This window comes from Pinus tabuliformis, chromosome 9 (genome assembly GCF_031772625.1).
Source record: "Pinus tabuliformis cultivar Carrire ecotype Pingquan chromosome 9, CPIR1, whole genome shotgun sequence".
NCBI lineage: Eukaryota > Viridiplantae > Streptophyta > Pinopsida > Pinales > Pinaceae > Pinus > Pinus tabuliformis.
The window spans coordinates 441935099-442007187 of record NC_142307.1 but is presented as its reverse complement, the minus strand read 5'-3'; positions in this window follow the sequence as shown (position 1 = coordinate 442007187).

Here is a 72089-nt window from a genome sequence, read left to right as displayed (position 1 = left end):
TTACTATACTGAGAACGATATAGTTGTTGCGCAAGGGTGGATGTACCTGTAGGATATTTTTCATTGACTGAATATGATATTATAGCACCTATTCAACCAAAGTCTGAAAAGGTCCTTGAGGCCACTTTCATTTCCTCGTGATCAATTTTTGAATCCATTACATATTACCATATTTACTAGTATAGGCTAGATGTTAGCTCAATCAAGAAATTAGTTTCTGAATTAGTTTAGAGAGTTTTACAAAATCAGGTTTATTGCATGAACTATTTTGTAAATATTGTTTTAAAATGAGTTTGATCTCATGAGATTTTCAATGTTCTTAACTTGAATTTGGCAGTATCTTTTTAGATTATGCCACAGGTTGTAGGATTGTCTATAGTCAACTAGAAATCATGTTCAGTACCATATCTTGTAGTTTCTTGTTCAAGGGAAAGCACCATGTCATTTCTCCCATCTTCAGAAGTTTTAAATAGAGGAAGGTGTTAACCACCAGAGGTAAGAATTGTTCAGGACTCATTTAGATTGGAACCTACACCTGTTGTGAATATCTTCGGTATCTCTTGATAATTCTGATCTTCCCATGCTTTTTCAAATTGAATATTTGTAAATATTTTCAAAGTTTTCTAGGTCAAAGTTTATTGTGAGTTATTACTCTAGGCCCCCAAAATTTTTGGAGGATTTTTTTCTCTAGATGGGAGTCTCAGATTAATAGTAGAATAATTATTTATTTCCATTGATTCTCTGAAGTCAATTCATTAATTTAGCCTTGAGGTTTCCAATGTTCTTTAACACTCTCAGCATCGGGGTCAATTGTATGTTGTTTATATACATTTTCTTTGTACTTGAATGGATCAAATGAAGCCATTGAATTGGTTATTTTAGAAAAATTAAGAATAAATTGATCAGGCTGACGGTGAAATAGATGGTTTCATCCAAATATTTGATCATTAATGTACAAACATTTAACTATGTTGGATTGGCACCAACCATGTAGGCAAGGTCATATGCGGAGTTAAATTGTAACCATTTACATTGGACATGTAAGAAATATATGGGAGGAGAGAGGTTTGTACCACGATTATGAGACATTAAAACTGATTGTATATGTCTAATGTCCCATTCTTCTCACCGTAAGAATAATGCTTGAATATTAAGTCATGAAACTCTGGATGACTCAGCAAACATTACAATATATCACATTGTTTTTCTTATTAAGGATAGTAGTGATATGGACTCACATGGGATAAATGGGTATCATATTTCCCCTCATTCGAGTGATATTCTTGAGATGAATTCGATCTAAGTCCTCAACATGTGTGGACTACAATCTGAGACTCATATGGTATCTCCAAATCCATTAAAAATGGTTAAAATTGAAATTGGGACTTGTATTAATAACCTTCCTTGCACAAATTGCTATGAATAAATTAAGTTTTGAGTGGTGATGCTTACAAATATGCATAGCATGTAAAGATTGACCTTTTCATCCATGTATGGGATTTGAGTTGCTTGAACTATAATTGGGATTATATTTTTAGCATATATGCATGGGCTGTTATGTGCCAATGATAAGCAGGAAAAGTATGCATGAACAACTTATGATTATGTGTTAGAATTAAGAGTGGGGATGGATAAGGAAACTGAAGGATATTAATCCTTACTGTCATGAGAAAAATCTTATAACAAGTTGTTATTACAGGCGATGCGCCATAATGAATAAGTGACTTAAAAATGATTATGACAGATTTTGTTTAAATAAGCATGGTTATGGTATATTAATATTGCATTAAGAATTGATGGTATGCGATGTTGCATAAAACAATGTTAAGTGAAGGGTTCCTATGAGTTTCCTTATTGTGTTTCCTCCTAGATGAGGAACTTAAATCATTATCAGTTTTCAAAAATTTAGCCTTGGAAAGAAATTATGCTTGCAAATATGTAGAGAGGGGTATATAAATAATAGATGACCATGGGAAAGCATGGTCATTATATTAGCACAATCTTTAAGATCGATAATAATTAATTCATATAAGAGAAAGATATGATTACTTGAGTGGAACACTTACATATGTTGCCTTCATGAGTGAAAGAATCACAATTCTCATAAAACTAGACTATAATAAAACTAGAAAGGAAATTTGCCATGCTTATTAGAGGTAATTGATTTCGGTCAAAGATTAATATATGGTCATCATGTTATAATTTTTTTGTATAAATAGTACAATTTCTATGAAAGGACATGGATAAATAAAAATCCCACCTAATACTTGACGGGATGATTATATAAAGAAGGAAATGTTAAATCTTACTAACGTAAATGGTTCATAAGTAGAAATCCAAAGGTAAATTATATACCTCATGAGAGGTTGGGGGTTAAATAAGTGAGTTTGACCCTAAGCATTATAACATGGTAAATGTTTCCATGAAATAGTGTTAATATTGTGAGAACATGTTATAGTATAAGACTATGCAATTGTACAAATTGACTTTCAATTTAATCCTTTGATTAATGCATTGATATACAATGCATATGGAATGAGATTTGTTCTTGAGTTGGAAGAAAATGTGATTAAGGGGAACCTAAGTTTAACAGGTTAATAAATACCATGACATATACATCTTTCATTGGATATGCGTAGTGGGACCTATAAGTATCCCTGAGTACAAAAATATAAAAACCATGGTAATAAATAACAAGCACAAATTGTATGTTATGAACCAATGGATCAATTAAATGCTACAGGCTGATATCATAGCAATTGAAGTGCATATTTTTTACCCAAACATTTTGGAAGGCTCTGTTGTTATATTGCATTGATAATGTGTTTAGGTTTAATAAGACAACATAAGAGACATTACGCAAACCATGTAGGAATTCATAAAATTTGTTAAGGATGATTTAATGTTAAAGAGGAGGTGTTAACATGTAAGTACCCCAATACCATAAGTACCTAAAACTAAAAGGGTGTAATATTGAAAGTAGTAAAACTTTCATGTATAAATCATCAAGGGGAAGGAGATTATATCTACACAAAATTATGCATGGCCAACAAGTTGTTGAGGCATAAAAATTGCAATATTAAATCACATGAGATGAATTAGTTAAGAATGAAGTATTGATTTGATGATTATTAAACTTCAAAAATCTATGAGTTAATAGTCTACTTTAGAACATTAAGCAGAAGGTATGATTAAGATGAAAATATGCATGAATACAATACTATACTACTGATATTGTGTTATGACCACATGAAATCGGAAAATGATTTGCACTTGAAATAAAATTTTCTTTGGTTATAGAAGTGGACCATGCTCATGAAAAGTCCTTATAAACTAAGCACATTTGTTTTATTTACCAGAAGAATATAAATGAATTTTTTGCATGATACTAACATAGTGGAAAAACATGTGGATACATCTTATCTTATGCAAATGATGCGATGAGGATGGTAAGATGGGTTGTAGCACAGATGGTACTATGTGCAAGAAGTAAGTACGGTACATGTATGACTACATGTGTTACATGATTAAAAAATGATATGTATATCGGTTTGCATAATACATCTTGTGTGCATATGCATGAAGACATTGTGTAGGTGTCTCCTAGGGCAACCAATTTGGAGGTTGCATAGAAGAAGGAAATTAAGTGGTTCCACGATAATGAGCAATGGGTTAATTGAAATATGGAATACATATGATTATGATGATTATATGTGGTTATGGTTATATATAAACTAACCTAATTATGATATGTTATGCAAATATGACAGTTGATTTGTTGTATGCAGAGGAGCTGTAGAAAGAATGTGTTCGACAAGAGCACAAAGGCTTGGAAGATTGCATGGAGAGAACATGTATTCTTCAGATGAAATGAATAATGAGAAATAACTCCTTTAGTATTATTGAATAACAAATCATGATATTGATCATAGTTAAATTTATTCATCTATAATTTCTCTCAATTTTTTGAAAACAATGTTACAGGCAACCATGGTTGGAGATATGCTAGGAGTAATCCTTGTAAATTGTATACATCAGAAGGCTTTGATCAGATGGAAAGGCCATGAGAGGTGTAGATTTGGAAACCAGCTATCTGTGAATTAGGACATGATGCAGTGATACACCGAGGACAATGTAAAGTTTAAGGGGGGGAGTATGTAACACCCCTCCCTTGTGTATTAGATCATGTAAACCTAAGATGAGAAAATATAGGTGTGATATGTAATATTGAAAAAAAATATGTTAGTAAATAAATTAATAAATAAATCACTTGGAAAATTGAGACACCAAGAGATGAGATTCTTGCCAAATCCCATTGAGGGATGGGATAGAGATAAATATTTCATGATAAATCTTCTCGATGTGATTCTAGATAAGCTTGCATGGATTGGAGATAAATATCCATGCATGTTCATGCCTCTTCCTTAAGCATTTGTTGGGTTGTTTCTTCCACCTCTGTTTTTGCTTCTACCTCTTCCTCTCTTGTTTCCTCTACCTTGACCTCTTCCTCTTCCAAAGAACATCTGGGTCTTAAAGGCATGTTCTAGAGATGAGTTTTCATTCCTACTCGATCTTTGCTCATGTCTTACCAGTGATGCATGTAGTTCATCAACTGAGAAGTTTGTGAGATCCTTTGTCTCTTCTATGGTGGTGACAATCACATCAAACGTTGAGGGTAAGACCCTCAATAGTTTCTCCACAATCCTCCTTTCTTCAAGAATCTCTCCATGAGACCTTATCTGTGTGACCAGACCAATCACATGTCTGAAGAATGAGTCAATATTATCTGACTCTTTCATGCAAATATTCTCAAAATCTCTCCTCAACAACTATAGTTTTGTTGTCTTCACTTTCTCCATGCCTTGATAGGTTGTCTTGAGAGTTTTCCATGCTTCTTTGGATGTCTTTGCTGCTGCTATCCTTGGAAACATAGTATCATGCACTGCTTGATACAAAAAGAAGGGGGCTTTTGAGTCCTTCTTCTTATAGCTCTTCAACAGATCTTTCTCTGCCTGAGTTAACCTATTAAACTCATTTCATTTGCTGGTTATTCAAAACCATCTTCAACAAATTCCTATAAGTCTTGTGAAGCAAGCAAAGCTTTCATGGTTATTGCCCAATAGTCATAGTTTTTCCATTAAACGGTGGGAGCTGAGTATTAAAGATACCCATGATAGTGCTCACCAACCATTCTTGCACTGTTAACTATGATTCAAAATACTTGACTGTGTATTAAAATAACTGATTGTCCTCAATAGCAACACAAAAAACTATCTTGAGAAATACCTTGGATTCTTCCTTGACTGAGTCTTCACTCTGCGGGAGAAGCTACTACAGCGAGAAATCCTTCCTTCAGCTACTTTGACACCTTCAAAAAGCCTAGAAAAGCTCTGATACCACTGTTGGGAATTTTCTGTTTAATTCCAAAACAAAATAACTGAACAGAGGATAATACTCTACTTTGAAGCACAAGATCTTAACACATGGAAGCTAAAATTGTTTGTTGAAGAACAGAGTTCACATGCACAATAAAAACTTTGTATTCATTAATAAAACTGCCTAATACGAAAGATCTTCCTCTTAACAGATGGATTACACCAGGAACACTTCAGTTCCACACAAAAAAATATTACTCTGTCTCTCCAGAAAAATACTCTATCTCTGTTTGCAAAATGTTACACTGTTGTGTGTAAAATTTTCATTACATTCACATGCTGCTGCATTTCACATTTCATATTCAACCAAAATAAAATACATTAGCACTGTTGCGCATTGCCTTTCGTTTTCTCAACGAACAACCCTTACATTCACACTGCTGTGTGTGTTTCACCTGCGCGCTGCTATATGTGCTTCCCTTGCATTTCATTACATATATAAAAAAAAATGAACAAAAAACATAACCTATATGTTTTTACTTGTGCCGTAAAAGAACTACTCCCATGAATAATAAAAAAACAATAAAATTAAAATCTTACCAACATTTACCAACCCACAGTAAATTACATTTATTGTTTTACTGACAAAACTGGCAGTAAATGAAACTTTTAATTCACGTCAAGTCCATATGGTGCAGGCTTGTACACAACCGTTGACATCAATTGGACGGCCGTCATTCGATATCAGTTTAAAAATGAGATATGCGATTTGCGATCAGATCGCATCGCCGAATCGCAATCTGCGGAGGAGAAAAATGGAGCACTAACATTTGGGTGTGATCTGTGATATGGCGATCGAATCGCATCGCAACATCACAATTGGCAGGAATCACAGGACATAGCAAAGGGTAACAGGGTGTGTATGCGATTTGCGATATGCGATAAGATCGCATCGCAAAGGAAAAATAGTGTTGCAGTTGAAATTATCATTTCAACAAGATTTTCAAATTGAAGCCATTTATATGCCATGCCTTACGTTACTCTAAGTCACGAGAATCTTGACACCATACAAAAACGCTGAACAGAAAAATCATGGGATAGTCCGCATGCAAAGCTCATCATGTGATTACGCCATCATGAAAGAATGCTATTCAAGAGTCATCAATATCTCCATTGGTCCTCTTCTTTCTTGAGAGATTTCTCACATAGCTCAACCCTACCCATGAGCATGCCAAATTTTATCCAATGCCTAGGTTTTCTCTTTCAAACTCCAAATTTTTGCGATGGGGCTTATTCCATCTCCACTTTATCAGTATCCTACAAATTTAACCTCACTTACCTACCCTCGACATCACACTTTCTCACTGCTATTATTGTGCACTTGCTTTGAGTATGCCAAACACATTTATGTAAGTAGTGTCATTTAGCAAATGGAGGAGATGAAGTTAAAGATATTTTATGATCTGTAGTCATTATACCCTCTATGATTATTCTCAAAACAAATCTAAAGCTATAAATGGAGCTAGCGGATAACCATTATCCAAACGGGATGTATGTGTGGTATAAGTATAACAATTTAATTATTTTGTAAAAACTCACAGTTTAGCTGCTATAGAAAATGAAGAAGCTACTTAACCGATTATAAAAAGGAAACAACCATCTTACAGGTGATTCCTTTAATCCATTTGGGAACTATTTTTTTCACTTTATATTTATTTCCATAACCACAGTTGAGCATAAAATACTACATGGAGGTTATTGAGGTAGTTGGACTATGATACGATTATTAGATATCATTGAATCCAATCATTTTTACACACCACAATTTTAATTTGACGAAGGTTGGGTGTCTCAACCTAAATCTTTGTTGGCTATTACTTCACAATTATTTTTTATTTCCGCTTCAAAGAAAAAAATATACGAGAAAAATTTTAATCAAATTTTAATGTTCCTCACATGAAATATATGGTAGAGTCAATGAAAACACATTTGATTCTAGGTCTAGTACAACCATTATCTCCTCTAATTTTATCGGTCTAGAGATTAGTGTGTAATGTCCTTCCACGGAATAGATTGGAGAAGTTCCATACTTTTCATAATTTATAATAATTATTTTATCTCCCACACCGAGATAGGTCATGTTTTCTTTTTTTTATCAGATTAAATTCAGCTCCGGCATGAACTAATGACACCCTTCTATTGATTCCCTCAAGGTTTCAGATTATTTCTGAATATTTACATACTTCCAAGAGATTTCATTACTCTATGATTCTAAGAACTCACTATATCTAATCATATATATCTCAAAATATGGAGTTTTGAATGTAGGCATTATGAGAAGAACACTTTACCTCGATATCAATTTGAGGTAGTGTTGGCATAATTCCTTTTAAATTTCTTTAGAATTGACCCAATACTAAATTTTTGATAGGATAATGTCTTCAAAGAAGACATGTGTTGGTATATGACCAAGATGGGGTAATATTTAAAAAGGGTTTCTTTGATACAATACTATTTTATATATAGTGGATTAACATATATGTTATTGCTTCCACATTCCCACAAATAGATCATTTTACTATTTAGATTCAACCTTAAGGAATCCTAAGTTCCTTTGATGGAAAGTAATCACTATGATATTCGAATGCTTCGAAGTCCTTGAGATTATTTTAAAGCTAAGTTCAATCCTTTATCGCTTCTGGGTTATTTTTCTTATAAAAAATTTATAACCAAAACCTTTCAGTGAAACCTCTTATTTTCTTAGGACCTAATTTAAGGCCCTCATTCCTATTTTAGAAAGGTAGATTGGCCCATGGGCCACAATATTTGAGCTTATGTGCTTAGATACCAATTGTAAAATACCTTTTCAATACCATATTAGAAACCAAATACTACTCATAGCTCCCTCCGGAACACAATATTAATATCCACATATTGTGATTCTTCACCAAAATTTAACCTGAAATAAATTTAGATGTAATGGTTGTCACATGCATTCATATATAATCATCTCCTAACAAAGGTAACACAAGAAATTCTACCCATTCATACATCACATCACAGAGGAAGAATCAATCGTGATCCTTCAAGATCCCACATTTGAGTTTCCCTCCTTTGACAATTTAACACAAACATTAATGGAGATAATATCATCAATACACTTTAACTAGCTTTGCCATATAACATGTTCATAGTCGAAAGTACCACTCACATATATGTTATGAAATATTAATAAATAATTAAAACGAGCCTCAATGGAAGAAATTCATCCTATGGTGCACAACGCATAGATTAGATAACCTGAATCATAGAGTCTACAATTTCAAACATTAAACCAAAATCATTTACCATACATAGTTGTCTCATGCATAATTATTCAAACGTCTCATAAGAAAAGATAACACATGCAACTCCATCATCTCATCATATTAATATTTGAAAATAAGAAGTGTAAGGAGCCAACATACAAATCATCCCATGCCATTGAATCAAACCAGAGTAGAAGAGAGAACGCCACTTCGAAAATGGAGCACCACAACCCAACCTAGAACTGACTCTTCCAGTTCATGCCCGTGTCGAGATTTCTTGCCATATACCAACTTCTTCGTGTTGATCTATGCAATGGGTATTTAATAACCTCTTTCATGATATTTTTTTCATTCACGACGTTAAGCTTCTGTGGTTCTTTTTATCCATTTACCTAGGCTTTTCCCAGGAAAGATCGAATTTCTCTCCCGGGAGGATTTTCCTCATAAAATCTTGCCTTTTTCTCCTCAAAAGCTTTTATGTTTTTCTCAATGGATATTTATATCCAATCCATATAGCTTATCTAATATTGAATATAGAATATTTATCATGAAATAATTATCCCTTCCCATTCACCAATGGGATTTGGCAATTATCTCATCTCTTGGTGTCTCACTTTTCCAATTAATGAACTATTTTATTTATTTCATAAAGTATTTACTTTTCCTATTACACATCAGACCTATTTTTTTCCAACTTAGGTTTGGAAAGTTTTACACACAATGGATGGTTGTTACATACCCCCCCCCGCCCCCCAAATTTACACCATCCTCAGTGTATTACTGCATCTTATTATGTTATATTCCTCATTCACACGTAGCTATTTCTGAATTTATAGGCTCCCATGGACTTTCCATATGATGCAGTTCTTCCGATAGAAATATATCTGTTACAAAGGAGTTTTCTCAAGACATCTCCTTCCATTTCTACCTGTAATATTGATTTCAATGAATTTTGTGAGAGATTTTAGATGCAGAACTCAACTATGTTTACCACAAGTAATATCATAATTTGATATATAGTACTATTATTGGAGTAGCTATGACTTATATTTCCCACCATTTATTGTGTTTGAAGAAATGCATGTTCTTCCCCTGCATTCTTCCAAGCCTTTGTGCTTTTGCCGAACACTTGCTTCCCACATTTTCCTGCATACAACAAGTCAACTAGTACATTTGCAAAGTCAATATGTACAAAACATCATATCATGTAAGCTCACACATAACCTTCAAAATCATATGTGCCCATAAAGTATAAATCACCTGTAATCCTCATATATTAGACTCATAATCACATGCATATAAAACTAAAATAAAACATCGATACTTATCCTTGAATCACTTCTTAGATCCCTTCTTTTGTACGTACTCCAAGTCAGTTGCCATGCCAAACGATCACCCATTGTCTCAATGCTTACCTACAGATAGTGTGTATTAGAGACACCCAACTATACATGTGTTCATAGAACTATCATATGTACTTCTTGTACACAATACCATCTGTACAACTAGTACACCATACCAGTGTCCATAGAATCATGTCCACGATATATATTTCATCCACATGTTCCCAACCATGGTAGTATTATGCCAAAAATTCATTCATTTATCTATATTTCCTCTTGATCAAACTCTGCTCAGTTTATTGATAGGAGAATAAGGAATTCCATGGACCTGTTCAACTTCTGCAATCAGGGAATATTTTTATGTCAAAGTATTTCAGTGCTTTTTATTTAAAAATTCATTTTCTTGTATCATGTGGTTGCAATAAAAAGTCAGCAAAATAGTTTCATAAAAGTAATCATGCATACTACATATTTATCCAACCCGAAACTTTGAGTTTTAGGATTAAATATAGTCATTATCACCACTATGATTATATAAAAACAACTCTAAATTCGTAAATAGAGATGTCGGATAACCATTCTCCAAACAGGATGTATCTGTGGGATAATTATAACACTTTAATACTTTCATGACAATTGAAATTTCAGTTGTTATGGCTTAACCGATTGGCAAAAGGAAACAACCATCTTACATGTGATTGCTTTAATCCATTTGGAAGGTGATTTTTGCACTTTAAATCTATTTCCATAACCGCGGTTGAGCATAAAGCATTGGATAGAGGTTATTGAGGTAGTTGGATTACGATAATATTATTAGACATCATCGAACCCAATCAATTTTTACACACTACAATTTTAATTTGACCAAGTTCGGGTGGCTCCTCCCAAATCATTGATGCCTCTTGCTTCTACCTTCTTTTCTGTTTCACTTCAAAAATATATATACAAGCCAAAGTTTAATCAAATTTTATTTTTCGTGACACTAAATGGAGTATGGTAGAGTCAATGCAAACGCATTTGATTACAGGTCTAGTAAAATCATTATCTCCTCTAATTTTATCGATCTGAAGATCAATGCATAATGTCCTTCCACATAATAGATCGGAGAAATTACATAAATTACATAATTTGTAATAGTTATTTTTTCTCCCACATAGAGATAGGTCATGTTTTGTTTTGTTTTTATTAGACTAAACTTAGTTTCAGAATGAAATGATTACATGCTTCTATTGATCCCTTCTAGGTTTCATATAATTTCAAGATATTTTCATACTTCCATGAGATTTCTTTACTCTCTCATTCTATGAACTCACTATATGTAATCATATATATCTTAGAATATGTAGCTTTAAATGTAGGACTTACGAGAGGCACACTTTACCTCGATAACAATTTGAGGCAGGGTTGCTCGAATTCCTTTGCAACTTCTTTAGAATTGACCCAACACTTACTTTTAGATAGGATATTGTGTTTGAAGAATACATGTGTTGATATATGAACTAGATGGGGTAAAATATAAAAGGGATTTTTTATTATATAATACTATTTTATATGGAGTGGATCAACATATATGTTATAACTTCCACATTCCCACAAATAAATCATTTAGATTCAACCTTAAGGAATCATAAGTTCCTTTCATGCCAAGTAATCACTACGATATTCACGTGCTTCAAAGTCCTCCTCCAAATTATTTTAAAATTTAAGTTTAATCCTTTATGGCTTCTTGGTAATTTTTCTTATAATAATTTTATAAGCAAAACATTTTAGTGAAACCTCTTTTTTCTGGACCTAATTTAAGGTCCTCATTCCTATTTGGGAGAGGTGGATTGGCCCATAGGCAACAATATTTGAACTTATGCACTCTGATGCAATATGTAACATAACCCTTCGATGCCATATTAGAAACAACATACCACTGGATTGGAAAATCCCTTCTGGACATAGTATTAAGATCCAAATATTGTGTTTCTTCACTAAATTTAACTTGAAATAAATTTATATGTAATAGGTGTTAGATACATACATAACATCACAGACGAAAAATCTATCATGATCCTTCAAGATCTCATATTGGAGTTTCCCTCCTTTGAGGATTTAACACAAACATTAATGGAGATAATGTCATCAATACACCGTAACTAGTTTTTCCATATACCATGTTCATATTCGAAAGTTATACTGACATATATCTTATGCAATACAAATAGATAAATAACATGAACCTCAATGGACACAATTCATCCTATTGTGCATAGCGCATAGATTAGATAACCTGAACCACATGCTCTATAGTTTCAAACCTTAAACAAAAATCATTCATCATACATAGTTGTCTCATGCATAATTATTCAAACATCACATAAGATAAGATAACACATGCAACTCCATCATCTCATAAGCTTAATATTTGAAAACAAGAAGTGTAACGAGCTAACATATAGAGCATCCCATGCCATTGAATCAAACCAGAGTAGAAGAGAGAATGTCACCCAGAAAATGGAATACCACTACCCAACCTAAAACTAACTCTTCCAGTTCACCCCCGAGCCGAGAGTTCTGGCCATGGATCAACTTCCTCCTGTTGATATATGAAATGGGAATCTAATACCCTTTTTCATGATATGGTTTCCATTAGTGGCATCCCACTTTTATGGATCCCTTTACCCAATTTTCCTAGGCGTTTCCCAGAAAAGCTTGCCTTTCTCTCTCGCGAGACTTCTCCTCATAAAAGCTTTCCTTTCTCTCTCACAAAGCTTTTATGTTTTTCTCAATGGATATTTATCTCCAATCCGTCCAACTTATCTAGAATTGAACCTAGAATATTTATCATGAAATAATTATCCCTTCCCATTCACCAATGGGATTTGGAATGAATCTCATCTCTTGGTGTCTCGCTTTTACAAGTGATTAATTGTTTTATTTATTTCATAAAGTATTTACTTTTCTTATTACACATCGAACCTAGTTTTTCTTTGCTTATCTCTGCAAACTTTTACAAACAAGGCAGGGGTGTTAGTTACTCCAACCCCCCCCCCCCCCCCCCCCCCTTAAATTTATATTGTCCTCAATGTATTACTACATCTTATAATGTTATATTCCTCATTAATAGGTAGTTGTTTCTGAATTTACAAGTTCCCCTGCCCTTGCCATCTGATGTAGATCTTCTGATAGAAATAAATCCATTACAAAGGAGTTTTCCCAACACATCTCCTTCCATTTGTACCTATAACATTGGTTTTAATCAATTTTGTGAGAGATTTTAGATGCAGAACTCAATTAAGTTTACCCTAATTAATATCATAATTTGATATATAGTACTAATATTGGATTAGCTATAAATTATATCTCCTGGCATTTATTGTGTTTGAAGAAATGCACGATCTTCCCCTACATTCTTCTAAGCCTTTGTGTTTTTTCCGAACACTTGCTTCCCACAGTTTCCTGCATACAACAAGTCAACTAGTACATTTGCCAAGTCAATATGTACAAAATATCATATCAGGTTAGACCACACATAAACTTAAAAATCATATGTACCCATCAAGTATAGATCACCTATAATCCTCATAGATCAGACTCATAATCACATCTATACAAAACTAAAATGAAACACTGATACTTATCCCCGAATCACTTCTTAGCTCCCTTCTTTTGTATGTACTCCAGGTCAGTTTCCATACTAGACAATCACGCAGTGTCTTCATGCATACCTACACATAGTGTGTATTACATAGACACAACTATACATGCATTCATACAGGTACCATATGTATTGCTTGTACACAGTACCATATGTACAACTGGTACACCATACCAATTACCATAGCATCACCTACATGGTATATACTTCATCAACATGTTCCGAACCATGTTTGTATTAGGCCAAAAATACCTTCATTTATTTATATTACCTTTTGATCAAGCCATGCTCACTATATCTATAGGATAATAAAAAAATTCATGGACTTGTTCAACTTCTCCAACGAGGAATAATTTTTTTTTTAAAGTATTTAAGTGATTTTTATTTAGAAAATTATTTTCTTGTATCATGTGGTTGTAGTAAAACATTACAAAAATAGCATCATAAAAGTAATCATGCATACTACATATTTATCTGACCTATAACTTTGAGTTTTGGGATTAAATCTATCACCTTGATAAGGATTTAATAACAATGAAATATGACTTATGGTTATTGATAAACAAAAGTACTGACTATGATACTTAGTCTCTCACAATATTTGAAGTATAATAACCATCTTATCTTGTCTTTAACTAAGAATAAAATGGGTTGGTACTTAACAAATACTCCACACTTAAACAAATAATGTCATATGATTTACTATTGCTCTTTTTGCACTTCTTCCAAGACCTTTTTGGCAATGATGAACTCATTGTAGGTGTAAAACCCATTGAATAAATTGAATTCACATGAATACATTTCCCATACATGAGTTATAAATGGTAATTACAATATTCACAACTTCACACCCTTTAAATTTGTAAGCACCATCTATACCCTTCTTGTTATTCATTTGGTTTTTATGTCTTATTCTCTTTCTAGTTCTCTTGCATTGATCACCATCATATCCAATATATTCATAATTTCTTCTATAGTTTTGTTTATATATATACAAATAATTGTAATCTTATCCCTTCTTATGTGAGGTATACTTGCAACATCTATCATCCTTCTATTCAAAGCATATTTCTGAAGGATTCTTCTTGGTGAGATATTCACTGAATCCTATCTGTATCTAGATGGATACGTTTATTTTGTTTGTGGAGTTTGAGGTTGCACATTTTTACCTATTATAATTTGAGTGAGCCTGTGCACTTAAGATTAATACTGTCTTTCTACTATTAGCCCAGAAGCACGAGGAGTTTCTTTTACATTCCCATTATGTGTTTATACTAGACGTACTTTTGGGGCCAGTTCCCTTGACCTCCTTATTAAAATCATACCATTATTAATGCATGATGTCTTCGTTAACATGTATACGGTAATTTTTATTACATATATGCATACTCTTCAAAATCTCGACCCTACTTTAGGCTTGATTGGAATGCACTTTATGTGTCTTGCATATCTTAGTTACAATATTGCTTTACTCAACTAGAAACCATAGGTTCCAAGCAATGCACGTTTAATTAACTACGCATAATAATCCGGTAAGGTTTTATTCCCTCAAATAATGTGTATTTGGAACATGTTCTTATTAAAAAATTTCATCCCTTGACAAACCATATCCAAAGTTAATTAGATCATTAACTAGTATACATAGTATTGTACTACATATAGAGACCTGTCTTGCATATCTCTTCCTTTCTTAGGATATTTTAAGCATAAATTTATTTCCTTAATTTATGTCCCTAACTGGGCTACGCTTACCGACATTAGCTTTTATTTTATTAAGCTATGTTCATGCATAAAAATCATACAACTCATAACTTGATTGTAATATGAGTATAATAGTGTGATGACTATATCACTAAATTTGATCAAAACATTAATCCAACGCCCATACTTTTACTTAGTTCTCTACTAACCATGTATTCAGTTTAGTAATTGTGATAAGAATGGAAATTTTAGGCTTTTTCACATGAAAGGGCACAACAGTATATAGCTACCAACATATTAACAGCCCATTTTGTTGTCCCTAGATTTTCAAACTTCAAACTAAGCATTTAACAACACATGCACATGAGAAAAATTAAAATTTACGCATTTGAGAGAACCTTATGTTACAACCAATAATTCATTATTTTCAAGCCCAATGGGGCATCAAGGGAGACATTTTAATCTTGTGACCATGAACCTCCAAAACATTAATCGACAATGGAAGAATATAAACATATTTGACTTTTTTCATCTTCAATATGGATCAACATGAGTCAAAAACTAATATAGAATTGTTTCCATTAACAGATGAGTTGTGTGACTCAAAGTCAGAATTCAATACAAAAAAATCACTAAGATAATGGCTTTTGTAAAGGTTGTGTTGCACAATTGTAGTCTTCATGTCCTAGCCCCACCATCTAGCAGAAACTGGTGCTTTCTATACTTGCATCTTATATTTCATTCATGATCACATAAAAATTTATAATGTGTGGACAAGGAAGGAACATGTCAGTTTCCCCTGCCAGCATAGGCAAGGCCCATGAGGAGACAACAAGTCTTCTTTCACACCCATGGCGAGAAAAATGAGATTCTTCACTAAAGGGATAAATCTGATATGTAAGTGGGTGACTTGACAGATATAAATGAGAATACATGATACCATGAAGCTAACAAGTGCTTTTAATATTTACTGCACATATTTTCCATGAGTCAACAATTTCCGCTTGAAGATGTTAGATGAAGGAACAATATTCTAGTAAAATAGGATTCTACATTTTTGCAATAACTATACTTCTTTGAATAAACAAACTATAATATATTTCTTAATCAATGTGAATAAAAATAATTTTTCATTTGATATCCATTTTTAATATGTAGCCCATATTAATATCGACATGAAGGAGATCTCATTTGAATCCTAATTTCTCTATATTATGTGGTTTTCTCCCATTTACATAAAATATAGTTTTCTATGTTTCATCATATATTAGTGCACATACCATCTGATATGAAAATTTGAATGTAACAATGATCAATAAAATATGTCCAATGCTCCTATTGCAATTGTGCATAAAGGATTACATACATGCATAATTCAATGAATTCATGCACAATGCCAAAACATCATTGCACAACTAGCTCCAAATATTCAATTATTGGAGGATTAATGCATCAGCATGAACATGCAAGATGAAAACCATAAATTAATTCTTCAAAGCAACAGTGACGGTTTTTTTTTCAACTTAAATGCATCAAATGACATGACTAAATATGCAATAGAAATTTTCCATCCATATTTGAATGCATATTCACTCAGATATTTTCCATTAGCATGCCACCTAGACATCACATCCATAAAGGAAATAAGGAGGCTCGGGAATAAGTTGGTTCAAAACATACATACTAAACCTTTTAAGCAATAAAGTGACAAATATAGATTCACGATTTCAATTGTACAGGGTTTGGATTCCTTTTTCCTTTCAATTCCTCTAATTGGCTTCAACACTCAACAATCATTAAATCTTTGAGACCATACAATTGGTCAATTTCTCTTCCAGGAGAGCTAACTCACTTCTCAACATTTGTGAATAAGTGAGTTCCCTCTGTAATGCATTCTTCATTCATTTTAGAGTATTCTTGCGATTCTTCATCCATCTTGGCTGGAAATGGTTCCCCATGATATTTAGTCTTTTCTTGCCTCTAGTCTAGTCATTTGTTCATCTGAAGAAAAATAAGCTACTCCATGGGCATTATGGCCATTCTTTTCTGATTCCAACTCTATAGACAATATAATCTCATCGTAAAAAATTGAACTAGTATTTATTCCTTGTAAGCCCTAGATTTCATCTAGAGAAGCATCCTCTACTTTTACAGCAAGTTCTCCTGAAGATTTGTTGGACTTATTCATTTTCTTCTTGTTATTATTATTTTGTTTATCTTCATCCATGATATGTTCCTCATCGCCAAATCCTTCGTATTTAACCCTTGTTTTTCATGCTACGTTACCACATCCTAACTATCCCTAACTTATATGCTCCAAATTTCCTATTACTGGATTCGTTAATCGCACGATTCCCAGTGTGATTTACTGATAACTCAAAAGTGAAACTAGCTTAAGCAATTTCATCCCTAAATGAACCTGATCATCTATCTTTTCTGACATAAGAGAATAGATCCCCAGATGAATTTGATTCCAGACATGTTTTGTGCAAATTGTAATATTCCAGTAGGATTTACAAAAATGTTGGATCAAATTCAATACACCTTCGTATGCCAAATAATATTTTGAACCATGTTTTGTCAATGGATTTACTAGAAATCACAAGTTTTAATGCTTCCAATTTCCACCATTGTGTAGATGAAAAGAAACAAATTTGGGTTTTATATCATGCTATTTATTACTATTTTCAACTGTATCAGTTTATCGAGTAGAAGAAATACAAGCTATTTTGTCATTTCCATTGAAATACGGAAGATATTGCACACTGTGTGCCTCAGTCAAAACCAAACTATAACAAAAAGGATGTGTGACCTGAAGATTTTTAGCTTGAATCCATTCATTTTTCATGCCTTACGCTACTCTCAGTCACAAGAATCTTGACACCATACCAAAATCGCTTAACAAAAAAAATATGGGATGGTCCACATTCAAAACTCATCATGTGACTACACCATCATGAAAAAAGGGTACTCAAGAGTCCTTAGTGTTTACACTGGTCCTCTTCTAGCTTGAGAGGCTTCTCACATAGCTCAGCCTTGCCCATGAGCATGACATAATTAATGAACGCCTGGGTCTACTCTTTCGAGCTCGATATTTTTGCGATCAGGCTTCCACCATCTCCTCTTGGCCAATATCCTGCAACTCGAGCCTCACCTCCTTACCCTATCATCACACTTTCTCATTGTTGTTATGGTGAACCTACTTTGAGTATGCTAGAGACCTTTATATAAGTAGTTTCATTTAGTGAACGAATAAGATGAAGTTAAAGCGATTTTATGACCTATAGTCATTCTTCCCACTATGATTATTCTCAAAATAGATCTAAATTTTTAAATAGAGCTAGAGGATAACCATAATCAAAATTATATGTATGCATGGGATAAGTATAACACTTTAATTCTTTTGGAGAACTCATAGTTCAACTACTACAAGAAACAGAGAGGCGGCTTTAATAGTTTGGAGAAAGGAAAAAACCATCTTACAGGCGATCCCTTTAATCCATTTGGAAAGTGTTTTTTGCACTTTAAATCTATTTCCATAACCACGGTTGAGCATAAAACATCGTGTGGGGGTTATTGTGGTAGTTGGATTATGATAAGATTATTAGATATCATCAAGCCCAATCATTTTTGCACACTACAATCTTAGTCTAACCAAGAATGGGTGCCTCCTCCTAAATCTTTGCTGGCTCTTACTTCGAGTTTCTTTTGTGTTGTTGCTTCAAAATAAAATTGTACTAGCCAAAGTTTAATCAAAATTTAATGTTCCTATATGAAATGGAGTATGGAAGAGTAAATGAAAACACATTTGATTCTAGGTCTACTACAACCATTATCTCCTCTAATTTTCTCGATCTGAAGTTCAGTGCATAATTTCCTTCCACATAATAGATTGGAGAAATTCTACATCTTACATAATTTATAACAATTAGTTTGTCTCCCACATCAAGATAGGTCATGTTTTGTTTTGTTTTGTTTTAATTAGATTAAACTCAATTCTATCATGAACTGATTACACCCTTCTATTGATTCCCTCGAGGTTTTAGATTATTTTAGGATATTTACATACTTCCAAGAGATTTCATTACTCTTTGATTCTAAGAACTCACTATATGTAATCATACATATCTCATAATATGCAACATTGAATATAGGCCTTATGAGAGGCACACTTTACCTCGATATCAATGTGAGGTAGGGTTTGTCGAATTCCTTTTGCAACTTCTTTAAAATTGACCCAATAATAATTTTTTTACAGGATTCTATCTTCAAAGAAGACATATCTCGATATATGACCTATATGGGTAAAATTTTAAAGGGATTTAGTTGATACAATATTATTTTATATAGAGTGGATTAACATATATGTTATTATTTCCACATTCCCACAAATAAATCACGTAGATTCAACCGTAAGTAATCCTGAGTTCCTTTGATGGCAAGTAATCACTATGATATTCACATGCTTTGAAGTCCTCCTCCAAATAATTTTAAAATTTAAGTTCAATGCTTTATGGATTTTTGTGTTATTTTTCTTATAAAAAATTTATAGCCAAAAGCTTTCAATGAAACCTATTATTTCTTTAGGAGCTAATTTAAGGTCCTCATTCCTATTTGACATAGGTGGATTGGCCCATAGGCATAGTATTTGAACTTATGTTGTAACGTACTTCCTAAGCCTACCATGAGAATTAGCTACTAGGCTCCCATTCTTGTAAATTTTCTTCGTTTACGATTAATATTTGACCATCATGTCTAGTAATATTTTTGTCATTTCATGAACAAGTATTATTCCTATCACTATTCTCATTTTTTTAACAAGTTAAATTATATCAAGGAACGGAACCATAGTACCACAACGTTCTTTCATTCTTCACCGGATCCATGATCGGAATCCTTAGACTCATTTATACAACTTATATATCATGACAATCATTAATAATGAAGACTAGTCATGACATGCAACCTATAAAATATTTTAGTTAATACACACAAGCATTAATGGAGTATTATCTTAAGTCTACTGTGGCTAGCTTGGCCATGCATCATCATTATAATTTTACAAACATGATCAAAGTGTTTTGACCAACCCTTGGTTCAACATGCATAACTAGCTAGACTAACGTCATCGGAAGAAATTCTTATGACATGCATGGCATAGATGACCATCAACTTATACAATTAGAAGCATTATCCCCTAATTGTTCCACATGCACCAGAGATATCACATAAGGTTAGATTCAATAATTATCTCAAACATTAATATATCACCATCTCAAAATAATGACTTCATAGAAACATTAATGAAGCCATTAACATCAATCAACTGTCATTATCATTCTCCTTTTCCTACAACATAGTCAAATGAATACTAACATATATCTTAGTAGATAAAATCACTTCATGAGGAAATATGCATAGCTTAGATAATATGAACCGTTGGCTATATAATTTCAAGAGTTAGAACGGAATTATATATTTATATAATACCTCTCTGATACAATACTTAAGTTGAAAGAGGTGACAACATGAACAATGATTGCATCAACACTCACATATCATGTTCCTTCACTGCATTTAACCTTGACTTCTTTGTCACATGCATGCATCTGAAATCATCTCATAAACACCATATAGTCATGTATGTTAGTCACATGCAATTCATTTAAACATTTTCATCGGTAGGAAAATTTCTCTCATATGTGTTAACGGGAAAAGTGTCTATTCAAAACGACCCTATCCCACTAAGGTGTGACAGTGACCTTAGAAACAAACAGAGAAAACTACTTTCGTATTCTTCTTTATGAACTATAAACGAAGAGGAATAGGATGAACCAACCTGTGTCTTGCGCTAGTCCTTTGATCCAATCTCTCTCCTCTTTGATAGCTTCCAGCTACCTGCTCCCTTACTTGCCCAGCTTCACCAAGATCCTGTAAGATCACAGAAGAAGGAAACTACACAAAGATATGGATTTATATTCATAAATAGCTTAGGATCAGATTTAAGCTAAACATACAAATGTAACAAACATCAATGATACACAAGCATGTAGGAGAAACTCAAATAGTTTTATTGATATAACAAGAAGGTCCATGAGGAGTTACAACCGATTATTCCTGATCCAGCATCCACCTCCCAGCAAAGAATCCCCTCTTCACCTCCAACAAAGCATAAATCACCCAATACTCTGATATCTATCTCAAAACCAACAGCAATTCTCTGCAATGTACAAAATTCCAGCCTCTGGATCTCTGGGATGAGGGATCCATATATAGATGTATGCAAGGAGTATGAGTCAGCTTATGATTTGAGTAGTGGCTTCTCTCTGTCAGTTCTTGCTTCCACTTGGAGACTAAGAGCCTCTTACTCATCCTTGGTCGAACTCAGTGAGGCAAGTGTCATTGGGGAAGATTCTGGAAGCTTCCATTTTCTTTCCACCTCACAGAATGGCACTGCCATTTGTCATTTCCCGCTCAACGCAGCCTGGTAGTGCATTTAGGTGCATTGCAACGCACCTAGCTAGTGTAATTGGGTGCTATGCAACACAACTAGCTAGTGGAGCAGCTGAAATGATCCTGATTTGACTGATTCTGAGCAGTTTCTGGTGGAGAACTTCTGGGAGAAGCTGTAATTTGTTGACCTTGTTCCTTTAGGGGTCGGAACAACACTTTTAGGGAATTAGGATCCCTTGGTTTATGGACATTTCATGCTTAGAGCTGTAAGGCACAAAAATGTCTATAACAGTTGCCCCCTAAAGTATGAGGCCATTTGTTGGGTGAAATGCTTTATTAGGAGGATCCGATGTTCTTTCAATGCTAGGAGGGGACCTGTAATAAGTTACAATACAATACATTATCTTCATACTGTTTTCATGATCTAGATGAGGCGGGCATTCCCATGCTCAGCTTTATAAATTCATTTTCATGTACATAGGACAGACAATCGTCTGATGGTAGACTGATGATTTTGATAGAGCCATCATCCTTTTGGTAGGATGATTATCTGTGCTGCAATGTTGTACATTTCAATGTCTTTATTTTCCTGAATATATATCGCAGCCCGGATGGATGAAACTAGATCCGGGGTCTTCAATCTCGTCTGATCTTCACTCGAAGTACATGTCGATCCATGTGAGAAATGTTTTGAAGTCGAACATGGAAAGACATCGCTTGATTACCAGTCAATGATGTAAACTGTTAACAAGCGCGAGAGGAATCACCAAATAATGATGATGACCCTCAAGGTACTGCAGTACAATTCACGTGGTGTGAATAAAGGACTTGGAGTCGAACACCACGCAAAATCTTTCGGTCGAAGGTCATTGATGTATACCTGTCGCCGGAAGTGAGAAACTTGCCATTGAGGCATGCAAGCTTCAAAGTACTGAATGGGGTGTTCCTAGATCAACTTCTTGGATAATGAGCTGATGTCGACAAGAATCGATCCGTCAAAGGAGGGCCTTAATGAATCCCACATCAATGACACGGAACCAAGCAAATGACTTTGATGGAGGTGAAAACGATCTGATGATATATGGTTCAGGATGGCATTCATGAAAGAATGAAGTATAATGTATGGTAGTGGATGGGACACAAGTGACTTCTCTGGATGACTTCTCTTGAACATGTCGGCGACACTTATGTGATGGATTGGTAGCATTTACCCCAAATGTGGATGGTATGGCGTGACCATGGTGATGTGACCGGTGAATGAAACAACCCAACCCGATTTGGACACGGAGTGGAAGTGTCATGTTCAAGAGCGACTTGCTACCAATAAAGATTCTTTGAGTTTTCTTCCCAATTTTTCCCCAGTCATTGCTGACCCGTACCTCTTTACTTTTTTCAAGCTTGAGGAGGATAACATATGCTTGTTCTATAATTTGCCCTTCGAGCAAACCCATCGCTATGTTTTAATGAGCCTAGCGATAGTGAAACTCGTTCTCGTCTAAAGACAAGTTTGTCGCTATTAATCCTTTTAACGAGTTTAACGACAAAGGTAACTCGGTCCTTTTCATTTTTAGAGAGTCTAAAAAGGTACGTAAAGGTAACTCCAAAATTCCTTTTTCGTCATCTAATCCCTTAAGTCCGAAAAAGTATAAAACAATACAGAAGGGATGAATTTTCGATAGTTTTAACGAGCCGAACAAACAAGCGCTCGATCTTTTTGTGCAATAATCCCTCAGGTCCAAAAAGATTAAAATCTAGAGGAGGGATAGCACTTCCGGTCGCTTTAACGAGCTGGAAGGCCAAAACTTGGCAATCTTTTCATATTTTACGAGTCAGTTGAAAAGAGCTTAAAGAAGACTCGTCTTTTGAGGAACGAGTGATAAAATGGGTAGCAGCTGATTCCAGGTAAGGTTTGGAATTTTCCAGTCACGGCAGTGTCACAAGGATGGCTAGTGAAATCACTCTTCGCAGCTGTTCCTCAAAATGGGTAAACAATCAAATGGAGGTGAATGATCGGCCAATGGAAAAGTGGAGGTGACAGTGCAAACACGACCAAGGCCTTAATGGCTGAAATGTTGCATTCACGGTGATTATTTATCGGGGAATAGTTCATTTTTGAACGAGCTTAAATGTGGGTGGAAACATTTGCTCATGTCTTATGTTTATTTTTTAACAAGCTTGAACTATGTGCTAAAACTGCTCGATTAATCTAGTCATATGATAAGAAAGCCTCATATAAAAATGGAAATTTTTAGATTTTTGCCCCACATCCTTTCTTTATGCAAGTTAGGTGACGACTAATCCTACGGGTTTAAAGGGTTAGAGGTCCTAAAAATTTAAAAAATAAATAGCCGCCCCTCGCTTGCACTCCAAAAGGTTTGCATGCCCCCAAGTATAAAATATGGTTTCAAGGTTACCCCTCAATTTGCAGGCAAAACATTTGTTCTATCAGGAAAGGCCTACCTCTTACAGGTTACCCAAAGATTGTTCTATTCGTGGTGCAAACAAAACACTTCTTCGGCGATGTCTACCGAGATAAACAATGGTGATTGACGATGTCCGCCAACTCACATAACTTTGACAAGAGAATATTATTCTAGAATAACCCCTCTTCCACCGACGGACGGGGTACATACTAGTCATATTCTCCCGCGGAAACCTACCCTATACCCGAATTTTTCCTGCCAAAGAAAACCAGGACGCATGCCCCATGGGTTTCAGTCATATCCCTTCGAATTACTCGCGCTCATCGGGAGGACGGACTGGGGATTGAGACATTTCTTGCATGAAAAGACCATTTAGGGATGGTATATGACTATTTGCTATGCGTGATCCGGGAAATGAAAGCTGGTCCATGAGCTTGACCACTCTTCCTTCTTGCGGAAAACACATTACTCTAAAGAGTGAGGAGATGATGGCTCCCATGCAATAAATATAGTCTCGTCCAAGGAGTAGGTTATAATCCAAGGGTCCTTGAACTACCATTACGTTCATGCGAACTATCTTCCTTCTCAATGTTATGGGCACATCGGGAAGGATCCATAAAGGTCGACTGGTTCCTTTATCAAAGCCTGTCTGATTTCTCATCTCAGGCAAAAGTGATGGCGAACCAAGCGTTGTCCAAGCAATAGAGGAAAGGATACTGACAGAAGCCCCCTCATCTATGATGGTACCAGCCATGACCATTCTATATATTTGAACGATAATTCAGAATGGTATGCTTGCTGGTAAACGGGGTCTGCCTAGTTGATTCCAGTCGAAGGAGACAACTAGGTTGCTTGGAGGTGGGACCGAGTAGATAGCCGGGTATGGCTCTGACGAACTTCCCTCCTGCGGTAAGGGAATGGGTAGATTGCCCCCATGTTCGTCGGAGTCTGTGTTGATGAAGAGAATCTAGACGGTGTCATCCTTGTTCTCTTTAGTGATTGTATCATCCGAAGATAAAACCTCTGAAGGCAAGACCGGGTCAACTGCCGCCTCGACCTTTTGACTTTCTTCTGGTATGGATTCAGTTGGTTTATCTTCAATGATAGGTGCTTCAGCCGACCACTTGAGCGGGCCAGCTGGATTCTTAACTAGCGACGGACTCGGCAAGAGTTTTTTATATCCAGGAGGAAGTCGTAACGGTGAAACCGAACGATCATCCAAAACTCTTTTAGCTTCGTCTAAGAAGGGACAACGGTGGACGGCATGATTGCCTTCACATAGTTTACAGGGAAATCTAGCTTTCCCTTTTTTTCCCGGGGCTTCACTTTCGCTAGTTGATGGTGTGATTTCAACATGATCACCAGAGGTTGATGACACCGGATTGTGCAAACGAGGAGACCAGTCCCTTAGTATCCGAGGGATGCAAGGACAATCTCTGTGAAAGTGGTCTCCTTTGTAAATGACACATGGCGATTTAGGCCTGGTCGGTGCAGTGTGTGGATTTTCGTTAGACGACACTCGTTTTCCCCCATTCGCCTTTGGCTCCTTCTTCTTCTTCTCTTACTTCTTCTTTTCCTTCTTCCCTTAGGAACTTGACTTTTACCGGTTCCATCAAGCGAAGAGGAAGGAGGAGAGGAAGAATTAGAGGAAGTAGAAGGCTAGTGGGCAACTCTGGACTCGTCTAATTGCTGATTCGATTGTTCAGGAATAGTGGTGTTCTGAACGACATTGGTTGAGAAGATCCATACTGGCAAGCCAATTGTCAGTCTCGGAAGCGACAATGTGGCCATATGGGGTGCACCAACATCTCCCCAAGAGGAGAAGGGACTAGGATTTCCACCAAGGGGAATTCCTTGGTTGGTAGACTCCATTTTCTCAACCTAAAGATCAACGTAGGAAAAGGGTATGAATAATCCGTTTAAAATAAATTTTTAGACGCCTTGACACAACTTGTTTTTTCAATTTTTAAGAGTCGAGAAAAAACAAAAGATGACTCTAGTCTCCTTCGATTTTTAATGAGCCTGAAGTGACAAGTGCTCAGATGGACCTTTTCCGTTAAGGAGTCTGAAAAGGAATGAAAGGGACTGCTCCGGAGATCTAGGTAGAGGGAGTACCAAACCAATCGCAAGACTGTAGAATAATTTTTACGGTATGGCAGTCAATCTTCCCGAATGCTGTGTTCGGTGCATTGCGATCAGTAGGGCGGCCGACACGGCTTCCTATAGATAAAAGGCTTTAAGCCTATAGGAGTCTCCCAATATATACTCGACGGTACGTGGGAGCACAAGTCTGTACTGGTACTTATCGTCTCAAAGTGGAGGAATCACGCAACCATCAGTGAGGACAACAGTTACCAGGCTTTACGACGCCAGAATACGTCTCTAGCCTAGACCTCTAAATGTTGTGTGTTAAGTTCCAAAGCATTGTTAGATTCATTCAATTTATTTTAAGTTGATCTTTCTTATGAAGTTTTCCTTTTGGGTTCACCACGAGATGTAGATGTAATTCCTAAAATGCAATCTAAAGATGATAAGCAAACTTTTATCTCTTTTCAGCAATGAAAATCCTAGCTACAAAGGGAAAAGAAAGACACAATCTTTTCACAAAGAGCAAAGAGCACACTGTAAATGCACTTTCCTTAATCAAGCCAAACAGACTGTCAATATGCAAATGCACATGTGCATGTATTTGTTTTTCACTTTCTTAATATTGATGCCTAAAAAGAAAGTTGATGTACAAATCTGAATTTGCTTTCAAGTGACAAACACAAACAAGCTTCTTTTCGAAATCAAAAGGTAGAAATGATTACAACACTTTACGATTTTGAAATAAATACTCGTTTCGACACTGGAAAGTCACAAATTCAAACCAAAGGCAAAAGTAAAATCATAATCGACCATCAACAGCAAATAAACTTTCTCATAAGATCAAAATCGACAGTTACGACAGATCTAAATCAAAGGATGACAGTATGACTATTCTACTTTTGCAATGGAAAACTGTAAATGATGTAACAGACACACAAAAACATCTACAGAATTTTTTTACAAAGGAGGAAAAATTAAGGCAAAGAAAAGGGGTTTTTAAACAGACACATACACTGATCAGAGGCTGCAAAAATCAGAGACAAAACTGAAAAAATAAAGCAAAGAACCTCAGTTGCACAAGGCTAGGCTGATCAGTGCACCTGTTACACAGAGAAACTGGATTGCAGCGCAGGTAGCCCTCTCGAGAACTGCGTTGAAATGCAGAACCTCTTCACAGAGCCTGCGCTGGGGCAGAAACGAGAATTTTATTCTGGTTCTAGGTCACGGTTTGCATTTTAATCTATGGTTTTTGGCCGAGTAAAAGCAATCAGTAATGCACAATCAGAGGGTAGATTTAAAGGAGGTCTAAGAGATATCATAAAGGGCAATCAGATCATTTGCGAATCAGCTGTTCAAATAATAAATAGATCCAGTGAATGGATTGAAGTAGCAGATGTCTACTTTGCATTTGTTAATGGCAAATGCAGTTCGATTGCTACTTCTAAGTTTATGAAACAAACAACAAGAGAAACACACACAAACTAATTAGACACGATCCCCAGTGGAGTCGCCATTTTGTTAACTGGAAAAGTGTCTATTCAGAACAAACCGATCCCACTAAGGTGTGATAGTGACCTTAGAAACAAACAGAGAAAACTACTTTCGTATTCTTCTTTATGAACTATAAACGAGGAGGAATAGGATGAACCAACCTTTGTCTTGCGCTAGTCCTTTGATCCAATGTCTCTCCTCTTTGACAGCTACCTGCTCCCTTACTTGCCCAGCTTCACCAAGTTCCTGTAAGATCACAGAAGAAGGAAACTACACAAAGATATGGATTTATATTCATAAATAGCTTAGGATCAGATTTAAGCTAAACATACAAATGTAACAAACATCAATGATACACAAGCATGTAGGAGAAACTCAAATAGTTTTATTGATATAACAAGAAGATCCAGGAGGAGTTACAACCGATGATTCCTGATCCAGCATCCACCTCCCAGCAAAGAATCCCCTCTTCACCTCCAACAAAGCATAAATCACCCAATACTCTCATATCTATCTCAAAACCAACAACAATTCTCTGCAATGTACAAAATTCCAGCCTCTGGATCTCTGGGATGAGGGATCCATATATAGATGTATGCAAGGAGTATGAGTCAGCTTATGATTTGACTAGTGGCTTCTCTCTGTCAGTTCTTGCTTCCACTTGGAGACTGAGAGCCTCTTACTCATCCTTGGTCGAACTCAGTGAGGCAAGTATCATTGGGGAAGATTCTGGAAGCTTCCATTGTCTTTCCACCTCGCGGAATGGCACTGCCATTTGTCATTTCCCGCTCAACGCACCCTGGTAGTGCATTTAGGTGCGTTGCAACGCACCTAGCTAGTGTACTTGGGTGCTATGCAACGCAGATAGCTAGTGGAGCAGCTGAAATGATCATGATTTGACTAATTCTGAGCAGTTTCTGGTGGAGAACTTCTGGGAGAAGCTGTAGTTTGTTGACCTTGTTCCTTTAGGGGTCGGAACAACACTTTTAGGGACTTAGGATCCCTTGGTTTATGGACATTTCATGCTTAGAGATGTAAGGCACAAAAATGTCTATAACAATATGCAAATAAATTTCAAATTGGAGGGTAAGAAACCAACATATAGAACATCCCACACATATGATTTCAACTAGATCAGAAGGGGGAGAACAACACTTTGAGACCAGAGCAACACCACCCAACCATGAATCACCTCTGGTTCTCCACGAGTTGAGGTTCTTTGGATCAACTACCTCCAATTGATCTATGCAATAGGTATTTAATACCCTCTTTCATGATATCATTTCCATTAGTGATGTCCCTCTTTTATGGATCTTTTTATCCATTTTCATAGCCTTATGTCATCAAATCTTGCCTTTCTCTCCTGTGTGGATTTTCCTCTTAGAAGCTTCCCTTTTTCTCCCCCACAACTTTTATGTTTTTTTCCATGGATATTTATCTCCAATCCATACAGCTTATCTAGAATTTGATCTAGAAGCTTCATTATGAAAGAATTATCCAATCCCATTCCTCAATGGGATTTGGCAATAATCTCATCTCTTGGTGTCTTTCTTTTCCAAGTGATTAATTTATTTTATTTATTGAATAATGTGTTTAATTTTCATATTACACATCAGACCTACCTTTTCTCAGCTTAGGTTTGAAAAGTTTTACACACACAAGGGAGGTGTGTTACATACTCCCTGCCTTAAATTTACACTGTCCTCACTGTATTACTCCATCTTACAATATTATTTCCTCGTTCATAGGTAGTTGTCCTTGAATCCACAGGCTCCCATGGCCTAGCCATCTGATGGAGGTATTTTGATAGAATATATCAGTAACAAAGGGTTTGTCCCACATATCTCCTTCCATTTCTACCTATGTCATTGATTTCAATCAATTTGATGAGCATTTTTTGATGCAAAAATTCAACTATGTTTACCACAATTAGTGTCATAATTTGATACATAATACTACTAAATTAGCTACTTCTTATATTTCTCGTCATTTATTTTAATTGAATAAATGCATGTTCTTCCCCTGCATTCTTCCAATATTTTGTGTTCTTGCTGAATACATTCTTTCCGCATCTCCTCTGCATATAACAAGTCAACTGGCGTGTTTTCCAACTCAATATGCACAAAGTATTATACCAGGTTATTTCACACATAACCATCATACTCATATGTACTCATCAGAATCATAATGATAGACATACAACTGACAATAAACCAGTATTACGTGTCCTTGATTTCTCTTCTTAGCTTCCTTCTTCTATACGTACTCCAAGTTTGTTTCCATGCCATACACCCACCCAGTCTCTTCATGCATACAAGTACACATTGTATATTACACACACACAACTACATATGCCATATATTATCCTACAACACATGAATTCATATTGGTACCATATGTATCGCTTGTACATAGTACTATCTGTACCACTGGTACACCATACCAATGTCCATAACATCACCTACATGACATATATTTCATCCACATGTTTCCAACCATGTTAGCATTATCCAAAAATTCCTTCATTTATTTATATTACCTTTAGGTAACTGGAACAAACTATTCTCATTTTATTGCTAGGAGAATAAGGAATTGCATGGATCTGTTCCATTTCTACAACTAGTGGAAATTTTTTTGTCATAGAATTCAAGTGCAAAGCATTTTCTTGAGTCATGTAGTTGCAACAATATCAGCGTAATAGTTTCATAAAAGTAATCCTACATACTACAACTCAATCAAACCCACAAATTTTAGTTTTACGATTAAATCTTTCACATGTACAAGGTTTTAACAACAATGGAATATACCTTCCACTTAGTTATAAAGCAAACTATTAACTATGATACTCACTCTATCATAGATATTTGAAGTCTAATAACCATGTTAGCTTGTGTTTAACAAATTTGGTTTGTTCTTAACAATTATTCCATACTTAAACAATTCATGTCATGTGATTTACTATTTCCCTTTTCATACCTCCACATCTTGTTGGCCATGCATAATTTAGTGTAGCTATAATCTCATTCCCCCTTCATGAGTTATAAATGAAATTTTTAATGCTTTCAATTCTACACCTTTTAATTTTGTATGTAATATGAGTATGATCTCAGGATATTTACATGTTAACACCTCCTCTTAACATTAAATCACCCTTAAACAAAGAGATCAATTATCAATTTTATTAACATGAATTCCCGCATGGTTTATACAACATTTCTTATGTTGTCCTATTCAACCGAGACACATTATCAATGCACTATGTCAAGAGAACCTCCCAATATTGCTTGATAAAAAATATGTATTTCAATTGGTATGATATCAATCTAATTGAATAGATTGTTGGATACCATTTAACCCAATTGTCTATACAATCTCTAGTATTACTTAGTTGCCAATATAGGGAATCCATCTTATTATTTTAATGTTTTTTTATTATCTCATTGGTTATGCATTCATACCATAATATTGTTAGATCATCATAAGTTTTATTAATGCGAAAACCTTTTGGGTTTATCAATATTGTGCTTATTAATTCTGACCATCATGTTACAAATATATATTACCATTTTTATTATTCATGAGGCTTTTCTAAATTTTTCCAATGCATCAGACACCATCACGTCCAATTTTCAAGTATACTTTACTGAGTTGAGTAGAAATCTGCTAACCATTATTAATGCATGATGTACTTTTAATATGTATACAATATGTTGTATTACATTTATGCAGACAATTCATAATCTCATCCCATAGATTGATATGTACTTTGTGCCTCTTTCATATATAAGTTAAGATATTTCTTTATGCAACCAGAATCCTTCATGTTCCAACTTATGCATGTTTATTTAACTATGCATAATGTCCCGATAAGGTTTTGTTTCCTCATTAAAGGTGTAATTCAAAAATTTTCTTACTAAAATGCTTCTTTCATTGGCAAACATTATCCAAAGTGAATTACATCCTTGACTGCATGTGCATACACCAATATTAAATTGAAAGACAATTTTAAGATACTTAGTTTCATCGACTTCCTTATGAAGGTCATACAAATTGTAACGTATGATGTCTTTTTGTATACAATAACTTGTATTGTGTGTGTGCCTACTCTTCACACTAGTTCAATTTGTGCTTCTTATTAACTACCGTGCTTTGTATACTGTTGTACTGAAGGACACTTGTAGGTCCAAAAGATGCATATGTCATGGTATATAATAACATGATAAGGTTAGGTTCCCTTTAAAAACATTTCTCTCTAACCGGGCAAATGAATTGTACCACTACAGATAGATGCATTAATCAAAGGATTGAATGGAAAGACCATTTACACACTTTCATGGTCTTATACTATAACATGTCCTTTACAATCTTAACACTATTTCATGGGAAACTTTACCATTAAATATCATTCCATAACACCTTAGAACTTATTCTAGGGTGGAACCCACTTAATTAACATTCAACTTCTGATGAGGTATATAATTTCCTTGTTATATACTTATTCTTTCTTAGGAGTTCTGACTTTATTCCACTAAGTTATTTCATTGAGTGGACTATCCCTTCTGGTATTAGGTGGAATTTTACTAACCCATGCCCTTGTATAACAATTGTAGAATTCATAACTTGATTTTGATATGGGTAGAATAAGGTGATGATTATATCACAAAATTTCATCAGAATTTTAATCCAACACCCATTCTTTCACGTAGTTCTTTACTAACCATGTATTGATTTTCCTAATTCTGATAATATTGGCATTTTTAGGTTTATGCACAAAACTGGGCACAACATGCTATAGATACCAGCAAATTAGCACCCCCTTTTGTAATCCTTGAGTTTTCAAACTTGAAAACTATGCATTCAACAACTCATGCATATGAGAACAATTAACCTTTATGAATTCAAGAGAATATTATGTTGCAACCCATAACTTGTTCTCACTTGACATGAGCTAGTTTTGATCACAATACAACTCTGTCGCTTCTCATATAACATGTAGCAACAACATTAATTTTATCAAATCCTCTCTCAACTCCACCAGCAAAAACAACAAAATAAATCTGATCACTAGCACAAAGTAGTATTAAACCATATCCAACAATAGCATAGTATGGAAAAGAAACACAACATCAAACTCAACCATCAGTTCCATCTACACAAAAATCAATCTAAGGGCAAAGAAACAACAACATACCAATTACATCTAAACCAATGAGCAACAACATAATCCTTTGACCAATTAATTTGTAGTAACATAGCAATTGCTCAAGGAGGGGTCAAGCATAGTAAGATAAATTGTTGATCATAACCATCACACTATCATATCTAATTAGATTCCAATTGAAATTGACCCATTACAAGAGGTATATTGAGTATGCCACACAAACAAGAATCAGATAACTATAATTGTATTAAATGTATATGAAAAACTATAAAGCAACGAGTTCTTGTATTTCTCAAGATTTTGTATTCTTAAATATTGCACACAACAAATACAGTTCTCAAGTTTAGGTAGTCTCTAATCAATATTATCAATAAACAAGTAGGTTGATGTTTCGTAAGATCAATAGCTACATGGTAATTGGTGGGTTAACATTGATCTTCTCTGATGCTTTCCATATTTTATGATAGCTTAAACATAACTCATCCTTCCCCATAATTTTAGTTATACTTTTAGTTTCAAAATTTTCTTCTACCACAATATTACAGATATTCAAAAGTATATTTTTGCCTACTCAAGGGGCTAGTTGTTGGGATACTAAAAAGTTTCACTCAATGAAACTTTCAAATTCCATAAAATTAAGCATGGAAAAGATATATTAAAAGACTTTTCTCAGCACATACAAAACCCATATTCATTTGAGACCTGCAATCATCTCAACTTTATCTACCTTCGAAAACAAAATTCTCACGGAGAATATTCATATAAGAGGAGTAACATGCAATTTCACTTGAGAAACAACGAGTTCATTAAATCAGTGGTGAATATCCAGATAAGTGTCTTACCTTTACGGGAAGTTTTCATTTATAAACATAGGCCACACATCCATCATTACTTAGTAATGAATCAAATGTGGTGACTACCCAGACCCATTCATGTTTTTAACTGAGTTTGAAATCTAAGTGTGGTTAAAAAATAAATCGGAACAAACATTTCTTCGTTATTTTTTTCATGTTTTTAACCAAATTCGCATCCACTGTGGTAAAAGAAATGGATCTAAATCATAGATAGAGATGTGCCATATTCACGTCAACTCCTCATTGAATACCAATATTTAAGTAAAATGGATCTTATATTTGAATGAAATGTTGGAGTATACCTTCCTAATCGAGAGGCGGGCATGTGAAACAAGGTGGAGAGGTCAGACTGTATTGCATACAAGTTCCAGAGCCAGTGATGTTGAGGTTGAGCATCTTGAGGCAGACAGTTGTTCATAAACACCATGGTGCCTCCATCTCTAGGTCGCCAGCCAATACTGGACAACATTGCTTCACAACAGGGTCTCTAATGCCTACCTGCACGAACCTACCCCTCAACAAATCATTGCATGCTTCTAACTTCAATGCTTCTTCCAAACATGACAAACTCTCCTCCTTTTGATCCGCCACCTGTAGGGATGCTTCCACCCTTTAGAATGCTACAAGTCCCTCCACGAGGAGGAGGAGAGCAGGCATGGTGGTAGTTGCATCAAAACAATGCTACACTCTTTTCCATCATTAATTGAATACCATATTCTTCCTTCTTTGATGAAACGAATTTAAAATTCAACTATGCAAAGTGAAAGAAACCACACAAAGGAAAAAGGAGGAAAGTGTATGTTCAAGCTCACAGGGAATGGAATTTATATCACCTGTGTTGTTTTCACAACACCCTTTTGCTAATTCCATTGCGGCATGGCCATAAATCATGTGGCTTTACCATACTTGTCTCAAAACTAGAATTAAAAGCCACCACATCCACATAGACAAAGGATTATACGGCCATGGTTGTTATAGATAAGTATTATCTCATTAATCTAGATATTTAAGGTCATCCATATCTTTATTATAGAAACAACATGGTGTTACATGACTCATTTTACCAGCATGTCAAGCATGACCCTCTACAAATTTTTGGGGTAAGTTTATGACCCACAACTGTCTGCAGTGTAGCCATCAACATGATGAGAGAGGTTGATGTTGAAAAGAACAACAATGGATTTCCTTAGTTACGTAGTTTTGTGATTTAAAGAGTGTTGCTGCTATGAGGATAACCATTATCCACTCATTGCATATCTAGCCAATTCGATGAGCGATTGACAACTCAAAAGGAAAAATTTAAGAAAAAATAAAGAGAAGTCATCCATGTGACTTTCTCCACCTTCTAATTTTGGAAGGCGTTGTTTCTTTACCCATCTATGTACATTCCATTCTATTGATATTACAACAAAAAGATTCTAACTTAACTGAAAAGAAATGCCACACATGGGGAATATCACACAAGGATAGAGCAACCCTACAGTGAATCACCCATCTTCATACCCTACACATGATATGGTTATATTAATTTCATTAGCTTGACTTTTCTCCAACACAATATAAGAGCCACAGTCTGGCAACCTACATAACTTTGCACATAGCCTCATCCCCGTGCCTTGATTTGCACTTCTGATAGCAGCTCCTCCAATGATATGATTCCCATAATCACACTGTAGTTGAACGCTAAAGAATGGCTCATTTACGAGTTAATACAACTCAAATATGAAATGCTTATAAGCGATGCTCGATTTGCATGTTCTAAAAATATAATCATTTCAGTTAAACTTTTGATTTTTAATAGCGGATAGAGTTCTCATACGCATAGTGCATGTAGCTATATTATCTCTGGCAACAAAATTTTTAATTCCCCTTTGATTTTAGGAAGTCCATGTATATTTACCTCAACGAATTAGTGTAAATGGGATTCTTTGAAAATATTGCACCATGACATAGAAACCAAACCATTAAAATTCAAATGCTTTAAAATAATAGCATGTTATGTCTAGTGAACTGTTATTGATTATTCAATAAACTATGTTAATATTTGGATTCATTCTCAAAGAATCCTAATTTCCCTTTATAACTTTTACGTTATTTTTCTTATAACTTCTTATAATCAAACCCTTCATTGAAACCTCTTCAATATACAAAAAATAACTTTGAATATTACCTCAACTGTGTATATGACCCATTCCAAATGCTCAATATTTACAATTTGATCCATACAATAGGTTATTCTTGTGGTTATATATTTAGACAATTTGAGCTTCAGTAAGACATCTAATATTTAGTGATCAGAGGGCTATTTTTGTTTCAACAATCCCTTTTTTCAATTAGTTATCTACTTGTAGATAACAAGAAAATTCGGATCTCTCACTCATAAAAATATTATTGTTCTTAATTCAAAATCCATTATCTTAAACAATCTTAGCTCAGAATTTCACGTAGTTGTGAGAATCAATTTAACTTTTACATGACATGGGTTCCAGTATGTAGGTGGATTGGTCCATAGGTCGTAGTGTTTGAACCTATGGCTTTGATACCATTCGTAATGTACCCCCTGAGCCTACCCTGAGAATTAGCTACTAGACTCCCATTCTTGTAAATTTTTCTTTGCTTACAGTAAAGATTTGACCATCGTCTCAAGTAATATTTTTATCATTACATGAATGAGTATTATTCTTGTAACTATACTTATTTTCTTAACATTTAAACAATATTAAGGAATGGAACCATACCACCACAGCTTTCTTTTGTGATTTACTAGATCCATGATCAGAACACTTAGACTCATTTATACGACTTATATATCATAATAATCATTAAGTATGAAGACTAATCATGGAATTCATCCTATAAAATATTTTAGTTAATCCACACAAGCATTAATGGAGTATTACCTTAAGTCTATTGTGGCTAGATTGGCCATGCATCATCATTATAATTTTACAAACATGATCAAAGTGTTCTGACCAACCCTTGATTCAACATGCATAACTAGCCAGACTAACCTCATCGGAAGAAATTCTTATGGCATGCATGGCATAAATGACCATCGACTTATACAATTATAAGCATTATCCCCTAATTGTTCTGCATGCACTAGAGATATCACGTAAGGTTAGATTCAATAATTGTCTCAAACATTAATATATGACCATCTCATAATAATGACTTCATAGAAAAATTAAAGAAATCATTAACACCAATCCACTGTCGTTATCATTGTCCAATTCCTACAACATATTCAAAAGAATACTGACATATATCTTAGTAGGTACAATCACTTGATCAAGAAAAAAGCATAGCATAGATAACCTAAACCTTACGCTATATAATTTCATGTGTTAGAACCGAATTATATATTTGTATACTACCTCTTCTAGATAACACATAAGTTGAAAGAGGTGACAACATTGAAAATGATTGCATCAACACTCACATATCATGTTGCTTTACTGCATTTAACTTGGACTACTTTGTCAAATGCATGCATCTAAAATCATCCCATAAACTCCATCCACTCATGTATGTGAGTCGCATGCAATTCATTAAAACATTTTCATGGCTAGGAAACTTTCTCTCGTATGCAAATAAATTTCAACATGGAGGGTAAGAAACCAACATAAAAAACATCCCACGCATATGGTATCAACTAGATCGTAAGAGAGAGAACAACACTTGGAGAGCGGAGCATCACCAACCAACCATGAATCACCTCTGGTTCCCCCCAATCCGAGGTTCTTGCCATGGATCAACTGCCTCCAATTGATCTATGCAATGGGTATTTAATACCCTCTTTCATGATATTGTTTCTATTAGCAGCATCCCACTTTTATGGATCTTTTTATCCATTTACCTAGTATTATCTCAGAAAATCTCCCCTTTCTCTCCCACGAGCCTTTTTCTCATAAAATATTACCTTTCTCTCCTACACATATTTTATGTTTTTCTCGCTGGATATTTATCTCCAATCCATCTAGCTTATCTAGAATTTCATCTAGAAGCTTTATCATGAAAGAATTATCCAATCCCATTCCTCAATGGCATTTTTAAAGAATATCATTTCTTAGAGTCTCACTTTTACAAGTGATTAATTTATTTTATTTATTTAATATTGTGTTTAATTTTGGTATTACACATCAGACCTAGTTTTTCTCAACTTTAGGTTTGTAAAGTTTGACACATACAAGGGAGGGGTCTTACATATGCGCTTTGATACCATTTGTAACATACCTATTCGAAAACATATTAGAATCCACATAGTACTTGAAGATCCCTCCTGGACACAATATTAAGATCCAAATATTGTGTTTCTTCACTAAATTTAACTTGAAATAAATTTAGATGTAATAGTTGTCACATGTGTTCATATATAATCATCTCCTAACAAAGGTAACATGGTAAATTTTACCCATGCATGCATCACATCAGAGAGGAAGAATCAATCATGATCCTTCAAGATCCCACATTTGAGTTTCTCTCGTTTGACGATTTAACACAAACATTAATGGAGATAATGTCATGAATACACTGTAACTAGATTTTCCATATAACAACATGTTCATAGTTGATACTACCATTGACATATATATTATGCATTGTGAATAGATAACTAAAACAAGTCCCAATGGATGCAATTCATCCTATGTTTCATAATGCGTAGATTAGATAACCTGAACCATGGGCTCTACATTTTCAAAACTTATACCAAAATCATTCATTATACATAGTTGTCTCATGCATAATTGTTCAAACATCTCATCAGCAAAGATAACACATGCAACTCCATCATATCATAAGCTTAATATTTGATAATAAGAAGTGTAAGGATCTAACATAGAAAGCATCCCATGCCATTGAATCAAACTAGAGTAGAAGAGAGAATGTCACTTGGAAAATGGAGAACCACCACCCCACCTAGAACTAACTCTTGCAGTTCACCCTCGACCCGAGAGTTCTTAACATGGATAAAGTTCCTCTTGTTGATCTATGCAATGGGTATTTAATACCCTCTTTCGTGTTATAGTTTCCATTATCAGCGTCCCACTTTTATGGATCTTTTTATCCATTTTCCTCGACTTTTCTTAGAAAAGCTCGCCTTTCTCTCCCAAGAGGCTTTTCCTCATAAAATATTTCCTTTCTCTCCTACAAATATTTTATGTTTCTCTCAATGGATATTTATCTCCAATCCGTCCACCTTATTTAGAATTGAATTTAGAAGCTTTATCATGAAACAATTATCCATTCCCATTCACCAATAAGATTTGGCAAGAATCTCATCTCTTGGTGTCTCGTTTTTCCAAGTAATTAATTATTTTATTTATTCCATAAAGTATTTGCTTTTCCTATTACACATTAGACCTATATTTTCTCACTTTAGATTTTCAAACTTTTACACACAAGGGAGGGGTTTTACATACCCCCCCTAAAATTTACATTGTCCTCGGTGTATTTCTGCATCTTATAATGTTATATTCCTCGTTCACAGGTAGTTGTTTCTAAATTTATAGGCTCCCATGGCCTTGCTATCTGATGTAGATCTTCTCATAGAAATATATCGGTTACAAAAGTTTTTCCCTAGCACATCTCCTTTTTCCCTAGCACATCTCCTTCCATTTCTACCTGTAACATTGGTTTCAATCAATTTTATGAGATTTTAGATGCAAAACTCAATTATGTTTACCATAATTAGTATCATAATTTGATATAAAGTATTACTATTGGAGTAGCTACAACTTCTATTGCCCACAATTTACTGTGTTTGAATAAATGCATGTTCTTCCTATTCATTCTTTCAAGTCCTTTTGTTTTTGCTGAACACTTGCTTCCCACACTTTCCCATACAACATCTCAATTAGTACATTTTCCAAGTCAATATGTACAAAATATCATATTAGGTTAGCTCACACATAACCTTGAAATTCATATATAGAGCGGAGACGTCCACGAAGCTACGCATTTGGAGTTAATTTAATTTTGGTTGTTATAGAGATGAAAGTTTGAAAGAATTTTTAGGGAAAAGAAATTACGATTCTTGGATTTTTTTTGTGACATCATTTTTAATTTTGTCTAATTTTTCTACGTCTTTGAATTTTTCTATTAATTTTTTCGACTTAATATAAATAACTTATTAGTTTTCAATTATGAGTAATAGTAGTCGTTTATTGATAAAGTAAAATGCATAGAAGTGAAATTTATTATTTAAGTGAACAGGCAAGTCCGTTTTCAACCTAAGAAGGTTAGTGGCTATTCAAATATATTATAATAAATAATATTATAATTTCATTAGTCTAATAATTATAAATTAAAAAATAATGTATTAAAATATTTATAACTAAAATAAAATATAATACTTATTTATTGTACTTGGAGTACGTTCTAAAACTGATTTTGTTTGAGCGACTCTTTCTCGAACTTAAGAAAACAGGTTAATGTCCCAAGGCCGAGAGGCATGTGGCACTAGTGAAACTCTACCCCCTTACAAGTCACAAGTGGGTTATTCTAGGTGGCTTGGTGCGCAGTGGTTTTCATTGATTAAGGGTGATGAGTCATCTTGCATTAACCCCATCGCTTGTTTGACAACTAAGTTATAGATTTTGCAACCTATGAAAATAACATTTATTTATTTCAACATATAAATGTAGAAAGTTGGCTAAATTTAGATAGTCAAGTTGAGTGAAGTCCAATTAAGTCCTATTTTGAGTAAAGTGGAATTGAGTGCGTGATTGGATGTCGAGTTCATATTTTGTGACTTTCTAGTTGGAAAAGGTTTAAATATCCCTCACTTGGTTCATTGTAATCATTAATTTTTTTTTGTGACCAATAAAAAATTTGCAGCTAGTATTATTGTGTAAGAATCATTTGTGTTATTTTGTGCTTATCCTTATGTGCCATTCCAACAAATTGGTGTCAAATCCCAAAAAGGATCAGATCCGTTGTGCTTTCATAATCAAATAGGACCAAGAGAATAAGGTTGACAATTTTTTTTTTACTTGTATTGCAAAATTGGTGCATCGTTAAGGAGATAACAATGTGCAAGTGGTACGAAACCAACACTTTCGTACAAAAAAACGTGCAAATATTGATTATTTGCATGGTGTCCTCATTTGTTGATGGGCAATCCCCTAACGTAAATTTAGGGTATGTGCACAGTTTCGTCATGTCGGGAGTGTGCAAGCCCGTCACATGTTGAGAAAGGGTGAAATCTGTATAAGAGATTAAATCATTTTAAAGTTTGAAAAGAGATCACGTGGGGTATTATTTAAGTCTTACTTTAAAGGAGCTTCGACCATACTCTTAAAGGGTTTGAGTTTGGTATTAAAGGGTTTGAGTTTTGTTTTTTTTTAATATATTTTATATAACGACTTTTTATAATAAATGTTTTTTATAATAAAAAGGTTTTTTTAAACAACTTTCTAAAACTATTTATTTTATAAGGTTCGTTTCTATAATAAGTAGTATTTTTTTGGGTTTTTATATAAATAGTTTTCTATAAGGTATTTCCATAAAATTATTAAAGGAGTTTTTGCAATTTTTTTAAAGAGAGATTTTTTTAAAGATGGCTTTATCAAATTTCTAGCCCCAATTTCCATTGTTTACATACAAAATTATAATGTGTGGGCCATTAAGATGACAACCATGTTGCAGGCTCATGATGTTTGGCATCATGTCTAGTTTGGGTTTTTAAAACCTAAAGATGAAGCTAGAAGAACTAGCTCTCACTAATGCATAGAGGGCACTATGGAAGAAAGACAAAAGGAAGAATTCCAAATTGTTCCATCATATCTAGCAAGGAGTGCACCAAGGAGTGTTCCATAAGATTATGATCACGCGGTGAAGAAGGAAAACATGGGAGACGTTGGCGATAAGCTATAAATGTAGGCCGAAGTCAATATTGCTAATTTGTAGAATACTAGGAGAGATTTTGAAAGTCTACAGATGAAGGAGATAGAGGACATCAAATCTTTCATGAACTAGGTCATGATTGTTATAAATCAGTTAAAAAATTATGGTGAAGATATTAAAGATCAAAAATTTGTTGACAAGGTCCTGAGATATTTGTCAACCAAAATTGATGTTGTGGTAGTTTCAATAGAAGAAGCAAAGGATTTGGCATCATTGGCAGTTGATGAGCTGATGTGATCACTTCTATCACATGAGGCAAGGATAGACATAAATAAGGGTTCCACTTTAGAACCCTATTTCAAAATTTAGCTTTCTATTTCAAGAGGCAGAATTAGATCAAGAGGTCTAGGAGGATGTGGAAGACATGATGGTCAGCGAGATGACTGAGAAGAGCATGAACATGAAAGTGGAAGCAACAACAAAAGATTCAAAATTAATTGATAAGTTTATAAATCCAAGGTGAAATTTTATTATTGCAATAAGTTTGGTCATGATGCCATGATTGTCGGAAGAGTATAAATAATTAAGGAAACCAAAGAGCTAATGTCACTATAAAGAGTATTAAATCCATTTTCCTAGCTTTCCATACCATGCACAAATCTTTTGATAATATGTGGCTATTAGATAGTGGTTGTAGTAACCACATGACATGCAACAAGAATTTGGTTGCAAATTTGGATGAATCTGTGAAGACAAAGGTAAAGTTGGGAACTAACAAGACTATGGATGTAGATGGAAAAGGAGTGGTCAACCTTATGACCAAGAAGGGAGAGCTAGAGAAAATCTCTAAGTTATATTGTCTCCCTGTCTCAAACATAATTTGATAAGTATTGGTCAATTAACACTTAAGGGATACAAAGCTATATTTAAAGGACAAAAGTGTGTTATATATGACAAGCTCCAAAGCAATAAGCTAATAGAAAAGGTGTAGATGATGAGGAACAAGATCTTTCCTCTAATTATGAATTACAATGACCAAGTATGCTCATTTACAAAGCATGTTCTAACTTTCAGTTTGGACGCATGCACTTCTCCTGTTTAAGATTGTTGAAGTAGAGATAGATGGTTAGAGGATTACCTCCCATCAAAGAACTTGCTAGTAATTGTGAATTTTGCATATTGTAAAAGAAAAATTATGAATCTTTTTGAAAGGGACTTGCATATAGAGCAAAGAAACCACTTGAGCTATTGCATACAAACTTTTCTTGACCTATGAGGACACATTCAATTAGTGGAAGTTGTTACTTCCTAACTTTCATTAATGAATATAACATAAAGACTTGGGTTTTCTTTTCATGAAGAAGAAGTCTGAAAAATTTGTAAATTTCAAGGAATCAAAAGCCTTAGCAGAGAACCAAAGTGATCGATAAATCAAGGTATTAAGTTCAGACCACGTGGGATAATATGATTCAAAGGCATTCCATGATTATTGAAAACAACATGGAATCAGAAATATAGTTAATAGCTAGATACAAACCACATCAGAATGGCCTAGTATAGAGAAAGAATAATACAATTATGAACTTGGCAGGGAGCATGTTGAAAGGAAGAAACTTGTCTAATTATTATTGGGTATAAGTAGTTGCATGATTTGTTTATGTGATAAAAATATCCCCTACAAAGAGTGTGATGAATAGAGTACCAAAAGAATCATGGTCAGGTATGTCTTGCAATGTATCAAATATTAGAGTATTTATATGTGTAGCTTATGGAAATGTGCCTAAGGAGCGAAGAGGAAAATTGGAAGATAAAAGTAAAAAATGAATATTTACTGGTTATAGTGACTAGTCAAAAGCTTACAAATTGTATAAACCTGTGATTAAGAAGACCATTATCTACAAATATGTCGTCTTCAAAGAAAAAGGGTCATGGAATGGGACTGTACACAACAAATTTGATGCATGAGAACCACTGATGGAAGAAGATTATGTAGCAAAGAAGGAGAAGCACGAATCACAAGAAAAGACACCACCAAGGACTCCAAGATTTTCAGAGCATCATGGATCTTTAAGAAGATCAATAGACCAAAATTCTCCTAGCAACCAATCAAGTGATCAATCAAGCAATAGTAATAGAAAGATGAGAATTATAAAAGATATTTATGAGGATATCAATGTTACTTAAAATTTTTCATTGTTGTCATTCCCACTTTATTCGTTTGAAGAAGAAATAAGAGATGAAAATTCGGTGCAAGCCATGGATGAATAAATCAAAGCTATAGAAAAGAATGATACATGGGATTTGGTTGATTTGCTAAAGGAAAAAATCTCATTGGTGTGAAATGGGTGTACAAGGCAAAGTTGAATGAGAAATGTGAAATTAATAGATTTAAAGCAAGACTTGTAGCAAAAGGATTCTCATAGCAACTAGGAATATATTTTGGAGAAAAAAATTCTCTGGTAACCAGATTTTATATTATAAGAGTCGTTCTAGCCACAGTAGCTCAAAACAAATGAAAATTATATCATATGGATGTGAAATCAACCTTCTTGTATGGAATTATAGAAAAAGAAATTTATGTGCAGCCACCTCTAGGTTATGAAGTTGAAGGTAAAGAAGATAAACTTTACAAGTTGAAGAAAGCACTCTATGGAATCAAGCAAGCCCCTAAAGCTTTGTATAGCAGAAGTAAAAGCTACATGATCAAGGATGAAATTTGAAGAATAAGCATAGAGCCTACGTTGTACACATAGGTACATGAGCATGGACAAATTTTTATTGTTTGCTTATATGTTGATGACATCATTTATACAGGTGATTTTGAATTGGATCAATTTAGGGTAGACCTGATGGAATAATTTGAGATAACAAATATTGGTCATCATGAAATATTTTCTTAGCATAGAAGTTAAGCAATTTGGAAAAGGAATTTTTATTTGTTAAAATAAATATGCTACCGATTTTCTGAAATGATTCAGGATAGAGAATTGAAAACCTATCCCTACACCAGTTGTAACAGGTACAAAGTTAAGAAAGGATGATGAAGGAACATATTCCAATCGAACTTTATTCAAAAGAATTATTGATAGCTTCATGTATCTCATATCTACAAGATGAGATATTATGCAAGGAATGAGTTTGATTTCCAAATTTATGGACCTTCCAGAAGACACAGATTAGAGAGGAGGAAAAATAATTCGAAGATACATATTAGGAACTACAAATTGTGGCATAATGTATGAAGGTATATAAAAGAAGGATTTGATTGGATATACATATAGTGATTTTGCAAGTAGTTTGGATGATAGGAAGAGAAATTACAGTCATGTGTTTCTTCTTGGTTCACATGTGATAGCATGGGCATATAAGATGCAACCTATTGTGACACTTTGATCAGTGGAAGCAGAATATGTAGCAGTAATATCAACAACATGCCAAACAGTGTGGTTAAGAAGTATTGGATGGACTCAAGTAGAAACAACAAGGATCAACAAGAATATATTGTGACAACACCTCAACGATTGAACAATCTAAGAATAATGAGTTTCATCAAAAGAGAAAGTATATTGATACTAGATATCACTTTATTAGAGAACTTGTGAGCCATGGAGAAGTTCACTTGAAGCCTCATAAATCTAGTGATCAATTGACTGATATATTTATTAATTCATTAGAAGGAGATGTGTTTGATTTTCATAGAACAAAGTTGGGTGTTGTAAGCCTAGTCGAGACATAAAGCAACAAGCATGTTTGAGTTTTCATGACCCATGTCTTATCTTACTGGGCGTAATTAAGAATAATTTGACTAAATTTAGAGAGTCAAGTAGAGTTAAGTCGTATTCTGACTAAAGTAGAATTTAATGTGTGGTTGCATGTCGAGTTATTTTACATGAGTTGCTAGTTGGAAAAGGTTTAAATACCCCTCACCCAGTTCATTGAAATAATTTTGTGTGATTAATAGAAGACTTGTGCTCATGTTATCGTGTGAGAATTATCTGAGTTATTTTTTTCCTATCCTCCTTTTCCTTTCCAACAATATTTCTAGTGTTAATCTTAAGTTTACATTTAGCCTCTAGGTGGGCTTCTTAAGAGAATGATTCTTGTTACAAGTTTTGTACTATTTACTAAATTATCAGGACTTTCTTTTGATAAGTTCCGGTAGACATATGTATCTCTTATTTTTAATATTCATTCAAGTATATGTTTGAGTGTGTGTGTGTGTATATTTCAATTTATGCTCTTTGTTTACATATGAGCTTAAAAAAGTTTATTGCAAAGGGGTTTATACTATTCAGATATGATAGTTAACTTTATGGCAGACAATCGTTTATTTTAAGATATTTTTCTTATACTTTCTAATGTACATTTGAAAATAAATTTATGGTTTTCATAAATTCTACACAATTCGATGTTTCTTTGCCAATCAATTTATGTTGCAAGGCTACACCCAAGTGGCTATTAATTCTATCCTTTCTAGGTAACCAACCTGAACTGTAATTAGTGGCTCTTTCCTTCTATCCTTGAGCCCTTTCATAACTGAATGCATTCTCCCAATTATACATTTACTTCTTACATGAAATTGTTATGGTATTAATGTGTGTTGTAACAATTAACCATTTATTTTTTAAGTCGCGGCAATTTCGCTTAGGGTAGCCAACGAATCTACTTCTCACTCTTAATTTACGGACACCTTTAACAAAAAGACATAGATTGTTTAACCTAGTTTAATGACTATAACGATATCCATAATCATTTTCCATTCAATTCCCAGAATATAGTAACCACGCATAAAGCCTTTTATTCCATAGAGTATTCATTTTTTGTACACCCAAAACCCTTTAATCATAGTGCCATTAGTCTAGAAAAGAAAAACATAGTTATCCACAATACTTCTAGCTTTACCACTAGCATTGACTGTAAGTGCTTATCTTCTATGTTAGGTCGACTAGTAATTCACAAGAAAGAACGCCACAACTAATGATGAGAAAGTTAATTACATCTTTTTCTCCCCCCTGAGCTTATTTATCCTAGAATGACCATTTGTTAGTGACCTTAATGGGGTTATTTCTCTGGAAACATAACCACACAAGTTCCAACCTCGAAATTGAAAAATTATATCAGTCTTGAGTCTTCCACTCAATCTCTCCCAATCTTAAGAGTAGCTCAAGGGAAGCATCCTACCTCCCCTACAAGTGTCTTGTGCATGTTTCTGAATCCATCTACCTTTTCCGTGATGCCTCTAGCTTCCTTCTTTTTTTTTCGTGGGTTGCCTTCCTTGGCTTTTCCTTTTGAGATCATATTTTATCTCAAAGGAGGGAAATGTAACTAAATATTCATTGGCTGATAAAATAATTTCATCTATAGTCCTTTCGAGTGAATTCCAAAATTCCCTTAATTTTTCTTTTCCTAAGATTAAAATATAATACACTTTAGTCATCAAAATTCGTGTTAAGATTTTTCACTCATCCTATAATTTCTTTAAGTCATTGAACTGTAAAAGTAATTACAAGTAAGTCAAATGATATTCACTAGAATTAATAGTTTTACATCTTCTCTCCTTGGAGCATAACACCATCCTCGGTGTTACCTTTCCCTCTGAATAAGTTAGGATAAGTCTCCTACATAAGAATTTCATCCACCTAAGAGGCCTCTTCTGGGATAAAGTTTCTCCATTGCGATTTAACTTTAGTGATGGCTCACCTTAGTAAAATTATTTCTCTCCAGTCGAGAATACATTGAGGCTCTACTAGGAATTCTGCATCCAGTTTGACCTGATACACAAACATAAACTCCAATTAGTTAATTTTACTCATTAAGTCAACATTACTTATATATAGTTAAATTTTCCATATAGATTTACCTATATATTCTGCCAATGAGTAACATGTAGATGATCATATACATATTTCTTCAATAATGAAACATTAAATATATTATGAACTATTATTTGACTGGCTAGTGCCAATCAGTGTGCCATCAGTCCATTTCTCTCCAATATTTGGAAAAGGCCGAAAAATTGAGGGGAAAGCTTTGCACAACTTACCCATATTAGAGTGATTTTATTAGGTTTAATTCATACATATACATGGTCCCTGATTTCAAATTCATGATATGTTCTCTTTTTGGATGCATACATCTTTTGCCTAGCTTGGGTGGTTTTTAAGTTCTGTAAGACATTTTTCACTCTTTTCTCCATTTATGCTAATATGTTTGGCCCCAACATTATTCTATATTCATGGTTATTCCAATCGGTAGGGGTCCTACACCTTCTCCCATATAACACCTCAAACACACTCATTTTTTGGGGATTCATGATAGCTATTGTTATATGCAAAAATATAAATACTCTTCCCATTTGGTGGGTTAGTTCATAATATACATATTTAACATGTCTTCCACCACTTTATTTACTCGTCCATTCTGTCCATATGTTTTTGGATGGTATGCAGTACTAAACTATATGTGGGTTCCTAATCTGGTGAGGAGAGCCTTCCAAAATGCAAATGTAAATTTTACATCTCTATCTGATATAACTACCTTCACTATGCCATGTAGTCGAAACACTTCTTTCATGAAAATATCAGCAACATGTACAATCTTATAAGTAGATTGCCCAAAAATGAAATGAGTTGTTTTATTTAGTTTGTCTACCATGACCATGATTGAATCATTGTGTCTCTTTGATTTAGATAGTCTTGTTATAAAATATAGTGTAATGACTTCCCATTTCCATTTAGTAATGGGCAAGTTATGGAGAAGGCCAACATGATGTTGGTGTTAATCTTTAAGCTGTTGAAATTGTAAAGATTTCACCAAATATTCTATAATATCTCTTCTCATTCATGACCAAAAGTAATATTCTTTTATTACTAAAAATAGTTTTTGATACCTGGGATGGGAAGCATGAGGACTTCTGTCAAATTCATCCAGAATCAATTTTCTCACTAAAATATGGTTAGGAACATATATTGTTCCTCTGAAATTTAGCAGGTTGTTCGTGTTAATACTATACTTTGACTATTTTCAAAGATTATTAGTCTCACAACCTTTGTATGATAAAAATTGACATTCTAGATATCTTTTAGCAACTTCTTTAATTTTTTCGAAAAAGTTAAATTATATATTCTTGTAGTGAAGTTCATAAACACAGTTCACTCTTCTACTTAATTCATCTACTACTCGATCATATTTTCCCTATAAATGCTCGATGTTGAAGTCAAATTTGCTAAGAAAATTATTCCATCTTTCTTGACGGTCACTTAGGTTAGGTTAAAATAATTAGTTAGACTATTATGATCTATCATCACCAAAAACGTATTGCCCAATAGATAATGTCTCCATACTTTCAATGCATTGATTTCAACAGTTAATTCCAAATCATAAGAAAAGCATCTCAACTCATGTCCCTTTAGCTTCTAATATTCGTAAGTAATCACCTTCCCTTCCTGTATCAACACTCCCAATATCCCTTCTCGTTAGGCATCTATGTAGAGCACCAATTCCTTGGCTCGGTTAGTAAGATTTATCATAGGAGTAGTATTTAATATTTGTTTCATTTGTTCAAAACTTCATTAAGAGTTAGTTTCCCACATGAAATCCCTTTCTTTTTTCTTGAGAGAAGTGCTAGGGTAGCAAATTTGGGAGCATCCCTCAATAAAACAATGATATTACCCTATCGGACCGATGAAGGATCATATGTCTGCAATTTTTTTGGTTCCATGCCATTCCATAATGGTTTTGATCTTTTCAGGGTCAATATATATACATTCAGCTAAAATGATGTGCGCCAAATATTGGATTTGGGCCTTGTAGAAATTAGACTTGTTAAATTTAGCATATAACTAATGTTCCCATAACACTTGCAACACTATCTGTAAATTTGTTCCATGTTATTCTCAAATTATAGAGTAAACTAGAATATCATCTATAAATATTAGGAAAAATTTATCTAGAAATAGGTGGAAAATAACAAGCATCAAACTCATGAATTTCATTTGTGTGTTGGTTATCCCAAATGGCAAGACAATGAACTCCTAATGACCATGACAAGTTCTAAACATTTTTTTAGAGATGTCTTATTCCCTTACTCTAGTTTTACGATAACTTTTTTGTAAGTTGGTCTTATAGAAGACCATATTGCCTTAAACTTGATCAAATAAATCATCGATTTAAGGAAGCAGATATTTAATTTTTATGGTTAACTTGTTTAGCTTCCTATAATCAATGCAAAGTCTCAAAGCGCCATCATTTTTCCTTACAAACAACACTTGATCTCCCTAGGGTGACAAACCTCACTGGATGTACCCTTTGTGAAGAAATTCTCGTAATTTCATCTTGAGCTTTGTTAGCTTAGGTGTTCTCATATAGTAGGGAGCCTTTGACACTGAAAAAATGGTAAGAACTAACTCTATTGCAAATTCAATATCATGTTTTGTGGGAAGTCCTCCTATGCTCTCAGGAAATATGTCAACAAAGTCTTGAATGACTCATATTTTTTTCCAAGGCAGTTGTTTGGTCCTTAGCATTAGACTACCCAACCTGGGAAACATATACCAGAAAACCCTTTCTAAGACATTTGCACAATGGAGAGGCAGTAATAGGACATAATATTGTTGGATTTTTTATTCCTTGGATCTCTTCCCTAGAGTCATCTTCACAGACGCAAATAATAGATTTTTCTTTACAATTCACTAAGGACCAATTCCCTTCTAACCATTTAATCCCAATCAGAATTTCATAAGATCCTAAGTGTAGCACATCTAATTGACCTTAAATTGTTGCTTTCCTATTTCAATAAGACAATTTGGTACTTTAGAAGTTACTCTTCTCTTTTCCCTAGTAGTTAATTTCGCAAACCAGTGGTTTTTAAATTAACGAGTCTATAGATAACACGTTTCCTTTACTTTCAGGGTGATATAACTTAAAATTCCTCCTCGATATACTAAAATAGATATAGCCTAGTTCAATAACTTAACTTTGTGCTTTATCATAGTAGGTGGATAATTCCCTTGATGGTCTTCCAAACCAATGTTAATCCTTCTCATGATCCCCGAAATGTCATGGACTATACAAGCTTCATGTAAGTTAGCAGCTTAAATATTCAACTGCATTAAGTAAGTAGTTGTAGTAGACTAATTTCTCATGACTAATTTCTCATGATTTTTCGAATATTCTACTTAGGAAATCATTGCATTGAGTGATGCTCACACCGGTGAAGAAGTGGGATTGAAACTAATGAAATGAATCACATAGCGTCCACCATCACTTCCGAGGCTTGCACCTAATAACCAAGACTTCCTAGGAGGTCACCCATCCAAGATTGCCTCTAGCTTAATCGCGCTTAACTTTGGAGTTTTGCCCACAGTCAAGCCCACTTATGTTGCTACCCCATTTGCAAAACCTTACTCTTTTGGATTTAACTATTGAGGGGTTTTTGTAGTGCATTATATTAGATATCATATTTAGGATTCAACTGCATTAAGTTAGTCATTCATGTATGACCATTTCCATGAGAGATAGTCGTAACTGAATAATAGTCCACTTAGCACTCATTGCATCGAGTGATTCTCAAATTGGTGAAGAAGTGGGATTGAAACTAATGAAATGAATCACATAGTGTCAATAATCTCTTCTAAGGCTTGCACTCGGTAATCAGGACTTCCTGGGAGGTCACCCATCCCAGATCACCTCTGGCTCAAGCACACTTAAGTTAGCAGCTTGTTCTGGCCTCGCACGATGGGGACAATTTTTATAGTAATGTGGTTCCCCATGACCCCAACATAGGAAAGGAGAATTAATTTCATTAATTGAGTTCCAACTCCTTTGAGACTTTTGTTTGTTTTAGTTCATTTTGCAATTTATTTTTTTGTTGATTTTGCCATATTGTCTACTTTGCTAACTTTTTTGTGCATCCTTGAAACTTGCAATATTTATATTTATAATATTTTGGAAAAATTTGTTCCCTTTCTTATATGACCATATTTTACTATCATCCCCCTTTTGCCTCATGTTGTCACCTATCATACCATCTTATAGCTATGTCAAATGACCTGATTTTTATACGTGGTACAAGGAAGTATCAGTCAAATCTTGGTGTTCCTGAGTGAAAACCAAAAGGGAGAGCCTATGTCCCAAAGCCATAAAAGAGAGCTGAAAAATCGGAGGTTGAAATGACAGGGAAGGTTGAAATATCGGGAGTTGATATCGAAAGGAGCAACAAGCAACATATCGAGATTTCAGTATATTAGAGGAAGGAATAGGGAGATCGCGGTGATCTAGTTTCAAAGTGGGCTCAAAATGGCATATCATAGCCTTAGCATTTGGGAAGTCGATATAGGAAGGATAAGACCTTGGATTTGAATGGTATAGAAACGAGTTATGTAACTCCTTAAATGATATTCTTTAAAATGCCCTGAGGTTGTCTAGAAAAGGAAATAAAAAGGAAATCGTTGAAAACATCAAGGACCCAAGGGCCGCTTTCTCTCTTCGTTGAAGAAGACAGATGGTAGCAAATAATTGACTCCAAGAAGCTCATGAGGAAGTTGACATTACCGTGATGTGGTCATATAGTGGACACGTTACAATCATTTTCAGTGTTCTCGAGGGCCTAATAGAGCAAATTTGGGTGGCAAGTGTCACGAGTGAGGTGGTACCATGTCGAAATGATGACTTCAGCATGACATCATTTCAGATGTCATTTTTTTGGAAGATGGATTTTTTTAAACTCTTGATAAATTGTTTCACAAAAATTTTCAATCAGAGGAAGGGCCTCCGATGTTGAGTGTATTTTTGTTACAATGACTCCGAAGGACGTAGAGAGAGGAGATGGTCTAAGCACCTAGGTGCTATGGAGAATATCATAGATTGGAGCTTTCAGAATCCATTTCTAATTTCATTTGAGAAAACTTACAATGTGAATATCTTTTGAAGTTGAATGGAGTTTGGTTATAAAAGGCCAAAGAACCAAGGGGTAAGGACTGATACACTACGGGATAGGCCCCTAGTAGTATGTTAAAGACCTTAGTGTGTGAGTAGGAAGACACTAGTCGCAAATCACAGTCCTATGATTGGTAAATGACAAAGGGGCCAAAGTCAGAAGGGGGTGAAGTCATTGATATTCTTTGAATTCGTAAGACTTTTCTAAATAAAATTATGATGAAGGAAGGCTCTCATACTGTAGCATAAAGTATTATATCGATGGTCCCAAGCGGCAGTCCTGTGGATGTAAAACAAGAAGTGCGCTTAGATAAAATGGGATAAGAGCATCAGGATGATATGTTAAAACATAACGTTTATTTTAAATCGAGTTATGATGGATGAAAGATCTCATAGTACCAGCCCCCAAGTGGTATACTAGTGGTCACAAGTTGTGGTTATATGGTATATGAACAATAAGGAGCTAAGCAGAGAAGGGTTCGAGGAATCGATAATTTGGATTTTCATAATGTCATGTTAAAGGAAGTTACAATGAGTCGCAACTTCGAGGTTGCACTATGCTATATCACAGGATGTATTGGGTCCCCATAGTGAACCAAATAAGTAATAAAAGAGTGGATGGGTCATCAACTAATCTACATAACCACTCTAATGCCACCGCACTCAACCACGTCCAGATCTAGAAAGAGGATGTTTCAAGTTGTGAAAGGGAAAAAGAGACAATTGACGTAGCCCGTAAGTATGGCATATGGGTATAAATTCCAATCTTACTAGTATGAATAGTTTCTAAAGGCCTCATTCTATGTGGTGACTAACGTGAGATATTCCTGAATTGTAGAGAGGAGACATGTAAAAATAGTCATGTTAAAGGTTCATATCGGATATGATGGGCCATCCTTTCAGTTCTTTTGATGTCATAAATCCATTTGAGTCATGGTTTCAAAGACCACATGCTACTCCTATGAGTAAAAAAATGAAAGATCCATGTAAAATGAATTTGGCTCACAAAGGTTATTAAAGGCTCAAAATAAGAGAACAATTGTAAATGTGTCCTATTATGAAGAACTAATAATCGTTAAAATAAAAAGAGTGGATCATATTACAAACCATATAATAATTGTATCTCATTCTAATGGTGTGTTCATGTATGGATCAATAATGTTTAAAGTAACTTTTATGTAAAGATCATGTGATATGAGAACGATTAACACTTTTGAGTAAGGTTATAACAATTTCTAGAAAGATAAATAGATTATAGGATAACATATTTAATATAAAGCTATGAGAATATTATTATGAAGTTCATCATTAAAATACTCTATATTTGACCTCATATTAACTAATATGAGAACGCTTCCTGCACACAATGTGTTATGTTATATGAATTTTTAGATATTCTTTTAAAAAAAGTTACCTACACTTAATTTTTGAGTAATTGGACCTTCCCTCAGTAACTCATTAGATAAGTGCATATTATCTTGTAGATACAACCTCATCCGTGACATAACACTTCATTAGTGGCTACAACCTCATCCGTGACATAACACTTCATTAGTGGCTATGGGTTATAATGTTAATCTTTTACATTTAGGATATCTTCCTCAGATGAGAAATCTAATTTTCTTTAATAAAAATTATTTCCTCGCATTTTTATAACATGCCATTTAATTAAAGACATTACCATGTGCTTTAATAAGCTTGTTAGCGAGGTTATTGGGCTTTAGTTGTCTGATTTACGTAATAGGAAGTGGAAAGCCAATTGGTTAAAACAATCCAAAACAAAGAGCCATGACAGAAATGCTTGGGGGACACAAATGCCAGCATGGAAAATGAGATGCCCATGAAAATAAATTAAACATTAAACTATCATTTAGGAAAAGAAACTCCTTTAAAATATAAGTCTTATAATCGTGCTTAAGTCTTATAATAGTACTTTACTAATTCGCATAGTGGTAATTCATTAATCCATAATTAATCAATAATATTTCATAATAAATTTCTATTTTTGAATTCAAAAAATAATAATGATAATCATGATAAATATTTCTTAAAATTTTGTTTTTTATATCAACATATTGAAAATAAGAAAAAAATCTAAATTATTATAATCTCATAATTTATCTGTTATTATATTGAAATTAAACAAAAAAAAATATCGACCATAATTTACATACTATATATTACAATTACATTAACTTTAAATATTTTCATTTTAAACATTACAACTTCATACAAAGAGAAAAAAAATGCAAATATTATACATTTTTCATCCTAATTTATAAAAACTAATAAATATTTCCTTATATAATACTTTATAATATATAATATTAGCATTATCCATAAATTATTTCACAAATTAAAAAAATTGCCAAATTAATTTCCCATTTTCTATTTCACATGGTTTTTTTTTTTTTTTTCATTTTATTTAATGACTTTTATAAGAAATACATGCTATCTACGATCTCTAATATTATGTATTTAAGTTTTAATTATATAGTTTTATTTAATCAATATAGAGAGAGAGCTGTGGGAAATGTATTGTTTAATTACAAAATTTGATGGCTTTATCAGAGCGTTAAATTCCCATAGAATGATATTATCTTGAAAGCTGACAGAGGGGAAAAATGACTACCCTGATTGGTGAATCGAAGTCGATAGGATGGATAAATAAATTTGCATAGCGGATACAGAAAAGTAGAGTGAATCTAAATCGACAAAAAGATAAATAGATTTGCACAGCCAAAGAACTCATGATAGAACGATAAAGCAAAAAGAATTATGTTTAGAAAACAATGATATAACGTATCCCATAGGGTTTCACTACGTTAATAGCCATAGTTGTAGCCTAACAAAAGCCGAGCGGAAAACGCAGATATTAAAGCATAAATGAGAAAATAACCTTACGGGTCATCTGACAAAGCCCCGTGCAGCACTAAGCACAGATATTAAAGCACAAATTGTGATATCCTGATTAAATATTTGAAGTGGAATTAGGGGTGTGCGAATCTTCAACGGAACCCTCTAAGGCGACCAGCTTCGCCGAAATTGCGCGGTTCTCTGCTTCTAGTTTTTCGGTGTCCCTTTGTAGCTGTGTTAGCTCTTTCTTCAGAGAGGAGCGTTGCTTCTTTAGAGCCCTGCACTTACGCGTCAACTCTCGATAGCTATCGGACGATTCAGTGGACAATGAATGTTCTGGAATATCATTTGATAGAGACCTGTAGCTGTCACCTTTCTTTCGAGAATTCCCACTGTTCCGCCTCTTTTTTGATGTTTTGGCCATCTTTGCTTCTCCGGCCAATCCGGCCTCGTTGTTTGCTTGAAGCTGGGCTGCCGAACTAGTTTGAGACAATGATTTCCTGACTGGTTTCTCAGATTCCGATGCACTGTCATCCATATGCATATACAAATTTGAGTCTTCAATTTTTATAGATCAAATATTTCTGATTTATGCAGAGCTCAGTGGTAAACGATAGGTCAGCGAACAGCAGAGATCTGTTAAAGCATGCAAAATAAAATATAAGGATTTCTTATTTTTCAATATTTCTTAAATATATCTTCACGCAAAAACGGGTTTTCTTGGCTTGCCGTTAACATTCACAAGAAGTAAAATTAAAGAAAATCAGTCTAAAATTGCCGGAATAATAAAACCAAAGTAATTAGCAATGAATCTATAAGTTTGACACATCTTAAAGAATACATGTCACTAGTAGTGACACATCGAGGAAACTTCAAAACCTGATGATAACTTTAGAATGTAGTACCTAACGAGCACCGAGTTGGGTTTCTGCCCGGAGTTTCCTTAGCTAAAAAGGTTAGGCAACATGCGAAATGTTGGAATATTAATTCCAACTGCAGCTAAGCTCGTGGACGCAGCATGGACAACGGCGGCATCAGGACTGCGCACCCAAAACCTCAGCAGCGCGGTGGATTGACCGGAATTCGGCACCGGATTCTCTCGGGCCAGCTTTCCGACGAAGGAATAAACCGGCAAGGAGCTCCGAGAAAATTTGGAGCCGCCACGTGTTTCTGACCTGACGTAACGCAACGTCACATTCTCGGGAGGTAAACTTCAGCAGTTGTATGGTTTCCGATATTCACCACCGCCGTCCGATCAGCCTGTTCGTCCTCCGCCGTCGATCGCGTAAGGTGCATACGGGCCTGCAGCAATTTGATAGTTTGCGTGGCGTGTGAGGATTCCCGTTGACCGCCATAAAAGAGAATTAATAGACTTGGTGGCTGTACGTAATTTTTGGTTGCCCGTTTTAAATGGTTATGGGCACATTAACATATACGTAGATCTTGGTGGAGGCCCCTTTAATAAGGTTATGGGGCATACGTCCTTCATGTTAATTTTTATATGTTTTTTTTATATATGGCTATTAAAGCCCGTGTGTGGTAAGTGTTTTTTTTTAATGGTGTATTGTGGGTGTGGGAATATATAGCAATGTGCCTGCGTGCAAAGAAAAAAAATGTGTGGTGTTTTTTTTGTTGAGGAGTAGTGTGAAAATATTTGCACAGCAGTGCTATCTGCAAATGAAAAGTGTGGAGCGCATATCTTCTTGAGTAATTTTTTTTATGCAGTTGAATATATTGTAAAATCCAAGCAGGAGGCAAAGCCAAGGAAATGCACAGCAGTGCATGAAGAAAAGAAATGGTGGGAGCACATCTGAAAATGTATTTTTTTATTATTACCCGGAAGTGAAGAAAAGTAAAACACTGCAAGCAGGGGAGGCATATAATTTCCTTGGGTAAGCATGTGTAAATTTTGTTTTTACAACAGCATGTAAAAGAATGTTTCTACACCAGTAAATGTAAAAAGGGGTTTTACTGCAGTAAACCCAGCACAGTAATTTCTCAGGTGAAAACAGAGTTTTGATGGGTGAATGAAAGTTTTTGGAAAATCCCTCTCAGCAAAGAGGATGAATGTGTATCAGGCATGTATTTGTATCAGGCATGTATTTAAATCAATAGAAGTGTTTTTTTTTGTGACTGTGTAATGGGTTGTTATGAGCATATTTGTTTTTAAAAGCTTCCCTGTGCATAAAGACCCTGAGGCAGAGAAACAGAGCATTACCTCTGTGGTGTTAATGTTTGTCTAGTTTTGGTATTTCCCCACTGAAAAATACCCAACAGTGGTATCGGAGCTAGTCTAGGCTCTTTGATGGTGACAGAGCAGGTTCATGCTCTTTGAAGACTCAAAGAAGCTGAAGGAAGGTGTGGTTGCAGCAGAGAAAGCTTCTCCAGCAGTGTGAAGTTTCAGCCAAAGGGATTCAGGTATTTCTCAAGTTTTTGAGTTATTGTTGAAGGAACAGTCAGTTGTTTTAAAAAAAACACAGTCAAGTATTAGAAGCCCAGATAAGAATGGCAAGGTCAAAGAAGAAAGCCTCCAAGCCTGTTAAAAATGTGTCTCCCCCCTCTACTAAACTTGAAGGCAATCCATTAGAATACATTCTATTTGAAACCCCAAAGTTTGATGGAAACTTTGATGTATGGGAAATAATGATGAGGGCTTTCCTAATGTCTGAGGGGATTGAAGTCTGGGAGTCAGTGATTGATGACAGCAAGATGGATGAAGAATCCATGGAGTATGATGCACAAGCAGTAAAACTAATCTTGGATGGACTCCCTGATTCTGTGAAGAGGAATCTAGGAAAATATACATCAGCAAAGGATATATGGGACATACTGCATGACCTTCATGCAAAGGGAGCACTGACCATGACAATGAGTCAAGAAGAACCCATCATAGAAGCTGAGAATGAAAAGCTTGACCTCATCAAGCTTCAAGTAAAGGAAAGGGATGAAGAGCTTGCCAAGCTCAAGAAGGAGCTTGATCAATGCAAGAGGAAGCATCATGAAGAAGTCATGTCTATGACAAATCAGTTGAACAGAGCAAAGAAGCAAGCAGATGTCTTGACAAGTGAACTTGAACAAAGACACAAGAGAGTGAACAAACTTGTAGAAGAGATTGGACAGTACAAGGTAGAGGTCTCCTCCCTTAAGTCCGAACTACAAGAAGCCAGGAAGCAGGCACAAGGAGCTGAAAAGAAAATGAAGAGCAGTCAAGCAAAAGATGAAGAAATTTCCAAAATGAAGTCTGATATTATCTCCTTCAAAGTAGTAGCAGCTGAAGCTACTCATAGCAAGGAAGAAACTGAGGGACAACTAGCAAGGAAAAACAATGTATGTGAAAAGTTAGAAGAAGAGATTGTCCTCCTCAGGAAGAAGGTTGAAGGGCTGAACAAAATAATGAAGAGCTCTCAAGCTCTGGATGACATGCTCAGCTATCACAGATCTCCATTTGATAAATCAGGACTTGGGTATGTAGGTGAACCCTCAAACAAGGATGAGGATGCTTTAAGCAAAGGAGATGTGAAGAAGCCAGAGAGAGATGATGATGCTCCTAGTTCCAGCAAAGGCAAGGAGAAAAATGAAGGCTGCAATAAAAGAGATCCTGCTCCAAGAAGAAAACCAGCTCCAAGAAGAAATGTAGCTGATGTCAAAAAGGCAAGAGGTAATGGTGATCATCAAAGGATCTCAAGGCAGCAAGGCTTCAGAAGTACATCAAGGAAACCTCCATCTCCCAGGTACCAAAGTTCATTTTATGGTTATTGTTATGCTTGCTCAAACTTTGGTCATATGGCAAAAGACTGTAGAGCATTTCATGGAGATAGATGTTGTGGTCCCCGACAATCTCCAAGAAATAATTTCACAAGAAGAAATCATGAATTCTTATTCATGAATGAAGTTGAATGCTTCAAGTGTCATAACATTGGGCATATGGCACGTGACTGTAAATTAAGATGGGCTGCTATGCAAGCCAGACCCATGCAAAAGAAGAATGTTACACAAGTATGGAGAAGAAAAGAAATACAGCCTGAAAGCCCCTTAAGCAACACAGCTGATCTGAATTTGTTTTGAGAAGAGTCTGCCAAAAGAAGACAAGCATACATTAAAGGGGAGCTTGTAATTTTTTGTTTGCTGAACTGTATTAACAGTCATTTGTTGATGGAGGATGTATTGCAGCACAACAGTTGCAAATGAAATTTTTGCTAATCCCTCTAAAAGGTAATATGCAGCAGTGATGAAATCAGCAATGTTTTTGCTTGGTGTTTATGCAATATGCACAGAAATGCATAGAGAAGAAAAGGGGACAGCGCTCAAATGTAAAGTGCAGCAGCGCAATAAGGAGTATGCAGAGCATGGAGACCCTCACAGCAGTGGGAAGACAGAACATAAAACAGCAGTTTGGGAATTTTTTTTATGGAGCACATGGATTAGAATGAACAACAGTTTAATTTTTTTTGTGGTGCACATGCATTGAAATGCATAGCAATGGAAGGTAGTTTCCTTCTATGTAATGTGAGAGAATATACTCACAGCAGAATGAGTGTAATGCACAACAGATGAAATGTTTTGTATTGGGAATGAAAATGCAAAGCAGTGAGAAGAAAATGAGAAGAATGCAAAACGCAGCAGAACGTAAATGCCCAGTGGCTGAGAATGCAATGAAATTTTTCACACAGCAGTGAAAAATGTAATGTTTTTTTTGTATGCAATGCAACATGCAAAGAAATGCATAAAGAAAAACAGGGACAGCAGATTGTTAATGCACATGGGTGAATGAGAATGTATGTGGCAGCAGAAAGCCAAAGGAATTTCACACTAGTGCATTGTGTAAAAAAATATGAAGACTAAGATTGTGTGAAGCAAGGGTGCATAAGCAAAGGCAGTAGCCTGTATTTTTTTGTGTGGAGAATGAAGTGCCAAGAGTATGGGCACAACAATATGATGAAACAAAAGGTAGCGACAGTGCAAATTGCAGAGGCAATGCAGCAGCAAGTTATGGACAGCAACATGATAACAAGAAGGAGAAGCACACAACAATGCAAATGTGAAAAATGCAGCAGCATGAAGTTTTGTTGAAGAAATGAAAGGTAATGGACAGCAGCACATGTAAAAGAATTTTTTTTCTTTACAGCAGTAAATGTAAGTGCAGTGAGTGTAAGAAATGTTCACACACAGGTGTGTAAATTTGCAAGTTGGGACAGTGTAATTGTTCCAGAAAAGACAGAGTATTTTGTCTTTGAAAAGTGCATAAGCAGTGCAAGTGTAGACACAACAGTGTGGGGTAGACACAGTAAAGAAGATGGCACAACAGTGCAGCAGAGAATATGCATCAGCATAAAAGAACATTGTAATGAGTTTGCACACACAGCAGTGCAATGATTGTTTGATTTTGAAACTGCATGTAAAGCAGTGTCTGTTTGGTAAATCCCTCTGTTAATGAGGAAGGTGTTTTTTCAGCACAGTCATTTGGTGAAACCCTCTATTAAAGAGGAAGGTGCTCTTCAGCACATTGTTATGGTGAATCCCTCTGTCATGAGGAAGGTGCTCTTAAGCACAGTTTCAGGTTAATCCCTCTATTAAGAGGAAGACAACTTTGTTGTTTGTGGAGCTGCATCAGAAGCAGTTGGTGAATCCCTCCATGTGAGGAAGTGCTTGGGTATGTTTGAATGCCCAACAGTTGAAATTAAAGGGGAGTGTTGGAATATTAATTCCAACTGCAGCCAAGCTCGTGGACGCAGCATGGACAACGGCGGCATCAGGACTGCGCACCCAAAACCTCAGCAGCGCGGTGGATTGACCGGAATTCGGCACCGGATTCTCTCGGGCCAGCTTTCCGACGAAGGAATAAACCGGCAAGGAGCTCCGAGAAAATTTGGAGCCGCCACGTGTTTCTGACCTGACGTAACGCAACGTCACGTTCTCGGGAGGTAAACTTCAGCAGTTGTATGGTTTCCGATATTCACCACCGCCGTCCGATCAGCCTGTTCGTCCTCCGCCGTCGATCGCGTAAGGTGCATACGGGCCTGCAGCAATTTGATAGTTTGCGTGGCGTGTGAGGATTCCCGTTGACCGCCGTAAAAGAGAATTAATAGACTTGGTGGCTGTACGTAATTTTTGGTGGCCCGTTTTAAATGGTTATGGGCACATTAACATATACGTAGATCTTGGTGGAGGCCCCTTTAATAAGGTTATGGGGCATACGTCCTTCATGTTAATTTTTATATGTTTTTTTTTATATATGGCTATTAAAGCCCGTGTGTGGTAAGTGTTTTTTTTAATGGTGTATTGTGGGTGTGGGAATATATAGCAATGTGCCTGCGTGCAAAGAAAAACAATGTGTGGTGTTTTTTTTGTTGAGGAGTAGTGTGAAAATATTTGCACAGCAGTGCTATCTGCAAATGAAAAGTGTGGAGCGCATATCTTCTTGAGTAATTTTTTTTATGCAGTTGAATATATTGTAAAATCCAAGCAGGAGGCAAAGCCAAGGAAATGCACAGCAGTGCATGAAGAAAAGAAATGGTGGGAGCACATCTGAAAATGTATTTTTTTATTATTACCCGGAAGTGAAGAAAAGTAAAACACTGCAAACAGGGGAGGCATATAATTTCCTTGGGTAAGCATGTGTAAATTTTGTTTTTACAACAGCATGTAAAAGAATGTTTCTACACCAGTAAATGTAAAAAGGGGTTTTACTGCAGTAAACCCAGCACAGTAATTTCTCAGGTGAAAACAGAGTTTTGATGGGTGAATGAAAGTTTTTGGAAAATCCCTCTCAGCAAAGAGGATGAATGTGTATCAGGCATGTATTTGTATCAGGCATGTATTTAAATCAATAGAAGTGTTTTTTTTTGTGACTGTGTAATGGGCTGTTATGAGCATATTTGTTTTTAAAAGCTTCCCTGTGCATAAAGACCCTGAGGCAGAGAAACAGAGCATTACCTCTGTGGTGTTAATGTTTGTCTGGTTTTGGTATTTCCCCACTGAAAAATACCCAACACGAAAAAGGGTTAGTTAACAGGCTAGAAAACAGATGGAAAAAGGATGCATAATTAAGCAAGCAAATTCCTAGGATTTTCTTTCCCTCTTCGTTGACAGCCCCGAACACTACTGCTTCACCTCCGATATTCATCCGTCCACATGTCTTAGTAATTTAAAGAAACATGACAATAAGGACTTCCCTTCCATTTAGATAACGTAATGGAAAACAACAATAAAGGAAAGACATTATCTTATTTTCCATTTTGAGATAGCTTGAATAAGACAACAAAGAAAGCAATTATGCAGTTACCGTATCATAACCGGAGACCTTTACAAAGAACCAGCAGTAAAACCTGTATTGCCAATACCCCAATCACAAATGCAATCTGCGAAAAATATTAACACTTTTAATCACACAGCAAAGGCAAATAACGCCAACCCACAATGAAGAGAGAAACTATCTACATAACCGTAGACGCCATTTGAACAGTTGCTATTAATGTTCACAATATACCAAAACCCTAAAGCTGAAATTAAGGGACAGCTAAAATACAGAGCGGTGAGAGATAGAGAGATGATAAATAACAAGAGCTGATTCAACAACAATCGAAAACATGTTTAAGCTGCCTACCGGCCTTCAGGAATTAAAAATTCAGAGCGCTTGCCGGAGAGAACGACCGAGACTCCCGTATCGTTGTACTCCGATCGCCTCTCGTGCTTCTCTTCAAATGCGGATGCAAGTAGAAAAACGTTGTGATAAAGAAATTGAAGGGTGAGTTTATATAGAGGATATGTCTACCAAGGATGTCTGGAGTTAATTGCAGCGAAAGTTAGTTTGCGTTCTTGAAGGTGTGATAACAGTTGTTAGGAATCAAAAGAAGAAGATTCGAGAATATAAAGAAAAAGATAGTCAGTTATGAGCCCGTAGTCAGAGCTATTATGAGGCAGTATCCTGAGCCTGTATCCTGTATTATGAGCCTGTTGTAAGAGCCTCTATGATTAAAGGGGTTGTGACACTCACCATAAAAATTATTAATAATAACCTAATTTATCTTTTTTTTTCTGAATAAAGACTAATTCTATTAAGATAAGAAATGTATAATACAATCAAGCTTGCATGAAAGCGAAGCAGAAAAGCATGGGAGCCGCAGGTGATAGGCTATCCACCTCTCTCCATAGAGACAGTCAAGGAAAGGGCCATAGAGAACACAGGAATACAAAAAGATAGAACTAACCTGAGAGAACTACCCCTAGGGGTCACTTCTTGCCACACTACATTTTTTGCCCTTTTTCTTGCTTACTTTGATCCACCCAAAGGAATTTGGCTGATCCATAACAAGCTGAAGGCTATTGGCAGAATATCTTTATCACAGTCTGAGGACGAAGAAAAATGAGAACGTTTCTGAGAAATCTGAGAGTAGGACTTCCACCGAGAAAGTGTCCATCTGGAAAAAAAAACCTAATTTATATTGATGTAGATGTTAAAAATAATAAATTAATTAAAGTCTTTATTGGAACTCAATTTCACTTCATTATCATTACATTGTTAATTAATAAAATAATAAATTATTAATAATAACTTAATCTATGTTGATGTAGAGGTCAAAAATAATAAATTAATTAAAGTCTTTATTGGAACTCAATTTCACTTCATTATCATTACATTGTTAATTCATATAATAATTAATAATAGATTTATTTGCCAATAGGGTTATATATATTTACTCAGCGATGGATATATCCACCCTATATATTTACTCAGCGATGCATATATCTACTCGGGTGGATGGAGGTTTGTTGACATTTTTTAATTGATGGCCACCATTAATTCTCCATCCATCTACTGTTATGATGGCCTGAACATCCATTGACCATTGCGATTTGTGTAGCGGTTGCCATTTGTGGAGTGTGAAATCTTAAACATTAATATTTAATGAAAACTAACGATGTGTTACAAGAAGGTGTCGTTTAATAATTTTTTAATTGGTTGATCCGATGATCTTTCGGGAGCTCGCCTAGTGATTAGCTACCTTTCCAATTTAGGTTCCTCGCTGCAGAGGGGCCGACCAGGGCATCTTGAAGTCCACAAATGAATGAATAGGCGGTCATGTTATTGATTTATAAGGTTTTTACATTTGATTTGATTTATAGGGTTTTTGCATTTGATTTACAATAGAATTTGATGCTCAAACTTGTTATTGCTAATGAGAGGCAACATATGATATGCAACGTGGAACCCAACGATTGATTAAATAAAAATTAGACTTGAATTAAAAAGAAGGAGTTATAGCTCACACGTGAGTACTGCACCTGGAGACTGCACTCATACAAAGAGAACTCTCTCCGTACACTCAACTATTCATAAAATGAAAGATTACATCATTAAGTACATCACTAGAAACTAGTTAGTTGCAAAAAAACTCCTAAACTCTAGGAATAAATCCTAAACTAAGGAGATACGTTACAACTAATGTAACCATTTCTCCATTAATACAAAATAATATTAATTATTTTCAACTCCCCCGCTTAATGGAGAATGGATTATCCTAAACTCCTAGCATCCCTTTAAACAATTCAAACTTTACACGCCCACTGACATCACAAGTTTTACAATACTCAACACATATTTCTTTTGACTGTATTTTCTCTCGGACAAAATGAAACTGAGTGTCAATATGCTTGGTATTTTTATGAAAGACTAGATTGTATGCAAGCTTGATGGTACTCTGGTTGTCAGTTTTGATACTAGTTGATTCTTTCTGTCCTTCTCCTGCATTGTTGAGAAGTCTTCTCAACCAGATAGCTTCACATGTGGATGCACACAATGCTTGGTACTCAGCCTCACACGAAGATAGAGCTACAGTACTCTGCGTTTTGCTGCTCCATGCTATGACCCCGGATCCAATGCCGAATGCGTAACATGTGATAGATCTTCGATCATCCAAGTTACCTACCCAATCAGAGTCTGAAAAACATGCTAGAATAACATCAGAAGTGTCAGTGTACAAAAGGCCATAATTACTAATACCACTAAGATACCTCAACACACTCTTTGCTGTGACCGAGTGACTTTCAAGTGGCTTTGACATGAACTGGCTCAACACACTAACAGAATATGCCAAATCTGGTCTAGTTGTAGTCAGATATATCAGACTGCCAACTAGTTGTCTGTACATAGTGGCATCCACTTCTTTAGTTCCATCGTCACTGCTCAACTTTAAATTCTATTGTAATGTTGTTGCTACTGATCTGCACTGCTCTATTCTGAACCTTTCCAACAAGCTTCTGACATACTTCCCTTGAGTAAGAAAAGTTTGTCCAAAATCTTTCCATACCTCCAATCCCAAACAATAATGAAGGTTTCCGAGATCTTTCATCTCATTCATTTGTGACATCTGCTATTTGATTTCTTTGATCAGATTGTTAGCATTCCTTGTTATAATCATATCATCTACATACAAAGAAATCAAAATAATTTGCCTTTGTTTATTAAACTTGGTATACTGATTTGGATCATTCAAGCTCCTATGAAAGCCATGTTGTATAAAAAATGAGTCAATCTTCTCATACCATGACCCGAGTGCATGTTTTAAACCATAAAGTGCCTTTTTCAATTTACACACAAGATGTTCCTGTCCCTTTTTCACAAAACCTTGAGGTTGTACTAAATAAATTTCTTCTTTCATGTCACCATTCAGAAATGCAGATTTAACATCCAACTGGTGTAGTTTCCATTTCTATTTTGTTTCTAAAGAAATTAGCATTCTAATGGTGTTTAATTTGGCTACAGGAGCAAAGGTGTCATCGAAATCTATTCCTTCTTGCTGTGAGTAACCCTTTGCTACCAGTCTAGTTTTAAATTTCTATATATTCCCATTTGCATTTATTTTTGGTTTATACAGCCATTTACATCCTATGGGGGTTTTACCTTCAGGCAATTCAACCAAATCCCAAGTATGGTTTCTATTTATTGACTCTATTTCCTCACACATCCCAGTCCTCCATGCATCAAATTTACTTGCTTCCTCATAATTTGTAGGTTCTACAATGCTTAAAATATTTGACACTAAAGCATAGTCTCTCAATTTAGCAAGTAATCGAGTTTTCCTACTTGATCTCCTTTGTAGGGGACTTACCTCAACTCTGTCTATTTCAGCGCTTTCTGGGCTTGCATCATCATTTATCACATTATCTGTTACTTCTTCTTCTTGTTTCTGCTCCTGCTCTTCATCTTCCTCACTATTTTCTTCTATTTGTAATGGAATGTGGCAATCACTGTTAGAATCCTCCCTTCCTTCTTGAACCTGTTCATGAAATATGACATCTCTGCTTGCAAAAACCTTGTGAGTCACAGGATTAAATAACTTATATGCATTGAACTCAGTGCCATATCCAACAAATATACATTTCAGGGCTTTGGGGTCTAACTTCTTCCTATTTGCCTTAGGTACATGAGCATAAGCTTTTGACCCAAATATTCTTAAATGACTCACTGCTAGCTTGAATCCAAACAATGCTTCAAAAGGGGTTTTGAAACCTAAACATCTAGTAGGACTCCTATTCTTTAAATATACAACAGTGTTAATAGCTTCTGCCAAAGACCATTTGATAGACCCTTACCTTGAAGCATGCTCCTTGCGCACTCCACAAGAGTTATGTTCTTTCGTTCTGCCACTCCATTCTGCTATGGAGTGCGTGGCACTGTAAATTGCTGCACAATCCCATGATGCTTGCAGAAATTCATGAATTCTCCCAACCTGTATTCTCCCCCTTAATCTGAGCGGAGAATTTTTATCCTTTTTCCTGTTTGATTCTCTACCATAGATTTAAACTCTTTAAAATACTTAAAGGCTTGACTCTTTTTACTCAGAAAGTAAATCCATGAATATCTAGTGCAATCATCTGTAAATAAAAGAAAGTAATATGCTCCTCCTAATGACCTAATTTGCATAGGTCCACAAATATCTGTATGCACCAGTTCTAAAATATCTCTTTCCTTTCTGTTAACATGCAAAGGGAACTCTTCTCTATGGATTTTACCTAATGCACATCCATCACAATCCAGCTTAACAGTCTGAAAAACAGGTAGTCCATCAAACATACCTTTTCTCTTAAGTAAGATGAGGTCTTGCAGATTAAGATGGCCGAATCTTTGATGCCAGAGATCTTCGACTGTTGATCCAGCTGCAACCATTGCTTGTTGTGGCATACTCTTTGCATCTAATCTGTACAGGCTCCCACGTGCACTCCTTTTGCAACTTTTTCCATCTGGCTATACTTAATGACACGGATATTCTTAAAGAATTGAACTTGCATATCCTCATCAGTAATCATTGAGACAGAGACCAAATTTTTCTTAATTCCTGGAACATACAATAAATTTTTAAGGTGTCTAATGTCACCGCTAGGTAACTTTACAGGAATGTCACCATGTCCTTTGATCTCATATCCACTATCATCTCCTAAATAGATTTTCGAACAACATGAAGTTTCTTCAAGAAATTCAAACCAGTCCTTCTTACCAGTCATATGTGAGGATGCGCCAGAGTCTACATACCATATGTCATCCTCATCTCCCTTTGAAGCTGAAAGAGCACAATCAATTGTAAATAGTCGAAGTTTGTGGTTGTGGTCCTCTTCTTCCCCAACAAAGTAACCCTTATGTTTTCTCTGTTTGTTTCTTCCTTCATTTGCCTGCCTCTTATAAGAATCACTACTCTGATGACCAGGTTTTCCACAGTAAAAACATTTCTTGATGGGAAAATCATTAGCAGACATACCTTTAAACGGTCTCTTCTGAAATGTGTTGGCTCCTTTTTGTTGATGTTGCTGCGGTTGTTGGTTCTGGTGCTGGTGCTGCTTCCCTCTGTATTGTCTCCTTTTTGCCATCAGAGCAAGGTCATTGCTCTAAGTTTTCAAATTTTGTCATAGCTCTTCTTCCTGTAGCAGGATCCCTGTCAGCTCTTCAAATGAAGGGGATTTCTCCCTTGCTGACAACCCTGTGATGAACGTCTGGTATTCATCAGTCATTCAGTTCAATGTGAGCGTGACCAAATCTGAATCGGAAACTTTCTCGCCGATAGCTCCCAATCTGTCACTCAAGTCCTTGACTCTAGCAATGAATCTAGCAACGGACTCATTCTCCTCCATCTTCAATGCAAACAGCTTTCCTTTAAGTGTCAAGACATGGTTTGTATTCTACGTCTCGAACAGGTTTTTGATTTTCGTCCAAATGTCAGTGGCCGATTTACAGTCTCTAATATGAGGGATAACATTGTCCTTGATGGACATCTTCAATATGACCTTTGCTTTTGTCTCCCTTTTATCCCAATCTTGTTCTTGTGTCGCTGATCCTGCTCTTAGCTCATTTCCTGTGACAATTGTCCACACATTTGCACTTTCGAGCAAAGTCTGCATCTTGAATTTCTAGTTGTTGAAATTTGATCCATCGAGTTTACCAGACTCGTGGAGATACGATTCTAAAATTTTATTCATATTGTCTTATACCAAATCCAAACCTCTGTTCTACTGAAAAAAAAAATGTACCTTCAATGCGCCACCACTGAGCAAGTCCGATCTGTTGCCACAAAACAGATCTAGAACTTCAATGCGCCACCACTGGGAAATTCTGATCTGCTACCGTCGAGTAGATCAAGAACTTCAACACGCCACCACCGAGCAATACGCCTCCACCGGGAAAGTCCGATTTTCTACCACCGAGTAGATCAGGAACTCCAACACGCCACCACCGGGCTACTCCGATCTGCTGCCACCGAACAGATCCGCAAATTCAAAGTGCCACCATCGGGCAACTCTGATCTGCAAAAAATTGCTGATTTTTCAAAGAGAAAGAGGTTGGTGCTTTAGCGCTTCTCAACAGCTAAGGATCTGCGCCAGAAACAAAATTCGTTAGAGTAATGAAATTGGTGCAATTATTAGTTTATTTTTTGCACCAATGGGACTTTATGGCACGCTGGCATGATTATCACCCTTAAACCCATGCCAATGGCGCGTGTGTTCCTTAAAAACCTGCGCCAGCTGCTGTTTCTGCTGAGAAATGGCGCGACTGTTTGTGACAATTCTGCGCCAACCCTTTCTTGTGCTCAGAGATGATTAGTCATCTGAGACCCGTCTTCAGGTGTTACTGCAGTCCACCTGATTCTACAGATACTCCACTGCCACTACAGTTATCTAATCAATGATGCATCCTAAAAACAAAATAAGGTTGTCCCTACACTGAGCTCTGATACCAAGATAAAAATTAGACTTGAATTAAAAAGAAGGAGTTACAGCTCACAGGTGAGTACTGCACCTGGATACTGCAGTCATACAAAGAGAACTCTCTCCGTACACTCAACTATTCATGAAATGAAAGATTACATCATTAAGTACATCACTAGAAATCAGGTAGTTGCAAACAAACACCTAAACACTAGGAACAAATCCTAAACTAAGGAGATATGTTACAACTAATGTAACCATTTCTCCATTAATACAAAATAATATTAATTATTTTCAACTTGATTCATCGCCACGTGTAATTTAACTTACAGTCTCTTCGGGTTGGCATCGGCGACATCAACTACGCCCGTACTCTTCAGCTACAAAGTGCGAAGTTAAATTCGTCATACTAAGTCAATCTAATGATCATGAGGTCAGCTACAAAGTGCAAAGGTAAATTCATCATACTAATTCATTCTAATGATCATGACGATGGATGCAAACAATATTTTCTTGTTTATCTAATAATGTCTTTGTTGACTATGGTAGTGGACAATGTGATGGGCATCCAAATTAGACGTGAGCTACAAAGTGTGAAGGTAAATTCATCGTAGTGATTCAATCTAATGTGCGTCAATGGACCCAAAAGATATTTTCTGGATGGGAAAAAAAAATATTTTATTGTTGATCTAATGATGTCTTTGTTGAATATTGTAGTGGATAATGTGATGGCCTTTAAATTAGAGAGATATAATGTTTTTTTATTCATATAAAGGTTATATTTAATATCATTTTTTATACTTAATAATGTGTTTTTACTTTTAATATGTTCTTAGTAAGGTTTAGAGATAATTGTATATTAGGTTTCTAATATTATTTATTTTTCCATAATATTGAGAGAATATAGTGTAAATTCTGGATGAGATAATACTAGAACTTGCTCCCTACTATAATATGGACTAAGATTGAGTAAAAATGAATTGAATGTCATGAAATTATTGACAAATTGTGGAGTTCGAGTGACTTCGAAGATTCATAGTGGTGGGAACCATATCCATTTTTGAAGGGATTATCTCCTTTCAAGGAGAATGCATACTTATCTATTTGTGTGAGTACAAAATTTAATTTTCCTCTAGGGGCATGAATTGCTTGTAGAAATTACTTTTAGATTCAAACTACTTATTTAATATGCTAAAACAAAATACTTACTCTACTCTACTGATGGGCTGAAACAATTAATCGATCAAGAAATCGCCAAGCATGATACAAGATTCAATCGAATATGCTCAGAGATTTATCTAAGGGGAAAGTTTGTTGCTCAAAACCCCTTGCTATCTATCTATTTCGTTAGATCGGAAAAATAAAGAAGATACAATGCTTATTCAAGGTGAACAATATTCTCTCCACAAGTACAATCTATCTCTATGCCTCACAAGCTCACTCTGGGCAATACTTGGCTAATTCTACTTCGTGCCAAGCTCCTATTTCCTTGCCATGTTTCTCAAGGAATTAGCCCCCTATTAATTAGGGAAATCACCATCCTAAATTGTGAAATCTATGTTGTCCCTTCTTTCAGTCTATGCACCACCTAAAACTCGGGAAATTATACAACTCATAGTACACTGCCCTTGAACTCCAATCTCAACTAGGTAACATGAATTTCATTCATGCATGAGTTAATTATGGCTGATTTATTAGTCAACTTGTTGAACACATGATGCTACACCCCATTGTTATACCTCCTACTAGTTCCTTCAATAGTTGGAACTATTTTAACTCACATTAACTCAGTTTAAGTGAATCAAACTATTACAACTTAAATTAAACTCAACCTAGCCTCCTAAAATTTAGGAACCAATCCACATGACTCAAGATAGGAGATCAACTCGAATTAACTCAGCAAACTAAGTGAAATTAAGTTAGTTAACTCACTCTTGTTGCCTTGTGATGTGAAATTAAAACTTTCTCCTAATTTAATTCAAGGGGAAATTAAATGATGATTTTCTTGTTGACATTTTCAACACTCTCTCTCAACAAGAAAGGTATTATTTGCTACCATGATCGTGCTTCTATGGAACTCGAATTTACAATTTGACAATGCCTTTGCCAAAATATCTGCATCTTGTTCTTTTGTAGGAATGTACTTAAACAACATGATTCTCCTGTACACACAATATCATAGATGGTGATACAAGATGTCAATGATCGTGCCTCTATGGAACTCTAATTTACAGTTTGACAATGCCTTTGTCAAAACTTCTGCATCTTGTTCCTCTATAGGAATGTACTCAAACAACATGATTCTCCTATACACACAATCTCATAGATGGAAATACAAGTTGTCGATATGCTTGGAATAGTCATGAAAAACTAGATACCAAGAGAGTTTGATACAACTCTGGTTGTCACAATAAATC